General features: G+C 34.5%; 1 protein-coding gene and 1 pseudogene across 1 annotated transcript; one reads left to right on the top strand and one right to left on the bottom strand.

The window, feature by feature from the left end:
- Nucleotides 1-44,982: 44,982 nt before the first annotated feature.
- LOC116633657 (succinate dehydrogenase cytochrome b560 subunit, mitochondrial-like) lies at nucleotides 44,983-52,860 on the top strand. Its single transcript, XM_032406236.1, has 4 exons — nucleotides 44,983-45,051; nucleotides 50,743-50,832; nucleotides 52,243-52,333; nucleotides 52,436-52,860. The coding sequence occupies exons 1-4, from the start codon at nucleotides 44,983-44,985 to the stop codon at nucleotides 52,858-52,860; spliced, it is 675 nt and encodes a 224-aa protein (XP_032262127.1).
- Nucleotides 52,861-66,949: 14,089 nt separating this feature from the next.
- Nucleotides 66,950-67,170, bottom strand: LOC116633599 (annotated as a pseudogene).
- Between the last annotated feature and the right edge of the window lie 4,919 nt (nucleotides 67,171-72,089).

Raw genomic sequence — 72,089 nt, 5'->3', positions numbered from 1 at the left:
CCATGTATCCTTTGCGAGTTTACCACCATGGCAGCATTTTGTAAAACTATACAATATCACAATCAGGATATTGGCATTGATACAATAAAGACACAGAACAATTCCATCAATAAAATAATACACTGTGTTATTTTTCTGTATTCACACCACATCCTTCCTAACCCATTCCTGACTTCTGGATACCAGTAATTTGTTCTTTATTTCTATAATTTTATATTTTAAAAATGTTATATAAATGGAATAATGAAATATGTAGTTGGCTCTTTTTTTTTAGAGAGGGAGAGAGAGATGGGGCAGAGGGGCAGAGGGAGGGGGCTCCACACCCAGCACGGAGCCCAATGTGTGATTTTGATCTTACAACTCCGAGATCATGACCTGAGCTGAAATAAAGAGTCAGATGCTTAACCCACTGAGCCACCCAAGCTCCCTTGTAGTTGGCTTTTTCAATCAGCATAATTCTGTGGAAATTCATCCAGGTTATTACATCTGTCAATAGTTATTTCTTTTTATTACTGGGTAATGCTATGTGGTGTAGATGTACCGTAGTTTGTTTAGCCATTCACCCACTGAAGGACATTAGATAGTTTTTAGTTTGGAGCTAATATGAATAAAGCCATTGTGAATATTTGTGTATAGGACTTTGTGTGAACATAATGTTTTCTTCTGTGGCCATTTCTGTGTCACATGGTTTGCCTACTCTTATTTTTGTTTTTATTGAGATAGAATGTACATAACCATATTAAAATGTACAGTTCAGTAACATTAGTGCATTCACAATATTATGCAAACTTTATGTAGTTCCAAAACATTTCATCATCGCCAAAAGAGACCTCATACCTATTAAACAATTACTCTTTGCCCCTCTTTACTACAAGCCCTGACAACCACTAGTCTGCTTTCAGTCTCTATGGATTTAACTATATTGGGTATTTTATATAAATGGAATCATATAATATGTGACCTTTTGTGTCTGGCTCCTTTCACTTAGCATAATATTTTTGAGGTTCATCCATACCATAACGTGTATCAGTACTTCATCTTTTTAGGTCTGAATAATTTCATTATACAGATATACTACATATTACTTATACATCCATTTGATGATGTATTTTTTGGCTATTGTGATTAGTGCTACTGTTAATATTTGTACACAATTATTTGTTTGAATACCTGTTCTTAATTCTTTTGAGTATCTCAAGAGTGAAATTGCTGAGTCATATGGAAATTCTGTCTTGAGCCTGTTGAGGAACGACCAAATTGAGACAGCATCTGTGAGAGTCTGTGGTGTAGGAAAATTCATATTTACTCCTTAGGTACACCTTTGATGGGTCCTAATCCAAGATAGAGATATTTGTAATAGAGCTCATCCATAACTTATTAGTCCCTAGATTTCAATTTCTGATGCTGATAGCCTCACAAAGCTGCCAAATGTTAATCAGCTTCTTAGATTCTATTAGTCTGTTCCCATTTCACCTGATTCCTACTGAACTGGCAAAAGCCCCCAGGAAAACAATAGCTCTTATGACCTGGACAATCCACTAGGTCTCTACCCCACCCCCAGTCCTGGCCCAGTAAATTTCACTACCTTATAATTAAAAAATAATTTGAAGCAGAGTTTTAAAATATTTTACCCGATTTTTTGCTGCTTTAAGTAAGACTTTCTATGCAAATAATTAGCTTGCCATTAATGAAAGGAAAATATATGCACTATTATTTCATTATTTAATTGCTCTAAGCACTAGAGATTTATTCCAAATGAGTGCATACATCAATTATCTAGAAAGGAAGACTTTTCTATTACAGTGTTTCAACACTTTCCCCTGTGCAAAATAAATCATTCATCCCTTCCTTTGAGGTTTATGCTATGCCAGTAACACTTTCTAAACAGTTATCTGCCTCTCTCAGATATCATTTTGCCAATGGCCTTCTATTTCCTCATGATCAATTAACAAAGATGTCTTCCTTGTTCTTTTGGGAACTCTCGAAGTTTTTTCCAACATATTTTTGAATATGTGATTCTCAGAAGTGAAATAATGTTTTCTGCAATCAGTAAAGAGGCATGAGGAAGTTGTACAATAATGGAACAATTCAACACCTTGGCTTTGTTGATGTTTACACAACTATGTGTTTGTCAAAACTCACAGAACTTTACAACAAAAAAGGTGAATTTTACTGTATATAAATTTTAAAAAGTGAATCAAAATGTAATTTGAAGGGAAAAAGAAGCCTATGGAATGTTCTCCTTGAGAAAATACAGACAAAGACTGGCACCCATACTAGCTGTACTCATAGTTACTTCATAGCAAAGTTCAAGGAATATGTTTTATGTCACATATGTTGTCCTGGCAGACTCATTCAATGACCCCTAAGACAATCATTGTGACTTTCTGAATCTCCTCTTCATTGTTCAATCTGCATTGTTCAATCAACATGTAAATTTAAATTTAAAAATTAAATAAATTAAAATTTTAGTTTCTCAGTTACACTAGCCACATTTCAAGTGTTTAATAGGCAAAATACATTAGAGCCCATCATACTGGACAGCGCAGACACAGAATACTGCCAATATCATAGTGCAGTTCTATTAGAAAGCTGTGTTCTAGATAGTTACCTAATTATCCTTAAGAGATAACTCAAAGAATCTATTTTTCCAGGCTTCATCTCCTGGAAATATTTTATTTGAAGTACATATACTATATAAATTATATTAATATATGCTATATAAATTATATTAATATAAATTGTATGTTAAATGTGTGATTACTATAAGAATGTGTTGTAAGTTGAGTGTTAGTTATAAAAACTATTCAAGATATTAATCTGCTTCTTAAAAAGTTTAAGATAATATGATAACAGTTATATACAAATACATGTGCATAGCTCAAGGTAGTTCTCAATGTGAAAAAAGAACAAAAACCTGGTGTCATGAGAATACAGAAGAGTAGGTTTTGTGATCGTAAGAATATAGATGAATCAGTTTTTACCTCATACAAATAGGGGCATTATGGAAGAACTTTGAGCCATAAGGAATGTATGAAATTTAATAAGTAGATTAAATTAAATCCATAGAAAAAAAACAATGAAATGCTTGAGTAAAAAATTCTCAGTGGAAAAAGAAAAAGAGATAGAAGAAAATGTGGAGACCCAGAAAATTGGATACTTTCCAGATTGACTAATACATTGATCTAATCAAAAACATAGATTCCAATTAGGGACAAAGTAAGATAATACTAGAAAGATAGATACAATTATATTTGTGAGTCTTTAATAACCAAATAAGCTCTTTTACCAAATATAATCCTTTTGTAATACAAAGTTTTAAGCAAGAGTGATTAAATTGTGTTGGTGTGCTAAGAGTTAGAATACAACAGCCTCAATGTGGTATGTTAGGGTCTAGTATGGAAATAGAGTGAGTATTACAAAATTGGGACTGGGGGGATGAGGCACAAAACTAATGGCCTGTCAATAGGCATGCAATGGCATGGATAGATGGGAGAGACAACAACACAATTTCATGTAATATCTACCATCACCAAACTCATAATCTTTTCCAAAGGATGTAAAAAGGAGGGATGTGTATAGTAGTGAATTCATCTTAAAGAGACAAATGATGAAATGAGGAAGTAAATATTGTTATAAATAATATTGATCTTTGGGATTTATTGCACCAGCATTTCCATCTATGATGGAAAAAAGTTTTAAAACTCTTAACTGAAAGTAGAAGAAAATTAGATTCCACATAATAATGGCTAATATTTATAGATCACTAAATATTTGGGGTATAAACTTTTTGGACTTACCCATATTTTTAGTTCATTATCATAGCTAAACTTTTAGGTGTGATCGATTGCTATTGATATTTTTAAGGATAAAGAAATTTAGATTAAGATAAGATAAATAATAAAAAATACAGTAACCACATGTCAGAGTTTATTAGAAACATGTTTGATGTCTAATCTGAAGTTCTATGCTTCTACATTTTATGCTTCCCATTGTTCCCTTTAGATCTTTTAGATTGTTCTGACCACATACACGCTTCTTTACTGAATGCAGAAAACATTTCACTTCTGATCATCATATATTCAAATATATGTTGGAAAAAATTTAAGAGTTTATTAGAGGAGACATTAAAAGATTATTTATTTATAAAAATTATGTATAGTTTTGTAAGTTAGAACAAGAGATTAAAAATATTAATGAGTGAACTAATGCACTTTATTATTTATGAGACAGGAACTGACATATTTTCTAATAAGAAGAAGGGGTGCTCTGTAGGTTATGCTTTATGATGGAACAGAAGTGTGGTTGAGGTGAACAATTGTAAAACTATTGGAGAGATCAAGGGAGAACTGTTTTTATTTTTTTTAATTTTTTTTAAAGATTTTATTTATTTATTTGACAGAGAGAGACACAGCAAGAGAGGGAACATAAGCAGGGGGAGTAGGAGAGGGAGAAACAGGCTTCCCGCTGAGCAGGGAGCCCTATGTGGGGCTCGATTCCAGGACCCTGGGATCATGAACCTGAGCCGAAGGCAGACGCCCAATGACTGAGCCACCCAGGTGCCCCAAGGGAGAACTGTTTTTTAGAGGAGGAATTGCTTAAGAGTAGGAATATCAAAATAGCAAAAATGGATTGCAGGTAATGGTTTGGTAAAGACCAGATTTCAGAGTACTTGCTGATAGATTGGAAATAAGATTACAAAATTAAAAAAAAAAAAGTGAAATCAAAGGCAATACAATGTCTTTAATTGAAATATACATATGCATATATAATTATACTATATTACATTATAAATATAATTTTAATGCTATATATCTGTTATATGCTACTATATTTTATTATAAATAAAATATTAAAATATTGTTTACCAAATTACTAAGAAGTAATAGCATTTACCACAGTATTTGACATGTGACACAGTTATTTCCAATTGTGTCACTAAATTTTCATAAATGAAATGTTTCAGTTGATTGTACCTATGGATGATATAGTTTGGGATCTAGAAAAATGCCTTTTTCCAGAAATTCCAACTCATTAATAAAATACTGAATACTTGTTCAAGATCAACAAGAGTGAAATTCTCTTTGAAAGTCTCTCATTTGCATCTACCATCACACATGATTTAGAATCTTTCAATAGAGCTTATCTTTTATCTTATTCCTCAGTTTAGACAATGTAAATTAACTTGAATTGTTTTTTATAATTCACTTTGATTTTCTATGTTCATATTAGCTGAGGAAACTAACAACATTGAATTTATTCTCGTGGTTTTCCTAATTTATGTACACTGCACATTTTTTATAGATATCAAAATTCATAACTCCTTAAAAATTTGTCTATCTGTAGTGATTCATTTATGTTCAATGGTCCAAAGTTTTAAGCAGCTATATCAAAAGTAATTTTAGTAGCAGCAAAATATTTTAGGTGGATATGTTTGCCCTGTTTCTGAAACTATATACTTGTCTTTATGAAGAGATTCTCTGATATAATACATTCAGCCAATATCAGCAGTTTAATGAAACTAAATAAGGATAAAAAAAAAAGATTCTACTTCTTCTTAAAAAAATCTGTTCATTAAAGAAACATTAAAATATGATTTTATATTTTCTTTTACTTCAAAAATCTCTGTTGCTTATGTAGGCAATGTTGGATTGAATTACTCTAAATATGCACAAACATTCACAGCTTTTCTATCTGTTCTTTTGGATAATGAATATGAAAGCTTACTCTCTAAACTGCAAAGTGCTATTTAAATATAAGATCTTACTATAAAAATGTCATTTTACAAGTGACAAGGAAACTGCTGTGTGTGTTTACTCTAAGATAAATATTGCAGTTTTCTTTCCTTTTTTTTTCTTTTCAGATCATGGTATTAACCCAGATTATCAATTTTCAACTTAACTGCAAGGAGTTTATTAAGTAAGTTAGTAAATTTTGTATTAGTATCATATGGATGTCATGTGACCTAGATTATTTAAATGTATTTGGCTTTCTTCTATCGTGGATTTAAAGTTCAATAGATTAATGCCTTCTAAAGCTAGTTAATATTTTCTACTTATTTTCTCTACATTCTGTTTTCATTAAGAAGTTTAAACTAAATGATAAAATTTTTATTTCTGTTCCCCTCTCTTTCTTCTTTGGTATATCCTGAAGTTTTCACTAGAGATACTTTAATGATCATTTAAATAGTGGAGTGCCACTGTGCACTATCATTATTTGATATTATAGCCAAAATTAATTTAGATTTCTTGAGACAGATATGAATATGCAGAAATAAAAAGTACAAATGAGAGTCCCAATGCAGCATTTTCAATGTATTATGTAGAAACCTGATTAAATGTATTCTAAAATCTATATATTTTATAAACATCTATAATTAAATACAAACATTGACATCTATATTATAATAATAATGTAAATACACATGTAACTCAACCTTTTAAAGACCTTCAGAACTCATTAATCAACAACTATTCACTGAACTTTTATATTCCAGGCACTGCTCTGAGTAATAGAGATAGGAGAGGAAAGAAGGACTAATGCCAGCCTTTTAGAATTTCACCCACTGTGAAGGACGCACATATGTAACAGTTAGACAAATACTCGTGCTATAAAAGAACATAGATTGAAAATATCACCAAAGCTTTGCATATGAGATCTCTTCCTAAAGAAGGAATGCCTAAGTTGACTGCTGAAGTCTGAACTGGACTTCATTAGGAGAAGACTTAGCAGAGGGGAATTCAACCAGGAGGAGGAGTGCCTTCCAATACTATAGATCGGAGGACAAAGGGTAGTGGGAAAACACAAGGAGTTCTAAATGGCTGGAGTGTATATCACAAGAGAAAGAACCATGAAGTAAGGCTATAACTTATCAGAAGCTAAGTTAGGCAGGCTGTTTTAAAGCATTGGGTTTGACCCTGGGCAAATGGAGAGAAAATGGAGATCTTTATAAGATGTACACATATGCTCAGTGCACAATGCATTAGTGTGGACTAGTCAATCTAGGCTTATGAATTAGGGGTCAAGAAGTTCAGGTGTGAGGCAGCCTTACTCTTACAAGATATGGCAGCCTTGACTCTTGTAATGATGTGAAGTATGAAGCAATCCAGATAGATATTTAGGTGAAGAGCAATACTGCTAAGACCAGGGAAAGACTTCGTTGGCTGAGAAGTAAGTGGTATTTTAATAAATATGATGCCAGAAAGTTTGCCAAGGAGGATTTAATACTGAGTTATGTGGTCTTACAAATATATACAGTATTCAATCTGCAAAGGAATAAAGTAGGATTTTTTCATCATGTATAAGCTCATATTTACAGAATTTACTGATGTGTATTGTCTCCACTTTCCTGAGGAAATTTGTTTATTATTTGTCACAAAATAATCCTCACCATTTTCTATAAGCTACTGTGTAAATCAAGAAAACACCCATGTATTTAAAAAAAAAATTATGAACATTCTAAGTTCATGTACATTTTTGACCTTATTTTAATGATATAATCTTGTTAGAAAAGAATGCTTCATAGACCTCTTTGAAATCATTTCCTAAAGTCCACCTTTACCACATAATCACATGCCTCTTTTTATAATGGATTTTGTTGGTGTAAATAGACAAGTGGAGATTGAGTTCCAGTCAGTGATAATAAGCTAACCGTACTTTGTATAGCTAATTTTTGTTACTAAGCAAAATGAATGAGGTATTGTTTTATTCTTGCTTAAGACTGAAAGCTTTTAGATTACATGTGTACATTAGTGAACCATTATAATCTGAAAAATCATTGGCTATTTTTTATAGAGTCTATAACTTTGACTACGTTTTATTAAATGTCTTTTTAAGAAATGAATCATGGGCCACTAGTTCCATTTTTAAGAAAGTTCTCTTCTGGAGCGCTTGGGTGGCTCAGTTTTTAAGCATCTGCCTTCGGCTCAGGTCATGATCCCAGGATCCTGGGATCGAGTCCCGCATGGGGCTCCCTGCTCAGCGGGAAGCCTGCTTCTCCCTAGATACAGAGGGTCAACAGACACATTGAAATCTTCCTCTCTGTCATCTGGCACCCAGTTATTCAACAAGACCTGTCAATCCTAGTTCCTCCTCATGTTTTACATTTCCACTGCAACTACTTATCTCAAACAAATATTACCTCTTACCTCACCCACTACAATTACCCTTAATTATTCCCCTCACATACGTTCCTTTGATGTAAATAATATTATTGTGATATGAAGAAAAAAAAGGTGTTTACTTTCATAATATATGTTAGAAAAAATCACCTGACAAAATTCAGCTTTTATTAAATTGGTAGATGTAACTCATTCTTTTTTATAACTGCATACAATATTATAAATATACTACATATTCTACTATTTTACTTATAATAAGCATTTAAGTAAAACAGGTTTGAGGGAAACAATATAAATATGGCTAAATATTTAATGAAAACCTATGTACAGATGTGAATAACTCTAAAAGCATTTTGAAACTTTGGAAACACTATTATATTTCAACATTGTGAGCTGTTTCTAGGTAATAAAATTTAAAAAGAAAGCAAAGTAATTTACAAAAATATCATAAAGTAGAGGTGATAATTGTCCTCATTTGGAAATAATATGATTATCAACATAATAAAATACTTTACTATTAGTAAATTAATTTAGTAAGGTAACCAGATATAAGAATTTTTTTTCCATAGGAGTCATGATTAGTTAGAAGGAGAAATGAAAAAAATATTCCATTCACAATAGTGCCCCAAACTATAAAACTTCTAGAAGTCACTTAACAAGAAATAAATAGGACTTATATAAGAAATATATAAAATATTATTGTAGGGTATAAAATAAGATCTAAACCAACAGAAAAAGCTAACATAGTCCTGTGTAACAGAATTGTTAGATAAATTCTAGCAAATTTATAGTATATTATTCAGCTCTTAAAGGCAATGAGTTCCTTCTATATCAATTATCCTGGATTTATGTTCGTGTGTATTTATGTTGAAAAAGTATGTTGGAAAAATACAATATACCTGTAAAAGCCAAATATGTAAGGTGTTATTAATTTTTAAAAGCAAATGATGATCACTTTCAGGAACACAGAAGAAAGAAGGAAGGCAGGAAGGAAGAAAGGGAGGGAGGGAGGATGGGAGAGAGGAAGGACAGAAGCAAGCAAGCAAAAAAGCTATTCTTAGGATATTAAGAATTTGCATATATTTGCATGAGGATGGTGTCAGAGGTCTGAAATGATAGACCACCACAACCTTTAGAGATTTGTTTGCCCCAAGAAGAATGAGACAGATAATAGAGGAAAGGGTATCATTTAAAATAAAAATCGCAGGTAGTTATAACATAGTTATCATATTCATTGTTCATGAGGAATGTCTCTGTGGAATGTGTTTTCAGGTTTATCTGAGAATTTAATTTTGATTTCCTTTCCTTTCTCTTTTGCATTATCCTTTAGTCAGACTTGTCCACTTTTGGATCCCATTGGTCTGATTGCTTCTCATGAAAAATAATGTCATCATTCAAAATAATTCTCAATTTCCTGGCTCACTTTGTCAAAATTCAAGTTTCATTTGCAGTTTCCTACTTCAGTACCCCAAAACAATCATCTCCATTGCTATTGCTCTGTCTTTATGTTCCAATTTGCTATTTCATGAAAATGTGAAACACCAAAGAAAATTAGAGTCATTACGGTCTCTTTCAAGATTAAGTTCTAAAAACTATTTTGTGAATATAAGTCCCCTTTCGTAAAGCAGAGCTCCAAAAAAATGGGAATACAGGAATGAAATACAAAATGATGTCCCCCAGCCACAGCTCTTTTCCTGTTTCCTGTCTTCTGTGTGTGAGGTTCATTAATAGTAAAAAGTTTCAGTATTCAACAACATTATCCTGAATCCAGCACTACGATTGAATAATAGGAACTCAATTTTTCTGTTGCTGTTGTTGAGTTCCCAGGATTTTAAACTTCTCCTACCTAACCATCAGTTTTAGAAACAAGGAAATGAATTCCAGTCCTACTACCAGTTTTTACTGTTATCCTTTGGAATTTTCTCCAGTCCTACATCAGCTCCTCTAAAACTGTAAACTGAAGATAATAGGGACAATGCATATTTATGTAATCTTTCTTTATTTTTTAATTGTATCCAAATTTTAAATTGTTATTTTCTTTTTCCCTAGGTTTCCTTTTCTTATTTTCTGATCTTTATCTTTTTAGTATCAAATTAAAAAAAAAAAATTACTAATCATTTTATTTTTTCTTAAATTTTCATTCCACTCAGTCTGTTTATTTTTTAACCTCCATTTTCATTTTTCTTTGAGTTCTTTGCCCTATTGCATCTTTTCACAACATGTTTGTGAAGCATTGGTTGACTTCCACACCCATCTTCTGTGAAACAGTTATGTATGCATCTATAATATCTACATGAAGTCTGCACCAAGCTCTTAATGACCTGACTCTTAAACAATCTGAGGTCATAGTTTAGTAACCGAATTATGGTTTGTCTGAGTGCTAGTTTCTAGTAGCTATGGTTGATTTCAGTATTGTTGAAAGTAGCCACTGCCTTTCCTTATCCAACAATTACAATTTCCTGCTCCACTGAAGTCAAACTTGTCCACATGACTTGTTTTGATCTATAAAATAAGAACAATTGTTGAATCACTAATATAACACTGTATGTTAACTATACTGGAATTTAAAATTAAAAAATAATAATAAAGTAAGAACAAAAGTAACTTGTTTCACTTCCCAGACAAAATTTTAAGAGTCATTTTTAATTTCATAGTTTTTTCTCTCTACTACAGTAACAGAACATCCCAGATATGGGCTCAGCCTTTATCCTGGGTACTAGTTAAGGAATATTTATAGCATAACTGTATGTGACCTAAGAGTGGCATGTAATATGAGTGAGAAATATAACAATATTTTATTGTAAGGTGCTACAATTTGAAAGCTCTTTGTTCCTGAAGCAAATATTAAGTTGACTGATATAGTAGCTTTCTCTGTATGCAAAATTCTTTTGATATTTATTAATTCTGAATTTGAAATCATCAGAATCTTTCAACATCCTTTTATTTTCAAGGGATAAATGTACTGCAAAAATCAATGATCAGAGTTAGAATGATGCTAACAGACTACTATTTCTAAAAAACTGGACTAATAATTCTTGAGGTCAAGTGTTACTCTTGCTAGAGGAGAACTTAGAAGTTAAAGCCCCTTGTTAAAGAAACTAATAAACTTCTTGCCTCAATTTGTCCCTTACAATCTTGGTAAATGACTCGTCCCATGGATTTCTTATGCTTTTTCTCTGACTTGCCTTGTCACTATTTGTTATATATTGAGAGAACAAATAAATGTGTATATACACTGAAATTAATGTATTTTACCTACTCAAATGTTTTAGCCCAATACACATCTGATGTTCCTTAAGTCCTGTTTATAATATTATGCATAACTCCTAATTTCTTTTTTCTTTTCTTCTTCTTCTTTTTTTTTTTTTTTTTTTGTATGTAAAAGTGTTCCAAAGACTGGCTAAGAACCTTGAATGCATTGTCCCATTTTATCCTCACAAAAACTCTATAACATTGTTTTCTTTTTTGGGGGATTATTACCTCTCGACTCTTCAACCTTTCTCTCTTCTGTGATCTTGAGGCAAGAACTTTGCAAACCACAGGCCCAGATTGCTTTGCTAGCAGCTTCCTATTAGGTTCTGAAAATAGGAGTTTACGAAAGAAATATTGGAAGGCAGTAAGAAAGGACAAGAGAATTCCTTCAATCTGTTGGTTTACTCTTTCTTTTCATGTTGCCTCGATACTGCCAGTTGATTGCACCCTCCAAAATCTTTCAACATTCAGAGAAACAGCCTCTTGCACCACAAAAGTAGTTTTATCAGCATCTTGGCAATGTCTCCCACTGAGTAGAATGCACCCGGCTCAACCTTCCTGGGAGGTCTCAGATTCTCATAATCCCCAAATTTTTTCCCCGCATTTTACTGAAGTCTAACAAACAGAAAAGTGGCATAGTGTACATAGTAACTAAGCTTGGAGCGTGCTGAATTTTAACAAGGTGAATAACCATCTAAGCAGCATTGAGTTCAAGAGATAAGACATTATTGGCCACCTAGAAGGTAACTTTTTCCTTTCCTGTTACTACATTACACTAAGGGTAAACACTATCCTAATTTTTAACAGCATAAATTAGTTTTGACCTTTTTTGTACTTTATATAAATAAAATATTTGTATCAGTCAGGATTCAAGCAAACAAACAAAATAAATAAGATATACATAAGAGGATTTATTACAAGAAATTGCCTCACATGATTGAGGAGGCAGGCTAGGGAAGTCTAAAATCCTTAAGCTAGGACTTTAGGAAGGGTAAGCTGAAGCCCTTAACCAAAGGCTACAGCCTTATACCGCAGGCAAAATTTCTTCTTCTTCAGGGGAAGCCTCAGTTTTGTTCTTAAGAAGTTTATACTGATTGAATCAGGCCCATTCAAATCATCTAAAATAATTTCTCTTACTTAAAGTCAACAGATAATGGGCTTTAATCACATCTGCAAAAATACCTTCACAGCAACACCCAGACTAGATTTGATTGAACACTGGGAACTAAAGCCTAGCTAAACTGAAACATAAAATTGACTATCAGGTTCTCATTTCTGGTTTCTTTTGTCCCACATTGTATTTGTGAAATTCATACCTCTTGTTGTGTTTACTTGTACTATATTTATTCTCATGATTGTAAAATATTTCATTGTATGAATGTAGCATAATTTATTTGTCTACCTTCTTGACAATAGACATTTGAGTAGATTTCAGTTTAGAAATACAATGAATTCTACGGCTAGAATAGTAAGAACTCAATCTCCCTGTTGCTCTTGTTGAGTTCCCAGTATTTCGAACATATGCCTTTTGTTGAAAAAATGTATGACTTATTGTTGGAATGCACCTAGGAATATAGTTGTTGAGACATAGATTCTATGTATTTGTAAGTACCCGTACCAATTTACATTCACACTGATAGTCTATTAATGTTCTTATGTTTCATATTCTCACTAGCATTTTCTATCTTACATAAATTTTTAATAAATATCTGGAGTGTGTGTGTATGTATTTGTATATCTCATTTTGGTTAAAATTGCATTTTCCTGATGAGTAACGAAGCTGGTGATATTTTTGGCAATTTGTGTACTCTATTTTTTGAGTGGTCAAGTTCTTTGCCTATTTTTCTATTGGGCTTTCTGGCCTTTTTTTTTTTTTTTTTTTTGCCTTATTCAATAGTAGTGTGTTTTTGTTCATTCTAGATATGAGGTTTTTTTTAATCAAATATTTATCTATAGATAGGTAAGTACATACGTCTCAAATGCCTTTCTTCATTCTATGGGTTGCACTTTTACTTTCTGCTGAAGAAATAGAAGTCCCAATTTCAACATAAATCAATTAATCACTTTCTCTTTTATGGTTAGTGGCTTTTTATCCATGTTTAAGAATTGCCTACTTCAATGGCATAAAAATGTTCTCCTCTAAAATACTTCATTGCTTAAATTTCACATTTAGTTGTAATATATCAGAGATTGATTTTTATTAATGGTATAGGTCTATTTCAGACAAGACCAGAAAGGTCTTTTTATCCATATGATATCTCATTGTTCAAACACTAATTATTAAAATAAACAAAAGAAACAAATATTTGTTCCCTGATGCACTCTGGTTCTGAGAATGCTTTTGAACTTTTCTGTTTGCAATTTTCTCATCTGATGCAAGTACTCCAATGTTTTCATTATGATGCTTCATATTGGTCTCATTACTATGATAGAATATTACAGGACTATTCTTTCTCATGATTGTCTTTCTTATTTTTTGCTCATTGACTTTATATAGAATCACCTATAACTTGTAAAAAATTTTTACCACTATGTCCATGACCCAGATTACTCTGTAATTTTCTTTACTATAATATCCTCATGAAATATAGAAATCAAAGTGATCCTGACCACATAAAAAGAGTTACAAAATGTTTCTTATTATGCTATTTTCTGGAAGAGTTTGTTTAAGATTGGTGTTATTTCTTCCTTAAATATTTGGGAGGATTAAATAATGAAGCTCTGTGTGTGTGTGTGCGTGTGTGTAGGTTTTCACACAGATCTAAATTCTTATGGAGTGTCAACCATTAAAAGTTTTTATTCCTGTTGCTTGTTTCTTAAGTGGTTTTGAAGGATTTACATGTTTAATCTAGTTTGTCAAATTTTCAAATTTACTTGTATAAACTTGTTTGTATTTTTTCCTCATAATTGTTGTTTTCTGTATTTTACATCTTAAAAACATCTCTTTGATTTTTGCATTTTTCTTTATTATGTTTTCTTCTACACTCTTTAAATATGATTTGATGTTTTTATTTTTAGTTTCATGAGTTAGAAGGTTAAATAATTGAATTCTAACATTTCTTTCTTTCCAATATATGCATTTGGAACTATACATTTTCCTCTGTTATTGTTTTAGGTGCTATAAAAAAAGAATGAAATATTATTCGTTCATAAAAAGAAAGAAAATCCTGCTATTTGCACCAACATGGATGAATCCTGAAAGCATTATGCTAAGCAAAATAAGTCAGAGAGAGAAAGCAAACACTGTGTGACCTCAGCTATATATGGGATAGAAAAACTGAACTAAAAAAACATGCAGTAAATTAATGGTTTCTAGAAGTGGAAGGTGAGGGGAATAGGTGAAGGTGTTCAAAAGGTACAAACTTCCAATTAGAAGGTAAGTTCTGAGGATTTAATGTACATGGCAAATATAATTAATAATACTGTATTGTATAGTTGAAACTTGCTAAGAGAGTAAATTTTAATAGTTCTCACCACACACACACAAAGATAACTATGTGAGGTGATGACTGTGTTAACTAACTTTATAATGTTAATCATTTTGCATTATATATGTATTTCAAATCATCACATTGTACATCTTAAACTTATGCAATGTTATAGTCAATTATATCTCCATAAAGCTGGAAAAAAGCATCATATATTTAACTTTGGTGAATATTTCATGTGCATTTTAAAAGATTATGAATTTCATTAAATTTGTGTACTATATTCTATATACGTCATTTAGTGTAATATCATAACTAGATCTATTATTTCAAATTCTTTTTATCATTATTGACTTATGTCCTAATTGTTTTAACAGTTTATAGATTTAGGATTTTGGCATATTACTGTTATAGTTAATCTTTTATCATTTAAATATATTCTGTTTTACCACAATTAAAAATAAAATTAAAAATAACATATAAAATTACTGTATCTCCATTTTCAATTGGTTTCTCAAATAGGAAACTCTAGAAAAATTGCATTATATATTTCAGCGAAAAAAATGACCAATGTAAAACTTTTGTGGGACAATTTTTAAGAATCTTATTTTAGGTCTAGCAATGCTTCTTGCTTACTTTCTATTTTGTCTGATATTAGTAGCTTCCTTTTAGTTAATTTTGCATGAAATATTTCTTACATCTTTTACTTTCAATTTTTATTATGCATATTTAAAATGCATATCCTATAGAGAGCCCAGAAATAAATCCACACCTATATGGTCAATTAATCTATGATAAAGGAGGCAAAACATTTAATAGGGAAAAGAAAGTCTTTTCAATAAATGGTATTGAGAAACTGGACAGCAAAAGAATGAAGTTGGACCAATTTCTTACACTATACACAAAAATAAACTCAAAATGGATTGGAGACCTAAATGTGAGACCTGCAACTATAAAACTAAAAGAAAACATAGGCAGTAATCTCTTGGACATTGGCTTTAACAACATATTTATGGATATGTCTCCTCAGGCAAGGGAAACAAAAGGAAAAATGAACTATTGGGACTATACTAAAATAAAAAGCTTTTGCACAGTGAAGGAAACCATCAACAATAACAAAAAAAGCAACCTATTGAATGGGAATAAATATTTGCCAATCAAATACCCAATAAAGGGTTATTATTCAAAATATACAAAGAACTTATGCAACTTAGCACCAAAAAAATAAGCAATCCAATTAAAAAAATTGTCAGAAAACCTAAATAGACATTTTTCCAAAGACATACAGATGGCCAACAGACACATGAAAATATGCAACATCACTAATCATCAGGGAAATGCAAATCAAAACCACAATGAGATATTACCTCACACCAGTCAGAATGGCTAATATCAAAAAGACAAAAAGTAACAAGTATTGTGAGGATATGGAGAAAAGGGAATCCTCATGCACTGCTGGTGGCAAAGTAAATTGGTACAACCACTGTGGTAAAAGCCATATGGAGATTCCTCAAAACATTAAAAATAGAAATACCATATGATCCAATAATTGCCATACTGGGTATTTATCCAAAGAAAACAAAAATACCAACTCAATAAGATATATGTGCCCCTATGTTTATTGCAGCATTATTTACAATAACCAAGATATGGAAGCAACCTAAGTGCTCATCATTAAATGAATGGATAAAGAAGAGTGGTACATATATGCAATGGAATACTACATAGCCATAAAAAGGAATGAAATCTTGCCATTTATAATGACATGGATGGATCTAGAGGGTATTAGGCTAAGTGAAATAAGTTAGACAAAGAAAGACAAATACTATATGATTTTAGTTATATGTGGAATGTAAAAAACAAAGAAAGAAAAAACCAAAACAGACTCAAATACAGAGAGCAAACTGGTGGTTGCCAGAGCAGGGGTGGGGAAAATGGGTGAAATAGATAAAGGGGGGTAAGAGGTACAAACTTCCAATTATAAAATAAGTCATGGAGATAAAAAGTACAGCATTGGGAATGTAGTCAATTTTATTATAATAATGTAGGGTGACAGATGGTGACTACACTTAATCATGGCAATCATTGAATAATGTATAGGATTCTTTAATCAATATGATGTGCACCTGAAACTAACATGACTTTGTATGTTAATTATACTTTCATTTTAAAAATCTTTATCCATCACAACAAAAATAATTAAAATGAAATGCATAAAATACAATGCATATTTGAGATCCTATAATTAAAATAAGGTAAGTTTATATTTTTAACTATTCAAGTCATGTATTTTCCTTGGATTTATGTGGTCTATTTATATTATAATTACTTACAGAGTTGATTTTCTATATATCATATCTTCACTTATTTTCTCATTGGGCCATCCATTTATGTTTCTTTGTTCTTATCTTTTAGATTAATCAATTTTTTATTTACAGTAATTTTCATATTTGGTGAGTTTTTAAATTTTAAGTAATTTACTTTTCACTTATAAAATGTTTATTTGATGCTTTTAAATATCACATATCTCTGTTTTCATCTTCTCATCTATTTTGCCTTTCTTTTCTTTCTTTCTCCCAATCCCAGAGACAATCATTTTTCTGATTTCTATCCTCACAGGCTCGTTTTTCCTGTTATTTAACCCCATCTAAATGGAATCTCATAACAGTGTAATCTTGAAAATCTGATTTTTTTTATCTTACAAAAAAATCTTGCTAAAATATATCCATATTATAACTTGTTTCAGTATTTTGCCATTTTTTATTCCTGAATAGCATGCAATATTCCATTGCATGAAAATACCATAATTAATTTTTTCTTTCCTCCTTTTGATGGATATTTAGAATGCTTTAAATTTTTTTAATAAAACTTCAATTAGCATTCTTCAATTAGCATTCTTTTATTCTCAAACATGTGCAATATTTTTTGTAGAAATGTTTTCATTTTTCTTTAGTAAACTCTTTTAAGAACAATTGTTGAATAAATTATGTGCTTAATTTTAGTACAACTATCAGTGTTTTACCATCTTATAATCACATCAACAGTGTATGAAATTTCTGATTACTTTGTACATTCTCCTATATTTTTTATTTTTTTTATTTTAGTATTTCTAGTGGCTGTGTGAAGAAACGTTATTGAATTTTAACTTAATTTTTCTGGATGATTAAGAATATTGAGAATTTTCCTTTATTGTTTATTGTGAAGTAATTTAAATGTGCATTTCAAAAAAAGTGTAAAAATTAGTTGGTAAGCATAGTGTTCAATAAATATCAATTAGGTCAAGTTAGTATAGGTTTCTATATGTCTTTATACTTTCTTTCATATATTTATTTCATCTACCAAAAGATTTATATCAAAATCTCCAAACTGAATTGAGAATTTTCTATTTTTCCTCTGAATGTTTGTCAATTTTTAGCTTATATATATTGAAGTTATTTATATGCATGCATATTAATCATGATTATGTATTCTTCAATTGAATGTACTTGTTTTCCTTTACAAAATGTCTCCATCTCTATTAATATTCCTTGCTTTAAAGTTCTATTCTGTCTCATGATAATATATCCATAACATTTTTCTTTTTATTAGTATTTGTGGGAAGGAAAGAATTAATCTGTAGCTCTGTAATACATGCTTTCTTGATAAAGGGAAGTAATAAAGAAGTCAGATGACCCAGGCTAATCCTACAAACATGCTAATGTTTAGACCTCCTGGCAAACAAAGAAACATATTTGTTAGTGAAATAAAGTTAGTTGCCTTAGCATTGCCAATAGTAAAACCACTGCTGGAATCTATGCACTTCTATGTATCGCTCCCTGTAAACTACAATGAAATTTGCATAACTATTTCAGTTTAAAAATGGAGATGTTTTAAAACTAGGATTGTTTTCTTTTGTATAAGTGCTGTGAACTACACACATCTGTTAGAGACCTATGTATTAAGTTGAGAAAGTGTGCATCTGATGTGGTGAAGAAGAACAAAGAGAATTGTGTTATTGGTTCTGCTTCACCTGGTGTTACCCCTTGATCATTTGCATTCTTAAAATATATTATAAAAGCTTGATCTTCACTAGCAAAGTAATTGTTTCATGTGTATCTGTTCTAACAATAAAATCCTTTATGTTACCTCAGTTTGCATGGTATATTTTTTTCAATCCTGGCACTTTTTTCCATATTTTTAATACAAGTCTCTTTGTTTTTTTTAAAAACTAGTTTCTTATAAACAAAAGCCTCGTCTTGCTATATATTTTCTTTTCTTTCTCCCACATGTTGTCTCTTCATTGTTTTTTCTCTGACTTCAATGCAGGAATTACTTTTGTTATTCTCTCTTACTCCTCTATTAACTTTTGTTATACTATTAGTGGTTATCCTAGAGATTTATAGTGTACACTCTTGACTTATTATAACCTTCTTTAAACTAGTATTTTTGTGACATTACAGAAAACACAGTAGCCTACAGTACTTTTAACTCTTTTAACTCACTTCTCCTTTTTGAGCTATTGTTTTCATATAGTTTACTTATAAACTTCCTATGACATATAATTATTGTTCTGCACAGTGTTCTTATATATTTACACATGTATTACCCTCCCCCACCATGAGTGTTTTTAATGGTTTCCTATACCTCAATTCTTTTATCCATTATAATATCCCTTCATCTTGAGAAAAATCTAATTCATTATTTTTTTAAAAGATTTTATTTATTTCTTTGAGAAAGAGAGAATTAGAGAGAGAGAGAGCATGAGGGGGGGAGGGTCAGAGAGAGAAGCAGACTCCCCACCAAGCAGGAACCCTGATGCAGAGCTCGATCCCGGGACTCCACGATCATGACCTGAGCCGAAGGCAGTCACTCAACCAACTGAGCCACCAAGGTGCCTCTCTAATTCATTCTTAAACCACTCATGCTTCCTGTGGTTTTTCCTAAGTATTCATCATTTAAGTGGTGATGATGAATAGGGAATCAAAATACTCTTTAGTTTTAATCAGATTTCCACAATCTGAGAACAGTGCTCTCAAGTCTACTGGGTTGAGGAATATAACTAGGAACATGGCCCCAGTTAAGCTGTTCCCTCTTTCCTAAATTCTCACTGGATAATTACCAGAAGGCAAACATCTTCTGTATTGGAGGCAAGAGAACTGAGTAAAAGCAAAAGACAGAACCCAATATGAAGAAGCAGACATGATTCAAACAAGTTGACTCTCATTCTGTCTTTTCATAGAAATTTGAATTTTAAATGAAGTCACTCAAGAATACAAGAAGATAAATCATTCTGATGGCAATGCCCTAGGTCTAGAGATAGAGTAGTTAGTTCCTGCTGCTAAGATCACCATTGTTGCCTTGTTTCTTATCCTTTCTGTATCTGCCTGGTGGGCCCTTCCTTTTATTATTTCAGCCACCTTCATCCTTTCAAGAAATTGATTTTTCTGTTCTAAATTAAATGGTGTCAATTTATGTTGGTTATAACAACAATCCTATTTGATAAAATAGGTCAGGATTCAAGCATTCTTAATTTATTGGGCTCAATGCAATGTTGAACAATTCTATAATACACTTAATTCCATAAGAATTGATGTAGCTAGTCAAATTATTCCTGATTCCTAACATATTGAAGATAGAGCCTCCATTTCTTTTTCCCTGGAGAAGGAGGGAATGTTTCAGATCTGCCTTTCCCCATATCACAGTGACAGGATTTAGTTCTCATGTAGAAATTCCTGCTATACACTACACCATGAAAGGTACATTAGGTCTGGAACTTATCTGTTCCTTGAAAATTTAATATAAATTTTTTTTAAAGATTTTATTTATTTTTTTGACAGAGAGAGACACGGTGAGAGAGGGAACACAAGCAGGGGGAGTGGGAGAGGGAGAAGCAGGCTTCCCGCGGAACAGGGAGCCCGATGTGGGGCTCAATCCCAGGACCCTGTGATCATGACCTGAGCCAAAGGCAGACGCTTAACAACTGAGCCACCCAGGTGTCCCAAAAATTTAATATAAATTGTTAATGTACTAACTAGGCATGGACCTTTTGGAGAAGCTAGTGTGTGTGTGTGTGTGTGTGTGTTGTGTACACGAGAGAGAGAGAATGAGAGATTTACATCTCATCTGGGAGAGTAATTAAATTATTATGATGTTTTATCTTCTATAATTTCAACTTTTGTTATAGATATATTTTCAGAAAATCATCCTAATACCTAAGAAAAATTATCATCCAAAGTTAATTTTTTTGCAAATTCTCTATACATTTTGTACTAGCTGGTACAAAAATGAACAGACCAGAGGGGCACCTGGGTGGTACAGTGAGTTAAGCATTTGACTCTTGGTTTTGGCTCAGGTCATGATTTCATGGCAGTCATGGGATCCAGCCCCATATGGAGCCCCACATTGAGCCCTGCATCAGGCTCCACACTCAGTGCAGAGTCCGCTTCAGATTCTTTTCTCCCTTTCCCTCTGCCACTCCCCAGTAATGTTCTCTCTCTCTCAAAGAAATGAATAAAAAATCTTTAAAAAAATGAACAGGCCAGAGAGATATTTTAGAAATTATACTATTTCAGTTAAAATATGGTAGTTTTAAGAAAGTAACTAAAATGATTGAAAATATAGCATATAAACAACCTCAGTAGAAAAATAGCCACTTGAAATTATTCCTAAGCCAGTCTCTCTTGTATTTTAATGTCATTTCATGAATACCTATGCCTGCCTATGAAAAATTAAAATATCAGCAGAAATTCTGGCCATTTTTTAAAGTAAATGATAGAAATCTTACGAAATTACCATGAGATTTTGAGTTATCTAAATGAATGCTATATATTTAAAATATTAAATTAAAATAAATATTAATGTTATATTGTACTTAAAATTTAAAAGACCATGTATAATATTTACAGTATATTTATAATTTATTCCTGCTCTCAAAATTTATTGTTTACTACATTTAAGGCAGATTACCAAACAATACAGGGTTTTTTTGTTTGTTTGTTTGTGTTTTAATTTTATTTTATTATGTTATGTTAATCACCATACATTACATCATTAGTTTTTGATGTAGTGTTCCACAATTCATTGTTTGCGTATAACACCCAGTGCTCCATTCAGTACGTGCCCTCTTTAATACCCATCACCAGGCTAACACATCCCCCCACCCCCTTCCCCTCTAGAAGGGGTTTTAATAGTGGGAAGAAAAGATGGTAAAAACAGGTCGATGTCTACTATTCATCACTTTCTACAAGCCCTTGTATTCCGATGCAGAGTATAGTACCTTTGTTTTACAGATGAAGAAACTAATGTTCAAAAGGTAAAGTAACTAAGTTTTAAAACTTGAAAGTAATAAGGAAGAGATTTGGATTTAGGTCTATTTGATTTCAAAACCTGTGTTCTCTCCATTATACTATATTGATTTAAAAAATAGTTAACGTTGTATGCTCAAGGAACTTAGACTCTAGTTAAGAAGTAAGCACAGAAAAAGTTAATGATAACTGTCCTCAAATAGCTGGGAGAAAGAGGGAGAGGGGAATGTTGTTTCATAGGTGGAAACAATCACATCTTTGCGTTTATTACATAGAGAGCTGTTCTGAAGATTGAGGGGAGGATATAAGTCTAAAGTGACCACAGCAACAATGTAAAAAAAAAAAGGCAAGTCAAGTACTTAGGGCTACAGGGAAAGAGTGAAGATGCTGGAAAAATAAATTTATGGTTTTTGTTTGCTTGTTTGTTTGGTAATACCACGAGTAATTTGACCCTTTATAATTCTGAATCATCTGAAATTAGTCTATTAATCTGAAAGCATTGTATGGGATAAAGAGGAACATAGATCATAGGGAAGATATTGTAGAAAATACAATATAAAACAAAATATTTTTAAAATCAAAATCTTTTATACTATTATTATAGGGTATTTAGGAAATTAACATGACCTAAATAAAGTATAACTGCAGAGATACCTCTTTGGGTGTTGGAATCTCTAGAGAGGTTCTAGATTAATGGTCTAGATTATGGAATCATCTGTAGAGTCTTAGATTCTCATGTCATCAGTGGATGAAATCTATATAAAGAGTATTAGAGAATTATTTGTGGGCTTGATAAGGAGTCTTAAAGAAAAGCTTAACATCAAAGTTAAAGTGGTAGAAGGGAACCAAGGAAGAAATGTTCAACACATCTTGGGGAAATCAAGGTCCATGCTATGGAAGGAAAGATCCTGAGATCTTCAAGGATAATATAAAGAGCTATTCAAATGTTGGAATGATGCCCTGGTTGATAAAGATCTCAAAGAAGACTGAACGAAGACTTTGGCTTTAGGGGGAATAGTTAAGCTAGAAAAAAAACTTTACTGAACATCTAATATGTATCAGTCACTCTCTCAGGTACATTTTCCCACTTGATCCAACTGAAGTGCATCTTATAGATGTGGACACAGAGGCTAAAAGTAGTTAAGCAACTCTATAGGACGACAGTGTTGCTAACTTCCAGAGCTGAATTTTAAACTTCAGCCAGTCTGATTTCAAAGCCCTTGCTCTTCCCATTACACTATACTACCTTCTAAACTCTTGCAATGAATGCTGAAACACAATTTCAGTATGCTAGAGGTAGTGAAAAGCAGTTTTCACAGAAAGAGTATGACTGGGCATTAATAGAGTCAGCAGTCTTAAAAATTTGAAGGTGAAGGGAAAGAAAGGGAGGATCTTGGGCCAATATCAGTTCCTAATGCAATGAAATTTATTGCTGTGCTGATTTTAAGATTATGGAAAATTGAGACATACAATATTCTAATTTGGTTGGGCTCAAAGATGAAAACAGTTCAAAACAAATTAGACTAGGTCTTTGTTTTTGTTTTGCTAAAAATAATAATAGTTAACATGTATTGAACATATACTCTGTACTAGGCATTGATCAAAGCACTTTCCATGTATTATTTGTTAGTCTTCCAAATAATTCTATAAAATGGGTTCTAGTATTTCCTCAATTTAACAGTTGAGGATATCAGCACAGCAAGGTGAAGTGATATTCTGAAAATCATAGAGAGCTAGAACCGCATTCAAACACAAGCAGCTCGACTCCAGAACCAATAGAATCAACCATTGTACTACCTGACACTCTGTGTTACAGAGATCTGAAACTCAGATAATCTGACAGAGACATATTTCAGTCGAGGTAATCTCTAAATTAAAAGTGTCTCTAGAAAACTCCGATCTTTACCCTTAAAGAAAATTTCAGTCAATTTGCCCCAAGCTTCTAGGGCCTTGAACTGCAATGAGAGAATAGTGGACAGTTCCATTATGTTTCTTGGTGGCCTCACATTTTCCCCAGGCAGCCAGGGCCCTTTTCAATTAAATGCTTTATTGTGTAACCCAACAAATTGGAAATTTAGAATTTGGCATTCTGCATACACTATAGTTCATCAACACCTCCTATAAATCATATTCTGAGTGGTAATAAATGCCAAGGTTTCTACTGTGCTATCAGGAAGTAATAAATAACACAAAGCCGGATGAATTGTGATTCTGTCAAGTATACCATATGAAATAAACATTTTCAAATTTGCTCTATCCTCTTGTAATTATACCTCTGGGTAGATAAACCTGCTCTTCACTTTATCCAGCTTCCTTACATGTGCAGGACTTACAAACAGGTAGTTTACTATCAGAAAACAAATGGCCTTTTAGAAGCATGGAAATATATTTACAACTACAGGGGGGAAAGCAAGGGAGGATAGTTAATTAAATGACAATTGGAAGTGTCACAGATTTCAAAGATGCAGAAGTGGTCCTGGGAATTATCAGAACAACAATCTGCACTACTACTCAGACTTTTTTTCTTTCTTTGGTATAATAACAGAACTTCATTTTTCCAGAGTAGTGAAACATAAATGCATATCTAAGCACTAATCACAATTCCTTTTAAGACTTAAAAATTTGCCCCCAAGTAGGTTAAGAGTTTGAAATTGTTCTTTAAAAATTATATCCTCAAGAAAGCAAACTTTCATTGTGTGGGTGATTCTGTCCTTTAATGTTCCCTAGGATCATGTCTACAGTTAGTCTTGTGCTCCATTTTTAGCACTTTGTTGATATCCCTTGAACATCCTTGTTTTCAATGGCACATCTCTCATCTATATATTTATTTATCTTATGTGAGATATTACTACCATGGACTTATAACAAAAATTGCCATGTTTTAACATGAAAGATTTTGAACCTACATGTAGGTGCCTTTAGTATTGAGATAAGAAATGTTTGGATTATGCAAAAGCAATGTAACCATATAGAACTGGAAAAATAGCAAGACCAAAATCATTAATGTGTCTAATCACTTAAAGAAAATCAATAATAAGTCTATGTATGTAACTATGTGCAGCCGGAAGCACATAGTAAATAGAAAATATACTGAATGTGGGAATAAAACAAAGATGAAGGGAAAAATTAATGTCTCTTATTTAAAAATAGTATCTGTACATATTCATAGGAGATAGAAGGCAAATAACATTATGGTAAGAATTGTGTTAAGGGAAAGTAAGATGAAGTTATGTGTGAATGAATATATATATAGATAGATAGATCAATCCTCAAAATCACAAATTGTCTCAACATATAATAAGTAGTCCCTGGCCTGTGAAGGACATATCCCCAATGAAAAATATCCTCCTTCCCAGCTTCTGTTCTAATAAAACAAAAAGATTATTGTCTGAAAGGTACAGGAGGCTTTAAGTCATGCTCGGAGGTTGACTAGAGAAGGTCACTTCTGTAGAGCCTGTTATTCATCTTTCTAGCTGTATCCAAAGGCTTCAACAACAAGGAAGGTAGGAAGAGGAGTACAACAAATTCATAATAGCTGTATTTTCTCTTAGGCTAAGTTTCTGTATAAATTCAGGACCAGCAACCTGATCATCTCAATTCTCTCCCAGCGTTCCTAGAAGTCATTAGACATGGGAGTTCCCTCAATGAGCCTTTTTCCAGCTTCAGAATCTGGTCCAATAACTCCATTTTCTCTGAGTTTGGTGGCTCTGGTCCCTGACTTCTCTCTACATGCTATCCTCATTCTTGTGTGATCCTTGTGACTCAACTATTTCCATTATGTAATTCTCCTCTTGAGAGTCATTTCACCACTTAGTAGGCAATACAGAAAATGGTTAGACTACAAAATAATGTTGACCTCTGTTCTTTGTGTCTTACAGAGATTTTAATAACCCTGCTTCTGCTTGTTCATTCAAATGATACCTGTTTTCTCCCAAACAATAGTGGATGAGAGGAAGTGGGACAGAGACATATCTTATGAAACTGTACATGATGTTCTCCTGTGCAAGTCCTCCAATGTTGAACTCCTTTTAACAAACAAGGCTTGCTTTGGTCCTAAGTTTATAACAACTACTTTCTTCTCTCAGGGTAAGCTTCTTTCACAACTTCCTCGGTTCCTTATTTATTGATGCAGTAACTTTCTGTTGAGTACTTACTATATCCCAGGCACTGTTCAGGTATTACACACACAGGGCCCATCTACCATATTTATGTTTATAGGGAGTGAAAACTTGGGGTCTACATCCACCAACACAATTCAGAATTTTTATGTACATACCTTATACGGGTAGACTCAAAAATGAAGTGAATGCCAAGATATAGATGTGATGGCCCACTGTATATGGGAACAAAATATTAGCGCTTCTGTTTATATTGGTTTTTGTTTTGTTTTAAAGATTTATTTACTTATTTTAGAGAGAAAAAGCAAGCATGCAGGTGGAGGGGGGAGGGGCAGAGGGAGAGAAAGATCTCAAACAGACTCCCGCTGAGCGCAGAGCCCCAGGCCACGCCCAATCTCAGGACCCTGAGATCATGACCTGAGCCAAAATCAAGAGTTCGATACCCAAACAACTGAGCCACCCATGTGCCCCTGTATTGTTTTTATCTAAATAATAAGAAAAGTTAAGTTTTACCTGTAACTCACAAGGATTAATGGTAGCTAGCATCTTTACTCAGTCACAGGTCACATATAGTTCCCGAGATTCCTTCAAGGAAGAGTGTAGTTCTCTAACAGAGAAGCAACTGTACCACCCATTCTTTTGGTTATCTTTTGATATCTTGGTAGGCAGAAGTCTAAAACTGACCCTTAGATTGCTGTCTTCTGGTATATATGCCTTGGATCATTCCTTCTTAAGAATGTAGGGCAGATCGCTGCACAGGATGGATATCACTCATGTTACTAGGCTACTAATAATTTGATTTCGAGTTAAGCAGAAAAGAGCTGGTTATCCAGTAGTCCTGGCCTAATCAGGTGAGCCCTTAAAAGGGCCTAGGCCTTTCTTGAAAAAAGAGATTCAAAATGTGAGCCCTCATACAGAGATGCCAAAAGGCCAAGTTACTACGGTTGACCTCTAGGAGTCAAAAGTGGTTCTTGACTGAAAACAGAGGTCTTACTTTTCAGTAAGATCTAAGAAGGTGCTGGTATGGAAAGCAAGGGAGGAGCAGAAGTGCAGTTTGAGCATGTGCTATTGGAGATTTCTATTATGTATTGAACTGGAGATATCAAGTAAGCAACTGTGTATATATATATAAATATAATTGTATTTGTATACATATTATAATTGAACATATGCAATATGTTATACTACATATTTGTATATTTAATTTATATATTTATATTATATATTATTTAATTTGATCATTTATGTTATATATTATCATATAATATATATTATTTATATATGTTTATGTGTGTATAAATATGTACACATATATTTTGATTTCAAGAGAGAGTTCTGAGCTGCAGTTATACACTGAGCAGTCATAAACTTAAATGGTATATAAAGCCATGATCCTGAAGAGGCTCACCAAGAGAGGGAGTGTAAACAGAAGAAAGAAGAGGTATGAGGCCATAGCACTAGGGCATTCCAATATTTAGAGGTTTGAGAAATAAAAAAGTACCAGTGAAAGAAACTGAGAAGGCATAGAATGTGTGGTATCCCAAACAAAATGAAAAACATGTTTCTAGGAGGAAAGGTTAATCAACTATGTATAATGCTGTAGATAGGTCAAGTAAAATGGGTACTAAGAAATGACTGTAGGGTTTAAACACTTCAAGGTTATTGGTGATCTTGAGAAAAGCAGTGTCAGTGGTTTGGTGGTATCAGAAAACTGAGTGGGCTTAAGAAAAGTCAAAGGAAGAAAGCTTAGAAACAGCGAATATCTACAGTTCTTTCAAGAAGCTTTTCTATAAACGAAGGGGAAAATAAATAGGGAGGTTACTTGGAAGAAAGAGCAGGATCAAGACTCAGACATGCATAAAGTGGTATATGAGTTCACAGCATGGTTAATTTTCTAAAATAAGATCTTAAAACAATATGCTCATCACATTTTGGAAGAAAAGAAGGGCTGTACTGATGAACAGTGTTTGTATTGCACATAGTTAAGTTGATGATATTGTAGCAAAGTTTTTAAAAGAGTTATTGAATATATGATGAATTTATACATTTCCAAATACGCTGATCTTTTCTCTGGTGACAATAACTGTCAGTGATTTGCTCCACAGCAGCACTTTAGAAAAATAAACACAGTCTGTCCCAGGGTAAAGGCAGCACTTTAACAATAGATGAGAAAGTAACTACTTTTTGAATTTGCTCCCACTAAATAGTTTCCTTCCAGGGGTACAGGCATTCTAGAATTCCATGCCACACATGGGTAGCAGTTGTTAACAGTTAATGGGGCTTTACTAAAGACGTGCAGGTTACAAAAGAGAAGTACAAAACAGTAGAGTTCTACCTGCTACATGTGCTCCTTATATTCACCTGCTACAGGTGACTTATATTTAACCCAAAGGCCTCGTCTTTTATACACTGGCTCCCAGAAACCCTAAAACTCAGCTCACCTCATGCTACACACTCCTACTGAAAATGTTCCAGGCCTTTCCACCTCCTGGAGTCCCACTGAGACAAACAACACAGGCTTAAAGATGGAAAAAAGTTTATCCCTCATCTGAGTTTGAGGATCTTTTCCTAAATCTACCCCTAAAGAAAAACCAAATCAAAACCAAAACAAAAGAACATTTGATTCCCAGAATAAAACAAGGGAAATATCTATTTCCTTCATCACACAGCTATAGTCTGATTCTGTTACATAGACGTAAAAATCACAAAAGTTCAGCACTTCTCATCTCCCATTTTATTTTTCAGTAGTGTCAAATTACTGGCATATCCCCAACTCTTCTTTTTCTTGCCTCCATGCCTTCGTTCCTCCTGGTCCTGATGAAAGCTTCTGTCTGAATTTGACCCTATTCTCTAAGATGAGGTAACTGTTCTTAATTCAGGAAGCCCTCTCCCCATTCCCGTATGACTTTGTTAATATATAACTACTGAATTGGCTATATAGAATTATCAAGATATGAAAAGGTATATTAGTTGCCTAGGGCTGCCATAACAAATTACCATAAACTTGATACTTAAAACAATAGAAATGTATTCTCTCACAGTACTAGAGGCCAGAAGTCTGAAATCTAGGTGTCAGCAGAACCATGCTACAGCTGGAGACTGTAGGGGAGATCCTTCCTCACCTCTTCCAGCCTCTAGTGGCTTCCAGTGTTCCTTGGCTACGGCTGCATAACTCTAATCTCTGCCTCCACCTTTATATCTCTTTCTCCCTCCCATGTATCTCCTTTCGTATGTCTTATAAGAATGCTTATCATTGGACTTAGAGCTCACTTTGTATAATCCAGAGTAATCTCATCTTGATATTCTTAACTATATCTGCAGAGACCCTCTTTCCAAATAAGGTGACATTCACAGATTCTGAGGGTTAGGACATGGCCATCATTCAACCCCCTATAGGAGAGATAATGAATAGGTCTGTTCTAGTTAATCTGGTTCTTGAAAGATTATAGGGTATTTTTAATACATTGCAGACAATAATCATGAAAAGACATAGATATTACTAAGAGTACTTTGGCTTAGCTGATAACCAATTATAATAAAAATAAGTTTTATTGTAAAATATTAAAACATTTAAATGTCAGAATAATGGAAATTCACACTGCAAAAGAAGGTTTAGAAATAAATATTTTATGTGACTTTTAAAGTGTCTGAAAGATAATAAGAAGGAATAATAAAATTTGACTTCAGAGGAAGGGCTGGTTTTCAAACATGTGTTATCCCTCCCAGAATTGACCCTTAGTATTCATACACTATGCCATAATTTATCTTCTCTTCATTCCAAGATGGCATAAAGAAGTCATAAATCTTAATTAGAGGTTGCGCCATTCCATCTACAGCCACTTTTAGGACCCATAAAAGAATTACCATTCTAAGAACCCGGTAAAGCAGGGAACTGACTCCTGTGTTCTAAGACTATCTTAGAACAGTCCTCAGCATGATCCCTTGATTAGATTTTCAAATGGGATGTGCAGAGTAGGGAGCAGAAGGGAAGGCCTTAAATGAGTGGTTTTATGTTTTGTTTTGTTTTTCAGTTAAAAAAAAAAGAGAGCTCTTCAAAGAGATCCAATAATTAGCCTTTGTCCCTGCAATTTCAAGTACTTGGGAGGCTTTTACTTTGAGCAGGAAAGCCATGTCTGTTTTGGCTTGACTTACAGTGAGGCAATAGCTTCCTTTCAAAAGTCTCAGAAAGTATAACAGATAGAACTTGGATGGGAGGTGGGGAGGGGTGAGGTAGGAGGAACGAACGCAGTTCAAATAACAAAGTGGACATTTGAAAATATAAAGCATATATACGATGACTACAGGGGAACATCAGGAGGGAAACTGGAAATGAAATAACATAAGTCAACATAGTTTATTTAAAAGTCAGAACTTTAACTTGCAGAGTCTATTGTATCAGATAAAATTAATTGGCTCTACATAAAATAGGAACATAGAGAACCAATGAAGACAGACTGATAGAGTAATAAAAAAAAAAAAAAGAAGTGATTCTGTTGGGAATAACTGCTCTAATTCCCTCCCAGTCACTGCAGTAGTAAAGGGGGAAAAAAAAAAACTGACTTTCTTACCAACATCTGAATCTGCTAATTAGCAACATAATTTGGGCCTGATGTTCATTGTCCCAGTAATGGCTTTCCTGCATTAAATCTCAGTATAGGCAAGCAAGCATGAGGTATGGAAACGTCTTAAGCAAATCCTAAGGTTTTAGGATATTTGAACTGAAAGTGTACAGCTATTGATGAATTAAAAAGAAAATCAAGCATAAGAAAAGACCTCTAGTCAACAGACAGAATTACAGACAAAGGTAAAAGAGGTAATAAGAGAGTGAGTGATTTTGTGTATAGACTTGAATGGTTGACTAGCATGCAATTATGGGACCTATTTCTAGTTTGTTCTTTGTAAAAATAATTGGTATGTGCCACATAAAAATCTGCTTTAATAAATGGATCTCCTCAAGATGCAGAAGAATGATAGTGTGGAATGGCAGCGTAATTTAGCATAGTGAGCACTAGATGTGGACACCATTAGCTGCAGGATTTCTTATGACACATTATACATAGAATGACTGCTCAGTCTGGATAAGCAGTGCAAAAGGTAAATGGGGTGGCAGCTTATAGGTTTGTGGATACAAATGAGCTAATTAATTAGTCTGCACTTCTGCATTAGCAATGTCTCACAGAGTGCTATCGAGATGGGAAGACAGAAAGAGCTAGCTCTTGAAGGAAGCATACATCCAGACAATGAGCTTACTGAGTGCAGCTCAATGGACTAAAAAATAATTGGAGTTTTCTTAAGAAAAGAGCACATACAAAGGAATCTGTCTATGTCATACTTACAGCTATTTTGCTAAAATGTATTTTTATTATATAGCAAATGGTATAATTTATTATGAAATCCTCAAATAGTGGTAAATCAATTAAAGCAAGGAGGATGATTTCTACTGCATTGGTTCTCAAACTTAGAGGTACCTTGGATTCACTGGAAACATTAAAATGACCGATGCCTATGTTAAACTCCAAGAATTTTGATCTAATTGTTCTGGGTTGGAGTCTGTCCATAGGGATTTTTAACACTTCTTTTTCTTTTTAAGTGCCTGAGGTAATTTTAGTGTGTAACCAAGGTTGAGAACTACTACTCTTATTATATTCGGTCCTCTATACCAAATGAATGATATACAACCCTCACTACATGTTAAAATCACTTGGGAAGTTTTTAAAACAAATCACATTTTGATCAAATTAAGACCTGAGTTTTTGAAGTATTCAAAATAATTAAGTTATTAAAAAGACATAACAATTAGCAATACGCTTCATGTACCACACTTAGCACTAAGGAAACAAATACAAGATTGCTTGTTGTTATGAAGAAATGTAAGCATATTGAAAGGGGTTTATGATTCCAAAGTGATTTGTAATTGCCTAATGAATTGAATATTATTGTAGGTTGAACTTTGCTTCTTGCCCCAGGACTATTCACATGGAAGTATTTGAAAAATGGGGAAAACTTTTTGAGAAACTGTATTAAGATCAAGTGTTATTTTGCCAAATTACAAACCAGAGAAAAACAGAATGATAAAGTACAGAGGGCACAGATTGAGAGATAAACAGATCTGATTTTGCCCACTAGTTTGTTCTGCAACTTTGGGAAAGTTATTTGATTTTAGATTTATATACTGGGAAAATAACGTTTGCTCAAACTGTCACACAATCTTGTTGTGGATATCAAACCAAATCAATCAAGTAAGATAATGATATCCACATGCTTTGAAATAGATCAAGATTTTAAATATCCCAGTATACTTTGTAGGTCAACTGTTTTGGTAACAACTATCTAAGTTGACCTTGAGCTCAACTCTGTCTATCCGGGAAATACGTTTTCAGGACTTATGTGGAATGACAGGAGTCTGAATGACAGAATCTGCATGTAATGCCTTCTCAAATGATAATTTATGGACATAAACATAGAGGGAAGTATGTGAGTTTATTGATTTTGTAAAGATATAACTACAATTTTTCTACAGATGTAAGTATATGATTTATTAAGTTTTAAAGAGTTTTTCAGAATTTGGTCAAGAGGCATACACAAATACATATGATCACTCCAATCCTGTGGCAAAAGGTGTTTTTCCCTTGAATAGAATTTCTGTTTGAGAAAGAGATAGAAGCATTTTCTCCAACAAGTTGCCCCTTGGATTCCTGTGAGACTGCAGTTCCATACCTTGCAGATTCTATATGTAAAATCAATCTTTAGAAAGAGACAAGACAGTATGAAGTAATGGATCGCTAAATTCTTCACCTGAAACTAATATTACTTAGAAAAAAAAAAGAAAAAGACAAGACAAATTAAATTAGGGAGATAAAAATATGAGAAAATTTTAGCTACAATAATATAACAGTATATATATATATTCAATTCTGTGTGTATATATATACACGCAGAATTTATTGACAAGAAAACTGAAAAACTGTTGAGAAGCGCCTTCTTTCCTATTAATAGGGAATAAGGAGATCAATTCAATAAGGTATCCTTTTCAGTTCTAAGAAAAAGTAGATGTGGCAACTAGAAAAAGTAGCTGTGTTTAGCAGAAAAAGAAAAAAAAGAAAAATTAACTATGGAGACACTTATAGGTGTTAAAAAGAAACAACAGGCCCTATATAGAGTCACTTTTGCTAAGCCCCACCAAGACTCAATAGCTAACCTAACTACAGTTTGTGCCCCTCAGAGCACTGGAATTTTAAACCAATCAGTCTGGGATTTCCTGATCAGCATCAGTGATGCAATCTGCATGATAGGACCCCTCACCCTCCCCTCTAAGGGAAGGGAAGGTTGCCCAAAACAATCCTTTCTTTCCTTTTGCTAATAACTTCCTTGTCCTATCTCATTTCTGATGGTGAAAGCCTTCCATTTTGTACAACTCTCCTGAGCACCCTTTTGTTTGTTAGATGGGATGCTATCTAATTGATGAGTAAGTGAATAAAACCAATGAGATCTCTAAATTTACTTGGTTGAATTTTTGTTCTTTAACGTGGGTTACAGTTTGTTTTAATATAGGAAATTCTTGTACATACCTAAAAAGTTGTGTAACAAAAATCAGCATTCCCTTACTGTAACCTTCCCATGGCCCCTTTCAATCTCCAGTTATAACCTTTACAACATTTTTTTCACTTTTTCTATAGAGTTCCTTTAACTTCCTATATACTTCGCTTATGCTGCTCTTTTATGATTTATCCAGTGTAGAGATAATATAAACCTTTTTATATGAGAATGAAATAATTTCATATATCTTCTATACTATCCCTCAGTTCCATTCATCTCTCTAGCAGTACATTTTTGAAACTTTTTCTTTTCCTTGTTATTTGATCATCATTACATCATTATATGATATACGGATGATATCCTACTTCCAGAAGCAATATGGATCTATGTGGTCTGTGGTCTATTGCCCAATGGCTATGCCAGAGGTCCCTTACTGCCCTGCCTCTGTGCTTAACTGGTCTGTTGTTCAGGATACCTAGCATCCCCTTGTACCCCCATTCCAAGTTAGGTTCCTTGTTTCAACAATTCTATAAGCTATTTAATACTGTTTCAGTAAATTATTTTTTCTTTGTTAAATTACCCATTTACTGAATGGTTTGCATTTAGAATATCCTTTGTCACCTTGTGTGAGTTTTTTATTTGTTGTTTTTTTAAGATATAAATAATAGTAGTTATCTCTAAAAAATTTAAAATGAGGTTCATCTTCAGTCTCTCATTTCTAGCTGACTACACAGACCTTATTCTATAGAGAGGCTCAGGCTTGGCCTTTCAAAAAATGAAAAGAGAGAAAATTATCAATCTTCAGTCCTTATAATAGCTCAGTTGGGATATAATAATATGAGTCCGGGTGTAAGATTACAGAATAGAGAAGCAAATGACAGAACTTTGAGGATGGGGGAAATAAAGGAAGGCAGAGGAAGAGGAAAAGGTCAGCCATAAAGAGTGAAATAAACTAGGGGAGTATGGTTCATGAACACCAAGAATACAGATAATTTTAAGAAAGAGGAAGAGGTCATAAGTAATAATTCCCAGAATTCTTAAAGAATATAAGATGCTGAAAGAAATTATAGCATTTAGTGACAAACATATCCTCTGCTACCTTCAAGAAAGAAATTTAAAAAAGTAATGTGGGAGCAGAAGTCAGACTGCAAAAAACATCAGGCGTGTATTGTATAGAATAGTGTAGGGAATAATCTTGCTATTATGAAAATAATAAATGCGACAGTGTGGTGTGGTCAGGCAGAATCATATCTAATCCCAATTCTATCATTTACTTTTGACATTGGGCAAATCAATTAACCCTTAACCCTCTAGACCTTAATTAACTCATCAATAAATCTTGAAGAATTATATCAGCTACAAACCATAGTTGTTATGCTTTCAATAAATATTAATCTCTCCCTCCTTAAATGGAATTTCTGATAGGACTTGTGACCAAGAATGAATTCTTTTATAAGACAAACTAGTGCATTTTATGGCCAGATTTTGGTGGGGGGGGAGCTGTGAGAGGATAGATACAGTGAAGAGGAAATGAATAAAATAAGAGAGAAAAAGGAATGTGGTAATTGATGGAGCAAGGTGGGTGTGTGAGAAATTTTTGTATCAGTGAAAGCTAAGCTAACTGCTCTGTAAAACACAGAGTTGTTTCCTTATGATGCAGGGGAGGACAAATTGGTACAGACACAGGGTATACGTAAGGAGGTTCATGTTAAATGGCTTCCATCTCAGAAATTTAAGAAATTATGCCAATTACAAGTATGAAAGGGTAGGGTTAGAAATAGATGCATAAAAATACAAAAAAACGTTGGGAGTAAATGATTCAGGGGATGGAGATGAACTGGAGCAATGGTGAGGGCAGAATCATTCTAAAGAAAATATTATAATGTAGTAGGACAGTCAATTCTCTTTTTAAATAATTTTAAGGTTTAAATATCTTTTAGTAGTGTAGACTCATCTATCTCATGGTACAATATTGTAGCAATAGACAGTTGGAAGCTGTAATAAAATGTTTACTGGTTCCAGAACACACTTTGGACACTGATTTGTTGGATAAGTTCCTAGCTGAAAATTTTTTTTCTGAAATTCAACTGTTTTTGCTAAAAGTTAAATATATAACAATTTGAAGGAGGATCTGAAAACTGAAGGTTGTTCTTAAATAATGTTTCTTAGATGGTAAAAAATAAATCTATCTTTTGAGTTAAACTTATATTTATCAATAAAATATGTGTAAGCAAGAGTATTAGGAAGTATAAAATTCAAGAGTTTTTTTTACTGCCTTACTTCCAGTTATAATACACATTTTTAATTGGTAGATCTCTGGAGAAGATGAATATGGAAAGAGAAATTCCAATTTCTCTGTAATTAACATATTAAATAACATAACATCACATAAAATAACACAATGTAATGATCTGCTTACAGGTTGTCTCTCAGATATTGCTGATAATTAGGTGGCTACAAATGGAAAAAACAAAGGAGCCTTTTGAGCTCAGCGTCATATGCATGTAATGAAAGAATGGGTCAAATAGCCTTAAAAATGGGCCCTTATCCCTTTCTCAGCTTGTCCCTTATCTTTAACCTTTTCAAATAAACGTATCCATACTATTCAAATTTTGTTATTTTTGAAGAGAGCTCCTCCTAACTGGAAAAGTGCCACTGATTAATGGATATAAAGACCAACAGAATTTTTGATATGAATTATGCTAGTCTTTACTGTACTTTTTTATTGTTTTATATGTTTTCAAGTCTTCTGGACTTTTTGTTCTTTAGTCATGGCCTTGCAATAAGAATTAAAAAAAAATCTCTTCAGTTATTGTCATTAAACCACTTAGATGTAAAAGCATATTTTCAGCTACTTAGCTTTGTAATGTTCATTTTACAATTCCTGGACCAGGTGTATAAATAAAGGAAACAGGTGGTGGAATATTTAGTTCCATTTTACACCCTATCTTCTGAGTCTTGAACCTTGAATCATGGAGTAATTCTGCTTGATTAGGGGGGAAGATAAAAGGCAGGTGAATATACCCTTTATTACATTGGTATCTTTTAAATTAGCAGTCTTGAAGAAGGCATTCATTATCTAATGTTCTGGCTTGTTTCAGTTCTGTAGATGTTGCTCAGATTTGACTGCCAAAGTGGTCAGATTTTGCAACATTCTAGGAGCCTTTGAATTCACACCTCTTTAGTTATTTAGAATATGTGATTTCATGAAATAACATGACTCTAGGACCTAGTTGGTAAAGACAATCTGAGGAAAAGAGGATGCTAAATAATTTCAGAACTCAAGGTAAAGCTGTGTTGGTTTTGTCTCAGCCCATTTTTAACAGAAACATTAGAGCTAGTGATAATTGTAGGTGTTTTGCATCATTTTAAACCTCTTTTCATTGTGCTTGTGTCACCAGCAATTATTCTCATTAAACAAATGCCAATTTGATGGACCAAATGGTTTATTAGTTTTGTTTTACTTCCCATTTATTTGCCTATAAATGGAAATGATTATTAAACCATATTTCTTACTAGACTAATATAATTCTTCTTTTGTTAATTAACTGCTTGCTCACTTTGTCTGGTTATTGTTTTGTACTATAGCATTTTTTTAATCAAAGTGTATGAGCTTTTTATGAACATTGAAGTTGTCAACCCCTTGCCTACTCTTCCTTGCAATGATTTCCCAAATGGGTACATTCCAACGATGTAAATTTTGAAGTTATGTTATAGAAATCATCAAAATTTTCATTTTGAATTTTTCTATTGTTTTGTTAGAATATTTCCCTACAGTACAGAAATTTCATAAACATTATTTAGACATTTAGACTTCAATCTTTTAACTCTTTAAAATTCGATTTTGTTTTCATGAATGTCTTTAAATTGCCCTAGCTTAATTTGCTGGATAGTTCTTATGCTTCAATGCCATCTTTTTCAGAGGTTACATGCTTCTATATAGCAAAACCACCTATTTGTTGAGTCTCTTAACTTTTCTTCTGAACATGGTAGCAAATAATTTATATATAGTAACATTTATTTATAGTAACATGTTTATATATAGTAAAGAAGCCTTTACATTTCCAATCTAGATCAACTTTTGGAAATATAATTTTGTTCTCTGATTACTTATATTTTTCAGTTTTCAAGACATGCTTCTGTCTTCTTGTTACTGTGCATTGTTGTGAACAGGGCTGTTCTCTTCCTTACTCCCACCTAACCCCAGGAAGAAATAAATCCTGAGGGTTTCATAAGTCACTGAGAATGCTGAATTTCCCCCTATATCTGCAGTTCTTACATTGAGTCTTTTTGTTTGTTTGTTTTTTAATTTTTATTTATTTTTTCCTAGTGGATTTTTAAAATTCTATTGTAGATGGTACATTTTTAACATTTCATTTTCTAACCATTTGTTGTCGGCATATAGAAATGAAAGTGATTTTTGTATATGATCTGGCATCCAGAAACCTTGCTAAGTCTACTGGTTTATTGGTAGATTCTTCAAGATTATCTACATAATCACGTCATCTGCAAATAATGACAGTTTATTTTCTTCCCATCCATTTTCTTTAAACATTATTGCACTGGGCTAAGACTTCAGGTACTATTTTCCCCCAACACGCAATGAGGTTGAAAGAATTTTACAGTGAATATCTGTATATTCACAATCTAGATTTTACCCAGTTTACCATAGATGTATTCTATCACACATCTATCCATCCTTCTATCCACCCATCAAACCATCCTTTTTTTTTCTTTTTTGTGATGCACTTCAAAGTAGTTGCAGGCATGAGTACTTCTCCCCTAAATACTATAAAGTGCATATAATTATCATTTTTTTTAAGATTTTATTTATTTATTTGACAGACAAAGACACAGCGAGAGAGGGAACACAAGCAGGGGGAGCTGGAGAGGGAGAAGCAGGCTTCCTGCAGAGCAGGGAGCCTGATGCAGGGCTCGATCCCAGGACCCTGGGATCATGACCTGAGCCGAAGGCAGACACTTAATGACTGAGCCACCCAGGCACCCCTATAATTATCGGGTTTTTTTAAGATTTATTTATTTATTTATACATTAAGTCTTGTAGCCTTACTGCAGGAGCTGAGCATGTGGTACATAGGAGAAGCAGAATGGCATGGTGGCAAGTACACTAGGCATGTCAAAAGGATACCTGGAATCTAGTATCTAATATGTTAATTTCCCACTAAATAAATTTACATAATCCTTTGTCCAAATTCTATATGAAACACAAGGGTTGGGAGATAATATAATGTATTATCCTTTTCTTTCCATTTTTCTTTTCCTTTAGGTGTTATTAATTTATTTAGTTTTTCCTAGCTTTATTTTTATTCTTACAGGAAAATGATTATACAATATTGGATAGAATTTGTCATTTAAGTCACTCTCCCAACGAATGCAGGAGTTTGAACAATAACCCCTCTCACAGATTGTCCTCCATCTGCTAGTGGCTGTTTCTCCCTGTGAAAGGCTCACATCTCCACAACTCTGAATAACATAACTATTAAGAAAGCCCTTCTCCATAAATGCCCTGTTCAATTAAATATCCCGATAATGGGACAGTTCAAATCTGGTGTAGCTGACTTTAATCATTTTAATACGCATTAGTGAATTTAAAAGAATCTAGGAAAATATGCTGGATCTACATGGCTCTTGGATAAGAAAGCTGTTCAAATTATATTTTGGTGCCACAAAGCAAAAGAAAGGTGATTACTGTAAAAAAAGGCAATTAAAATATGTACATCTCCAGGTGAAATTGTATTGAATGATTTATGTAATACATTAGAAATATAAATGTATGAAGTTAATTTATTTCCTAATTAAACATCTACTTTTGTTTTAAATTCCAGGGCCTCAAGAGTCACTTCTACCTCCAGGCTGTCAGATCATGCAGAAATGAATACAAATCATTACTGTAACTCTAATCTTATATTTTAGGTCTCTGAGACATTGGTTACATTTAAATACATCTAAAATAATTTAAAGTGCATGTCACAGGATAGCAGGTAAAACATGATGTAAAGTTCTATATAGCGCCTTTCAATCTGTTAAATAAAATCTGTTTCATTTTCTGGTTGAGGCCATTAATTCTGCAGAAGAAGGGGATGGTTTTAAGAGCCAGACTCTGGGTAAGGAAATGTGCATAAGTTGAGACACGTACATGTTTATTTATGGCAACTGAAAAGAGCTAAGTCATCTGGAATGTTTTGCAGCTGTGCAAGAACCTGCGACCCTCATGACAGTTTGTTGTTCTGAAATCAGGAGTAAATTTCTAACCAGTAACACATAATCATATACATTCCAAGAGGTAGAGTTGTTTGTTTCTCATCATGTCAGGTTAGATTTCTTGGTCAATCTGAAAGAGTCTAAATGTGCCTTGAAACAATAAAACAATTGAAACTTCTCACCTATAACTGAACTCCAGAGGGCAAAGAAAAAAAGATATAGCAGATAATGTGGTGGCAGAAGGAGAACACAGGGCAAATGGACTACAGAGATTAAGAATTCAGCTGTAATGCACAGCACACAGGAAAATTTTAACCACACTTTAAAGGCCAACTGGCGTTACTGTTCAGCACACTCCAACTGTTTATGCTAAGAAGAAAACAAACATATTTCTTACTGGGCCCAAGTCCTTTCATCTCCCAACATAATTATAACCATTTTTTGCTTGGATAAAAGAAATTGGAAGGAAGCATAGCTACATGTTTAGTCCTCAATTAATCTCTTCTCAAGTCCCCTTTACACCTTGTGTAATAAAATGTTTCTCAAAACCCTAATCTGGGCTGAGAAAATGTAATCCTTACAAAACCTTATAATGGGGAGTGCATTTGTTTTCTATTGCTGCTGTAACAAATTACCATAAATCTTGTAGTTTATAAACTTATCGTCTTAGAGTTCTGGAGGTCACAAGTATGAAATGTGTTTTATTGGCTAAAATCAAGATGTTGGCAGGGCTTCATTCCTTCCGGAGACTCTAGGGAAGAATCAGTTTCTTCCCTTTCTCAGCTTTTAGAGGCCACCCACATTCTTCGGCACATACTCCTTTCCCATTTTTAAAGCCTGCAAAGGACGAAATCACTCTGACTTTTGCTTCTGTTGTGACTTCTCCTTCTTTGCCTCTGCCTCTCATGCCTCCCTCTTTCTCTTATAAGGACTCTTGTGATTACATCATGCCCACCAGATAATCCAAGATAATCTCTCCATTTCAAGATTTTTAGCAATCATGTCTCTTTTGCCATGTAAGGTAACATAATCTTACATTCTCAGGATTAGGACATGAACATCTTTGGCAGGGGGTCCATTATTTTGCTTTCACAAGGTGGTCTTTATTCTATATATAAGAAACTAAGCCTCGGGGTACGTGCACCCCAATGTTTATAGCAGCAATGTCCACAATAGCCAAACTATGGAAAGAGCCAAGATGTCCATCAACAGATGAATGGATAAAGAAGATGTGGTGTATATATACAATGGAATATTATGCAGCCATCAAAAAAAAAAAAAAACCCCGAAGTCTTGCCATTTGCAATGACGTGGTTGGAACAAGAAGGTACTTTGCTAAGCGAAATAAGTCAATCAGAGAAAGACAAGTATCATATGATCTCACTGATATGAGGAATTCTTAATCTCAGGAAACAAACTGAGGGTTGCTGGAGTGGTGGGGGGTGGGAGAGATGGGGTGGCCGGGTGATAGACATTGGGGAAGGTATGTGCTATTGTGAGCGCTAATGAAGGGGGGGAGATCGGAGGGGGAGACGAACCATGAGAGACTATGGACTCTGAGAAACAAACTGAGGGTTTTAGAGGGGAGGGCGGATGGGGGGATGGGTTAGCCCAGTGATGGGTATTAAGGAGGGCACGCCCTGCATGGAGCACTGGGTGTTATACACAAACAATGAATCATGGAACACTACATTAAAAAATTAATTAATTAATTAATTAATTAAAAAAAAAAAAAAGAAAGCAACCGAACCTCAGAGAGTTGAAGTAACTTGTCACTCAGTCTTTCATTCTTGAAGCCAGAAGTCTGTGTGATTACGTCACCCATGTTCTTTCTATTATTTAATACTTGGTGCACAAAGTGCTCTGGTCCAATCCTCTGTAAATTCTGTGTCTCTAGATTTTCTACATCATCCTTGGGCAAACATTAGAAGCTCTAGTGTGCCTGAAAGTTTGCAGAATAAGGAACAGCCAGGAAATGTGGAGTCCAGGCATAAGGCTACCTATGACCAGCAATATTTCCTGTTAATTTTGCTGACCACAGTTATATTAAAGAGTGTTCAGAATATCTGATAGAATTCTGTTAACTCTCAAGTATACTGACCCTTTTCCTATGGAATACATTTCTCACGGACAAGAGAAAGATGTTATGAATCTGAAAATAATATGTGTTGAGATTTGGCTTTAATCTGTTGGAAAGGTAATGATTGATTTTATCTCTATAGACAAATAACAAAAATCAAGTGTGAAAGGTATTAGATTACATAAACACAAAATAATAATTGTATCTTTCATTTCTTGGTTTCCCAGATGAGGATAATATTAATACTGAATTTATAATGAAGAAGCTATTTGATTCGGCCCAATTATGGAATCATAAAATTCCTTTGTTTATGTCAAGAATATAAAATACAATTATGGTGCCACATAATACTTACCTTGAATTATAAGAATTACCAAGAGTAAAATACAATCAAGAAAAGAAAATATGTATTTCTCCTAAATTATGGGTTTTCATGATACTTAGTAAATTTTCAAAAATATCACAATGAATCCTAAACTTGACCTCTCATTTATTGATAATGTTAAAATAAAGTACAATTGCAAAATGTAAGGGCACTGTATTTTTCAGGGAAGTACATTCTTTATATGTGTCTTTTGCTCAAGCTATTACCGGGGATGAATGAATCTGAAGAAATAAAAAGTATTTAGGAAAATATTTTGCTGTAACTGAAATGTGTATTTTTTGAAAATTATAAAGCCTGAAAATGGTGTTTTAAAGAGTGAATTATAGCTTTTATACATCATTTTGTACATCTTCTTTATTATAGTGGGACTAGAAGCAACATTTTCAAATTCAGGGGTAATATGACACCAATAATGGTTAAAATGAATAATGTGGCCACATTAAGTAATATGATGGCTAGAGTTTTAAAAGGTGATGATGAAAAAGAAAAAAAAATAAAATAAAAGGTGATGATGTTTTAGAATATATTCAGATAATCTAATTAAATTAAGGTCTACCTGTACCTAATCAGTATGAACTGCTTTGGTTTCATTCATCCTTAGTTTTAACTTATGCTGATGAATCATTTCAGGAGAAAAAAATGGCATGGTACAAGAATCCTCATCTTATATTAGGATGTACATTAGTTGCTAGAGGATTAACAAGTACATATTTTCCTCCTGTCAACTGATTCGAAGCACTGAACTCTTACCTTGTCCTGGAAGTAGTCTTGAAAATGAGCTATTCAAGGAAGTAGGTAGTCCACACAAAAGGTTTAGAAATTGATGACCAATAGTAATAAAAGGAAGAAAATAGGACAGGATTTGATCATTTATTTCTGTTACTTAACTCTATAATTTCTCCTTTCCCAACAGCACTGTCCAACTTTCAATAAATATGTTGATTATGTTTACCTGGAAATAATATTTATAATAACAGCAAAATAAGACCTTTTCCTCATAATAGGACCATTAAACATAAAGCCCAAATTATTACTGTGTTTCTCTTCTTCCTTGATCATTCTAAGGAAGGATCACACATAAAAAAATAAATCTAACTCCTTTTTATACTAAATTATCACACGTACATTAGATCCAATCATCTGTCTCACCTCAAGTCCTAGCATTTGTCACCTGCCTCAGTATCCAGTCATACCAGCTTGCTTTCTCATAATAATAGCAAACTCACAGTACACTCAGTGCCTTTACTTCTCTCGTTGCTCTGTCTGAAATGCTCTGCTCACATGGGTACCTTCTCCTTGTTGAGGCCTGAATTCAAATATCACCCTTTCAGAGAGTTTTCCCCCAGTTTCACTATCTTAAATGGCCCATTTCTCCCCAGAATATCACTCTTTGCTGCTCTGGCTTTCTTCATAACACCAAGTCTGGTTCCATAATTTGCATAGCCCAGTGAAAAATAAAAACATGAAACCCCTTATTCAAAAACTATTAAGAATTTTAAGACAGTGACAGCAGAACATTAAACCAAGTGCATTGCCCTTCTAAGTGCAGGTCCTGTATGACGGCACAGGTTGCAGGGCCATGATGCTAGCCCTCTATTAACAGGTACTACTATGTAAAAGCAACCTCTTAATCATTGTGCTTGTTTAATCGGGCACCCCTGTTAGAATGTGTACTCTGTAGAGCTCAGATCAGAACTGTCACGTTGATTGTTATGTTTCACATGTTTAGAACTGCCCCTGAGACATAGAAAACAAAAATTAAATATTTCTTGAACAAGAAAATGAAAAGAGTCAGGCAGAGAAAGAGACTTCTATCTTGCTTAGCTTTTATTCTATTCAGGCTTTCATCAGGTTGGGTGAGGCCACACTTGGGAAGACAATCTGCTTTACTCAGGCTACTGATTCAAATGTTAATCTTATCCAGAAACACCCTCACAGACATATCCAGAATAGTGTTTAACCAAATATCTAGGCCCCCTGTGATCCAGTCAAGTTGACACATAAAATTAACTATCATAAATCCACCCCTTGTCAATTTGGCACCCATATACATCTCCTTAAGCCACACTGAATCTTCAAATAAAGATAATAGCAAGGTCAGCCAGGCCAGCCATGGTGAGTAGAAGTCAATGTTGCTAAATCCATGCATAAGCTCTATCCCCACCATAGCCACTTTGAACAATAACAGAGGTGATTGGGAAAAAATGTTGACCTATATCCACAAAATTGGTCATGCTATCTCTGCTGGAATGGAATTTTGCCTCAAGATGAACCATACCTCAATCTTATTCAAATTTTCTTTAGATGATGTTTAGATGAGATTTTGGACTTCAGACTTTAGAGTTGATACTGATATGACTTAGGAAATTTTGAGATGTTGGGATAGAATAAATGTATTTTACATGTAAGAAAAAGATTAATTCTGGCAGACCATGGGCAGAATGTTATGGACTGAATCGTGTCCCCTCCAAAATTTGTATGTTCAAGCTCAAATCCCCAATGTGATAGTAAATGGAGATGGGGTCTTTGGGAAATAATTAGGTTTAGATGAAGTAATGATGGTAGGGCCCTTATGGGGATTAAAACCCTTACAAAAAGAAGAGAAACTAGAGCTTTCTCTCTGTCAGGTGAGGACACAGGTAGAAGTTAGCTGTCTGCAAGCTAGGGAAAGAGCTCTCACCAGAATCCTACTATGCTGGTGTCCTGATCTCTATCAGTCTCCAGAACTGGAAAAAATAAATTTCTGCTGTTTAAGCCACAAAGCCAACTATGACAGTCATTGGTATGCTACTATGTGGCTATGGCAAAATTCTAAGTATAAGCTTTTTCTTATCAGATCAAATAGATTATTATTTGAACCAATCAGAGTGTTCATTTGTAGAATGGTTAGGAACGCTGTACTTTTTATTTAATTTAATCTTAAGATATGAGTTGGGAAAATAAGACATCATTTTTGTATATTAAATAAATCATAGAACTAATTACAGGAGAGATCCTTGAGTGTTGATAATATGCAAATGCAATTTAATGAGTTGAAAACATGATGACTTGAAGGAAACCAGAGCTAAGGGTTAAACATTACAAGAGAAAAGTTAATCTGAATGTCCTTAATTGGTATTACCTTTTTATTTGCTTTAGCGGGTGCCAGGTTAAGAATGAAAAAAAAAAAAAGGCATCAAATTTGATTTATTAGACATATATGGTAACTCATGCTTTGAAAATTTAGTGCTTTGAAACCAAAACCTCTAAAAAAGTATTAGAAATCTAACACCCTCTTCCAGTGTACAAATGTGCTTATTTACTTATTTGAGATTTTTGGAAACACCTCGATCTTAGTCTAGACTCTCTTCATCTCTAATATCTGCAGCAGCTCTTTACTCAGTCTCTTGGACCAAATCTACTTCTTTTTCTTGTTGTCCCCTCCTTCACACATCTGCCACACCAGTTGGCCGAAATGCAACCGATATCATGGCACTAACCTCAATAACTTACAGTAACACCCTATTATTTTCTGAGGCAGGTATAAATGTTTCTTGAATTTCAAAATATTCTGAAAACTACCCTTTCTTTACCTATCCAAACTCTACCTCCTCTTTTTATGCCAATTACACCTCTAAACATTATACATATTCTACTCATCACTTACTCTGTGCTATTTTGTCAATATAGAATAACTTCCATTTTTAATCCTTAAAATCATTTTCATTTTCTTTCAAAATCTGACCTTCATCTTTAAGTATGCTTTAGGATTTTCCTTTTATAAGCTTCTATTTTACTTATTACCTATGTCATATTATTTAGAACTTCTTATTTTCTAATTAAAAAAATTTTTTTTTTCTCTTTTAAGTAATTTAGAAGATATTTGAGAGCAGTTGTAGATCTTTAACAAATAATCCATTCATCCTACAGAGGTCTTCATGCACAAAACTTGGCAAACTTTTGCTTCATAGAAAATATTTCATTTTGATTTAGGAGCTAAGTAGGATAGAAAGACAAATAACTAAGGAAATTTCTTCACTGGGCTGATAACTTAGGTGGAAAAAAGAATAGGTATATAATAAGATGTGTGAATGTACTTGTGACAATTCTTAGACCAAATTCTTAAACAAGATTAGGTTGCAGATAATAACAAAGACAAATATGCATAATGAAAAAGATTAAAAGAACACTTCATGTTTTCTTTTTTTTTTTGTATAATCACTGGGTAAATAATAATAATATTAATATTAATAAAATAATACTAATAAAAATAATCATCCTAGTTTCCAGTGGAAAATATAGCTCCACTCCCTTTGAAATAAAAGTTACATAAAACACACAATACTTGGGCAATTAATTATTAGTAGGAATATTAAACAAAGAAAATTCTAATTTTTTATATTAAATTATACCTATTGCATTTATTGTAATACTTAAAGATTAAGCTTTTTTTTTTTTTTTAAAGATTTTATTTATTTATTTGACAGAGAGAGATAGAGAGAGCAGGAACACAAGCAGGGAGAGTGGGAGAGGGAGAAGCAGGCTCCCCGCTGAGGAAGGAGCCTGATGCGGGGCTCGATCCCAGGACCCTGGGATCATGACCTGAGCCGAAGGCAGACGCTTAACGACTGAGCCACCCAGGTGCCCCAAAGATTAAGCTTATTTTAGTATATTTACTGGAAGGAAACCTGGTATTTTTTGAAATTACAAACTTTTCTAAACCCACTGGTCATTATTTGCTGTGTGACCCCAACCACATTGGTTAAAGGGATGAGAGTGTTCAACATTAAAAGGAAAAAAAGAAGATGGTAATCACTTGCAGGAATGTTTTATAAAAAATGAATTAGAGTTGTTAAATTTAGTTCCAAAATATACAAAGTTGAAATTAAAATAAAAACTCAATTTTTTTAACTACAAAAGATAAATTTCTAACCATCAGAAGTATCTAAAAATAGAATAGTCTTTTTATCTGATATGATTTTACTGACTGAAAACATTTAAGCAATGGCACTTCTACTTACTACAAATTAAGATCTCAGACAATCTATAGTTGTGTGCTCAATGATTGGTGCAGATAATAAGTGGTCGCTTTCACTGAGGAGGTCAGAATTGAGCAAACAATTTACAAGACTGTGTTTATAGAAACCTTATCATATGCCACCTTTGTTGAAACTCACAATAATCTTTAGAAATAAAAGAAAGTAAGGGCGAAAGAGAGATCGAAACAAAAAGAGAGAGGAGAGAGAAGAGAGAAAGATGAGAGAAACAGAAAGAGATTTAGCAGCTTTCCCAAAGATACATACTTAGAAAGATGAAACTGAGATTTGGACACTGGTGGTCCAACACCTGAGGCCAAATCCTTAACCTCTATTCTATATACTAGGATATACGTGTAAGGTATGATGGAAAGGAGACAAAACCAAAGGCAATGAAAAGAAAGGTAATGAAGAGATCAGTACAACAAAAGCAGACCCCTCCTATTGGAAAGAATTGAGAAAAAAATAATTGTAAATTATACTGGAGCCACATTACCAATGTAGAGCAAAATGTCCTAGCACTGCAAATGTCAAAGTTGTTTATTATGCTTAGGAGTTAAGCTGGTGTATTTCACACAGTGTGAAACATATGGAGATTTTTCAAGAAAAGTGTCGTTACTAGTTATTCAACTGGGAGTTAACAAAGACCTACATACTACTGGGAAAACTGTATCTTAAATAAAGCAAGACTGCATACTAGTGAGCTTTAAATGAAAGAAGGAAAAGTCCTGCCAACTCCTCAGGTGTAAGAACAATAAGAAACCAGTATGAACCAAAAGTAAAAGCAAAATGAGAATGCTGACTTCCTGAACACTAAACTGCCCTTGTCCACTGACGCTTTGCTACTTTTACTTTTGTCAGAATTGATTTCCAACTAGTTTCTTTTTCAAGAAGTAGCAATGCCTTTGGATAATCCTTGGGTTCTACATTAAAAGAGACTGCAAAATTAGACTGTAGATTTAAGTTCTAGTTCTAAGACTTGCTAACTATGTGACTTTGGACAGGTTGAGGAACCTCTCGTGACCAAGTTCTTATGTTAAGTTCTTATCTCCTAGATGAGGAAGTTCATATAAATCATTTATATGAAGTACTCAGCACACACTGAACATAACAATAATTATTATTTTCTTTTGATTTTCATTTTTCTTAAGCTCTTCGAAATTAATAAATGATAACTGATCCATGGATAAATTTGATATTAAGGGAAAGATATTGACAAAAATAAATTCTAAAACTAAGATTTCAGCCTCAGGAGTTAAACATACTGGTCAAAATACTAGTTTTCTCCAGGGAGTAGTGTCTCTACTTTAATCATACTGTTGAAAGACCAATGAATTTGTCTGACAGTGTCTTTCTCTAAAACCTTAGCATAAATAATTTTACTTTGCTACCTCTCTGTGTAGTAGATATGAAATAGAAGATATTACTTTTATTTTACAATTTAGCATGTTGAAAGATTTATATCCAAGGTTCTAGAAAAGTTAATGAAAGGAAAGACTCAGAATTCAAATCTTCAGAATTTTAGTCCAGTATCTTTCTACCTGTCTGAAACCTTCTGAGTTTTGTCATGTCAGGTATGGACAAGACCAATGGAAAATCCAGATAAACTCTAGAATTTTTAAACAATTGGAATAATTTCAGAAAAAATAGATCCATAACTTTCTCCCCAAAAGATAATTTGGGACTGTATGTAATAATTATTGTATTAGTATTATTTTAAAATGTACTACTTCAGAAATATCAGCCCAAAATGGGGAGATAGGATTGCTTCAAATTTAACAGTACAGACTCAGGAATCAGACTGCTTATATTTAAATACTGAACTCTGTTGCTTTAGGAAAATTACTAAACTGTCTAAATCTTAGTGGCCATTTTCAAAACACAGGACTATCTACCTTATAGAGCTGTTTTGAGGATTTAATTAAGCGGTGAATATAAAGACTCTGACACTGAATAATTTTTTAATATATATTAACTATTACGATTAAATATTAACCTATTTATTATTGAACATGCGCCTTCCAAAATAACCAAAACAAAACTGCAGTATTGTTTTAAGACTTTTATTAGTCTTTGCGATCAAGTTTTAAAAATGCAATTTGCAGGGCACCTAGGTGGCCCAGTCAATTGAGCACCAACTCTTGGTTTTGGCTCAGGTTGTGATTTCAGGGCCACAATGAGCTCCATGCTCAGTTCAGTTTGCTCGAGATTCTCTCTCCCTCTGTCCTGCCCCTTGTGCTCTCTCTCTCACTCCCAAATAAATAAATAAATAAATAAATCTTTAAAAAATGAAAATAAAAATGAAATTTGCTTTTCAAAAAATGAAATCTTACAGGGGCGCCTGGGTGGCTCAGTCGTTAAGCGTCTGCCTTCGGCTCAGGTCATGATCCCAGGGTCCTGGGATCGAGCCCCACATCGGGCTCCCTGCTCGGCGGGAAGCCTGCTTCTCCCTCTCCCACTCCCCCTGCTTGTGTTCCCTCTCTCACTGTGTCTCTCTCTGTCAAATAAATAAAATATTAAAAAAAAAAAAATGAAATCTTACACCAGGGTTCGTGTTTCTTTTATTGTATATGTCTTTCAGTGAAGAGGATAAACCTTTAAGACAAAGAATTAACACTGTCACACAGTTTAGAAAACACATTCAAAAGCTGCCTGTGGTCTTTATTGAGACATTGATGTATGTCAATGGAAGGCCAGTGTTCTCCTGATAGTATCTTTTATTTACTCAGTATATTTCTCCAGTAAGTACTTAAAATCAAAACTCAACACAGCAATAGAAAAAGGTTCTGAAACTTCATAGGTAGGACACTCAAAAGGAAAAACTCCCAGAAAGAATGATTTGTTAAATATGAAGGAGGAAGAAAGCACAGACTTCTCATGGAATTAGGGAAAGATATTAAGATATAATAACAATGAGATCCTTCAATAATCGCTTCAGTAGCAATTTTACTTCACTTATTATTAAGTCAAAAACAATACAACTCAACTAACGGAGAGAATTTTATCTCTAATCTCTTAGACAAAACTGTCTTTAACGCATACAGTTAAAATCAAATGCTACGCAAATGTCTTTATGGCTGCATCTTAGAGAAGAAATAATTGGAGCTCAGTTTATCTCAGGAAGAGGTCCAATAAGAAGCCAATAATCTTTTAGGAGATGTGTCAAGGAGTCTTGCAAGAGACTAATTAGACTAAAATGACCCCCAAGGAATTGGAGATAATGTAGTAACATTTTAACAATTCTATAGGTGATTCCTAAGTGAAAGAAACATGGGGAGTGTTTCCCTAGTTTTATTAATATAGGAACTTCTTGAATGTAAACAGCCATGGGAGAATGAAGAACCCTTAGTTCTTGATGTCAAGAGATACCCAGAAAAAAAAGACTGGGGAGAGGTAAGTCAGAAAGTTACCAATGGCTGTACCATGCTGATAAAAATTTTATGTAATTCATGCACATAATTTAGTAAACCTGCACTCTAAATGGAATCAGCAAATTAATATGCTTGTTCATAATAATGTGTCAAATGAGGTGTAGCATTTTTTCTTAAAAATCTGATAATTGCTTTACTTAAATCATTTAATTTAAACCTCATTTATAACCTAACATTCAGGCTTTGTAAATCACTGACATAAGCGAAAAGAAACTGGAGCCAGGAGACTATTTTCCTACATTAAGTAAGCTTGGCAGCCAAGATTCAAATTTAGCTCTTTCAGAATCAAGGCTCAGACTATTCCAATCTAATCATGTCTCCCCCCCTGCCCCCCCAAATGTCCTTAAAGTTTGAAAGTAAAATGAGACTGTTACTGACCTAAAGAACTCAGATATGAGTTTGGTTTTTTAATAATATCAAAACATCTGTTAAAAGTTACATAACTCTGTTTTCCATATTTTCAATCTCAGTAAGTGGCACACGGTAAAGCATAAATCTCTATGTCCTGAGTGGCAAAAACAAAACAAAACAAAAACAAAAAATTAATGGAGACCTAGTAAAACTAAGAAAACTAAGAAGAACTGAGGAAGTTCTGCATACATCTCTCACTAATTTGGGAACTTTGCATACAAACAGGGAAAACCCAAGAGGACACAGAAAAAAGTAAAAGCCTCAGACGGACTTGAAAATTAACTGATCACAGGAACACTCTCTCCAATCCACATAAAAATCTTCTGTCAGAAAAGGAAGCCTTACAATCTCAAGATATTTGAGGGGGAAAAATACTCAGCTATCCGACAACTAATCCATTCAGACACTGGGGCAACTTCTAACTAACCAGTGTAAAAATAATAACAACAAAAAATGATCAGTGACATTAATACCTGCATACCATGTGGGGAAAGATTCAATAAATTTAAGTCACAAAAAAAAACATAAAAAATAAAACTTCAGGTAAGAAAAATAAAGAGTCTGAAGTTGTTACATTATATTATCTAACATTGTCCAATTTTCAACAACAACAAAAATTACAAGGCATACAAAGACACAGAAAAATTGACCCATGGTCAAGAAAAAAGCAGTCAGTAGAAAATGTCTCTAAGTGGATCAATATGTTGGATTTAGCAGACTTCATAGATGCTTTTATAAATATGTTAAAGGAATTAAAGAAAACTATATTAAGAAGTTAAAGAAAAAATATGATTATAGTGGTTTGTCAAAAGGACTTCCAGTAGAGAAACACAAACTATGTAAAAAAAGAAAATTCTAGAATTTAAGTATGTACTAACCAAAATAATGGAAAGACATTGACTAGATGGATTCAAAAGCAGAACAGATATGCAAAAGCACGAATCAGTTTATTTAAAAGTAGATAGTAGAGAAGACGGCTGCACTCTTGTTGAGACATGTTGGCTGTCATTGCCTCTGTGCCCGTTTTAGTCCTAGGTTCTGTATCAGAAATGCTGTTCCTTTGGGAACTACAGCCACAGAAGAGATGGAGAAGTTCTGGAAAAAGAATACTAGTTTAAACTGTCTTCTGTCTCCGCATATCACTATCTACAGTTGATGTCTTCCCATGGCAATATCCACTTGCCACTGTGGTACTGGTATGGCCTTGAGTACAGGGGTCTCCCTTTCTGGCTTGTTGGCCCTCTTGGCTCTGGGGAACTTTCAATCTCATTTGGAACTTGTAAAGTTCCTGTGTCTGGGGAGATCACTGATCTACACAGCCAAATCTGCACTTGTCTTCCCTCTCATGTATCACACCTGGAATGGGATCAAACACTTGGTGTGGGACCTAGGGAAAGGCCTGAAGATTCCCCAGCTACACCAGTCTGGAGTGGTTGTCTCGGTTCTTACTGGATTGTCCTTTGCAGGGCTGACAGCCATGTTAAGAGCTGAAGTTCCCATCACTGGTCTTCCTATAAATGATTCATTGACCTCTCTTCCTAGGTTACTCCCTTCTCCAGCCAGGGCAAAGTTCTCCTGATTTATTCAGAGCCTTTTGGGCTTGCACATCACCTTGGAGCTCAGTAGCAGTAGAGTAGCTAATAGGACCATAGCAGTGGAAAATGATCCCGTTTCCCCCTTGTTTCTAAAGATGGGATGACTCAAAAATTCTCTTTTCCTGTCCCAGCTTGCAGCCTACTCTGGACCTAGGAGCCCTCATTCTCTCTCCATATTCGGCATTGATTTGTGCTGATGGTCAGCTTTTAGCTCCTCATCCTGAGACAGTGAAAACAAATGCCAGCTCTGTGGCCTCTGCCATGGGGACTGGGAGTGGGGCTTTGGGTGACACTGCCTGTGGGTCGCTAGCTTAAAGGACAGTTCTGTTCATTGGTCAGAGCCCAGAGTCTTCAGCACCCACACAATATGACTGAAAGAAGAGGGATGGGGTGGAGGGGAATTAGCCTGTTCCAGCTAGAGGGAGATAAACAGGGTCAGGTGATTTTTGAAGTAGGTGTTTTGGGGAAAAGATATAGTTTTCAAGGCAAAAAGAAGATCCAGAAAATTATCATTGAACCTATTAAGGGTTATTTCTTTTCCCTGTATTTCTGGATAAACAAACCTTTTTTCTAATCCAAATTCATGTGACATCTTTTTCTGAAACTAAATTCAAATACTCATTTTGACTTTAAAAACAAAACAAAAACAAACAAACAAAAAAAAACAGATCAAAGAAATTATCCAATATAAAAGACAGATTGCAAAAAAAAACCCACATTAAATAAAAATGAACAGAGATATGTGGGACAACATCAAACATACCAATGAATGCATAATGAATTTCCTAAGGAGAGAGAGGAGAAAAAATACAAAAAAAACTTTGAAGAATTCATGGTTAAACATTTTCCAAATTTGATTCTATTTAACTTCATGTAGGACATATAAAATTATATCAATAGCCAGACCAACAATAACAAACTGCTGGAAGACAAAGAGATTATTAAAGCTGTAAGGGAAAGATGATTCAGCTACCTATGGAAAAATAGCAATAATATGACTTACCATTGACTTCTCATCAGAAAAAAGAAAGGACAGGTAGCAATGGAATGACAAAATGCTGAAAGGAAAAAACGTCAATCAAAAATTCTATATCCAGTAAAACTGTATTACAAAATGAAGGCAACATATATGCTCTGATAAACAAAAAAGGAGAGCATTTGTTAGTAATTCTGATCCATAAGACAAAACTATAGAGATTTTGAATATACAAGCAAAGCTGTGCTATTTTTTATATCTGCCTTACTACAAAATGTACAAAAAAGTGTACAGTTAAGGTGTTCATTTATATATAGTTATTATTCATCATCAACAAAATTAAGTACAAAGAGATCATCTACAATTTGATGAAGGGGTGTGTGACAAAAAGGAAATCATCTCTATTATTAAGCTCACAATGATGTTTTATTTATTTTTTTTTATAGCAAGACTTTCTCAATGAAGGCAGTGCATTTTTTTTTTTTCCCATCCTGGTATAGTAACAATTAGCCTATGGTCTGGCAGCTGATCTATTGACCCCACATTGAGTAGCATTGCATACAATTCCATTTATGAAACAAATGTTGTAGTTTTTTAAATGTTAGAATTCCTTATGAGAAAAGCAGTAATATAACAATATTTATTGCTTTTGTATTTATTTACCTATCACTTGAGCAATTATAATCTAATAAAATGGATAAAATCTGAATTTCACTTCTTTAAAATTTTTCAAATTTTTGTTATACTAGTTCCTGAATTGTATCACAAGATAATAGTTAAATACTTGTTAGTCTATTCTTTTACTCAGAAAAATCTATTGCTTTCTAATCATTCACATTCTACTTAATTTCTCAAATTATATAAGTTATAATAAAAATATTCTCCTTTTGTGTCTTTTCCTTAAGTTATTTTCTTTGCAACTCAACCAGATTTTGTGAGGTCTAATGGTTACAAATGAGGAGATCTCTGATTACTGCATTTCCTTTTGAAAAAAACAGATACTGAAGAACTTAACCTCAGATTAATTTACATTTTGCATGTCTGAAATTAAGATGATTCAACCCAGGTAAGTAAAATTTAAAGTTGAATATTCAGTTAGAAGTTTGCTTTTCATCCATCATCAGTTTATTTTTATAAGTGAGCCCTCAATAAATCATAGGTATTTTTGGTTCTAATCTTTCACATGTTTTATCAACAAAGGTATGGAAGTAAATACTCTGAAACCAGTCTGGGACCAGCATATGTAGTACCTTCCTATAATTTGACCACAATTTTTTATTGAACCACAGCTATAGTTTCAGCCCTAAACTCCCTCTGGGATTTTGAAGAATAGTGTTTGACCTCTTGCCACAAGAGACTAGCATTAGGCTCTAATTACAGAATTTCATAATGTGGCTATGGTTTTTGAGAAATAAGTATGAGAAACATTAAAACTTCGAGATTCTATAATTGTGTAGGTGTGACCAAGTACACACATATGAATATATGGTAAGTAGTAAATATGTGTGACACAATTAGAAAATTGAATGGCATATTAAAATGCTAATTAAGTATCACAGACATACTAAAACATTTGGTAAATTCATTAGAGTAGCTTCCAGAAAGAGGTATGAAACATAGAAAGAAATCACATGAAAACAGAATTAAATGTGGAATGTTGGGTCAATTGTGAGAAAAGAAATCTGTCTGGCAGCAATGAATAAGAGCTCATTTACAAGAGTAAAAAAAAAAAAGGTTGTTTTCACCTTCTACTAAACAAAGTTTAGCTGTCACAAATCTACCCCATTAATCTGCCCATATCTTACTGAACTTCAATATTTTATTACATTGTTATTATTTCTTCATTGTTGATTTCCACTTAAAAATATATGCCATGGTCTAAAAGAGCAATGTGAAATTTGTTATATCCTAGTTCTCCAAACTGGACCAGTGAGATTCTATTTTCTAGGAGTTCTTAATTTAGGTAAAGAGAAAGTACATTAATTAACTGAGAGAGCTTGCAGTTGATGAAGAATCAAGGACAAAAGCTACCATTTGATGTGGGGAATGGGCAGGGGCCACAAATTAAACCATGGGCAAGAAGGACCAAGAGAGTTTATCTGTAGAAGAAAAACAAAAATGAGACAGACACACAGAAGACTGAAGAGCAGAAATCAGCAGACATTAGAGATCTTGAAACCATAAAGAGAAAGAGATTGAGTTTTCAATTCTCCAAGATCTCCTTGTACTTTTTGACTCTATTTCAATTGATCTGTCTCTTCTCCAAACTGAAATAGAACATATTCAAATTACATTTTGATATTGAACTATCCACTGCCTCATGACCTCTTATTTGTGAATTTTATTTGAAATTAAAAATTTTTGTAGTTATATAACTTGCATTTTTAGACATTTTTATGTGTCTCAAACTGAAAAAAAATGTGTTGTATTTCTTTTAATTTTCTATTGTTTTTACATTTTAGGATTGCAAAGTCATTACTCTGTTTATTTTAATACTGTGAAAACTTCACAGAGACTATGGACCTAGTTTGCTATATAGTGTCAAATTTTACTCCCATGGATAATAAATTGAGGATTTACTGTTGCACCGACCTAAAATACAGTAAAAGTAGACAAAGAATCCCATTATTTACATTTACAAGATACAATGAATAACATAAAATATGCATAGATACAATGTTTAATTTTTAGAGTTCAGATTCTCCTTAAAATATAAAAGCCATCTCCTTAAAACATAAAAGCCATAAAAGCATGGGTGGGATCTTTCAGAAATTCAATTTTAAATTAGTATGTTAAGACTATATGTTTTCAGGACCCTGGGATCATAACCTGAGCTGAAGGCAGACACTTAACTGACTGAGCCAGCCAGGTGCCCCGAGACTATATGTTTATAAAATATTACAAATTCTACCCCTTGAACAACTTGCTGTTTTGAGAATCAGTTATCAAAGGACCAACTCCTGTTCTAGGCAAAATACAGGGCTTATGAGAAGAAACACTTAGAAGAAATTTTCTTTATCAACACAAAGTTATTTTGAACAGGTGTGTTTATATCATAAGAAACTAAGAAAATCAATCTTAAATGGCAAACTCCCATTTTCACCCCTGAGGAACATAGGGCTAGAATATAAAACAGAAATTTTGGCAGGAAGAGGTCTTGTTAAAGTATCTTATGTACCTCCTGTGGACATAATCTCCCTATGATACCCCAGTCCCCTTATTTTGTTATTGTTTTAAGGCACACTGTAAAGACAACAAAATAGGCATTTACAGGGCTATGGAGTCTCTTCTGTGGCAGCAAAGTACATAATCAAGCAGCCACAGGTGTGCACCACAAGAAGTGGTAAAATGTGATTTGTAGAGATTTAATGACAATTATATCTCCATAAGGCTCCATTCCAGGTTGTGCCCCCCATCTGTTCCACAGGTCTTCATCTGGTTGCATCTAAAGGGAGTTAAATATCTTCATCTTGAGATCTAAAGAGTAATCTAAAAATTAATTAGTTTGATAAAGGGAGAAAAGGGACTTATCACATTTATTGTGGTTAAAATATTAATAAACTTTGATACTTGTCAAATTAATTTAAGAATGCTTCCTACTTACTGTATCTTAATGTAATGCCTGACTACCATTCCAAATTAAAAGGCAGCTTCATTGGTTAAAATCAGTATTAGCAATGTCCCCTCCACTTGAGAGCTCCATGCATTTTTGCTTAATTCTTTATCTTATCCCTTCGATGGAAACAACAATGAAAGTAAAATTCTCTTTCACATACTTAGGAGGTTCTTTCCTATAATATAGCATATATTTCTGCTTTGATCATTCCATTGTGAAATACCGACATTTTTAGATAGACTAAACATTTTGGCTGATTGTGGTAATAAATAGAGAAAAGAAGTATGGGCCAAAACTAAATTTTATATCTAGACAATGAATGTGAAGTAACTAGTAATTACTCAATGACAGTTTTGTCCTTCTGGCTTTAGATTCTGACTACATTTATGGGTTAGGGTTGTTATTTGGGTCTCTTCTATGGGCTGAACATGATGTCAATAGTAAGACTCACATTACCAGGTAATGTCCTCCTCCTTTACCTCCGATTCTAAGTTGTATTTATAGTTTAGTATTTATTTTTTCCTCAGCTTTTACCCATAAACAATTTATCACACTGAGCTAAACTTTATTTTGTAATAGCATATTAATAGATTCATACTCTGATGGTGATTCATTTATACATCTTATCTGTATGGAAGATACCTGGTGAAATTCATCTGGAGTTGGAGAGATGGTGGTTCGATATGAAGGATATGCTAGTGCTTTGAATCTGGACTTTTATACTAGCTCAAGACCTTAATAGCCAAAGGTTCCCTTAGCATAAGAAAATGGATATAGGGGGAGAAGAAAAGATGGCGGAGGAGTAGGGAACCCTATTTCAACTGGTCCCCGGAATTGAGCTGGATATCTACCAGCCCATTCTGAGCACCCACGAAATCAGGCTGAGATGTAAGAAGATCTGGATCTCTACAAACAGAATATCACAGACGGTTGGTTTCGAGGTACAAAGCGGGAAGCCGTGAATCCAGGGGCAGATATCGGAGGATAAACAGCAGCGGGAGGGAGCCTGGCTGTGGGGATCCTACACCGCTGGTGAGTGACAGCCTCGCTCGCTGCGGCCAGGCACAGACTCGCAGACCGGTAGCAGCAGGGAAAGGACTTTAGGGCAGGCCCCAGGACGGAAACCTGGAGCAGCAGGGTCGCACTTGAGAACTGGGAGCCGCTGGCTGTTTTAGAAACACAAAGGGCAGAGACATGCCCCAACCTGGAGGCAGGACTAGGAGTGCTGCGGAGGGGCGCACAACCCAGGACACTGCAGTTTATAGCAGCACAGACAAAAATGGAGACAGTGTGGCCTGGAGAGCTCACTGAAGAACAGACTGTGATCTCTAGGCTCTGAGGCAGAGGGTTGGAAATGGTCTCTTCTGCTCTGACTCTCAGAAGAGACGCAGAAAGCCACCAGGGAAAGCTGCCAGAGAACAAAAGCCCCAAAAAACTGATTCCCACTGAGCCCATCCCCCGCCGCAGGTGGGCAGGGCAACTCCGCCCAAACAGGGTTGCCTGAGTAACAGAGCGGCAGGCCCCTCCCCCAGAAGACAGGCTGGGAAAACAAGAGGCCAGCAACCCTAAGGTCCCAAGAAAACAGGTGCATCTTGCTTGGGTTCTGGTCAATAATTTGGACTCTATACATTCCCTCAGCCACCCATCAACAGAATGACTAGGAGGAGGAACCCCCAAAATAGAAAAGACTCAGAGATTATGACTTATGCTGCAGATTTACAAATGGATGCAGATATAACCAAGATGTCAGAGATGGAATTCAGGCTAGCAATTGTGAAGACAATAGCTAGAATGGAGAAATCAATTAATGGCAACATAGAGTGTCTAAGGGCAGAAATGAAAGCTGAATTGGCAGAACTTAAAAATGCTATCAATGAGATCCAATCCAATCTAGATAATCTAACAGCTAGGGTAAGTGAGGCAGAAGAACGAATAAGCGACCTGAAAGACAATATAATAGATAAAAAGGGAAAAGAGGAGGTCAGGGAAAAACAACTCAGAATCCATGAAAATAGAATCAGAGAAATAAGTGACACCATGAAGCATGCCAATGTCAGAATAATTGGAATCCCGGAGGGAGTGGAGAAAGAGAGAGAACTAGAAGATGTTTTGAGCAAATTGTAGCTGAGAACTTCCCTAATCTGGGGAATGAAACAAACATTCGCATCCTAGAGGCAGAGAGGACCCCTCACAAGATCAAGGAAAACAGACCAACACCCCGGCATGTAATAGGAAAACTTGCAAATCTTAGAACCAAGGAAATCATCTTAAGGGCAGTTAGGGGGAAGAGATTCCTTACATACAGAGCGAGGAACATCAGAATAACATCAGACCTATCCAGAGACCTGGCAAGCCAGAAAGGCCTGGCAAGACATATTCAGGGTACTAAATGAGAAGAACATGAAGCCAAGAATACTTTATCTGGCAAGGCTCTCATTTAGAATGGATGGAGAGATGCAGAGCTTCCAAGACAGGCAGAAACTGAAAGAATATGTGACCACTAAGCCGGCCCTGCAAGAAATATTAAGGGGGGATTCTATAAAAAGAGAAAGACCCCAAGAGTGATATACAACAGAAATTTACAACGTCTTCACAGGCAACATGATGATAATTAATTCATATCTTTCAATAAGCACTCTCAACGTGAATGGCCTAAATGCTCCCATAAAATGGCACAGGGTTGCAGATTGGATAAAAAGACAGGACCCATCCTTATGCTGTCTATAGGAGACTCATTTTGAACCTAAAGATACATCCAGACTGAAAGTGAAGGGATGGAGATCCATCTTCCATGCCAGCAGACCTCAAAAGAAAACTGGGGTAGCAATTCTTATACCAGATTAGATTTTAAACTAAAGTCTGTAATTAGAGACACAGAAGGACACTCTATCATTCTTAAAGGGTCTATCCAACAAGAAGATCTAACAATTGTAAATATCTATGCCCCCAACATGGGAGCAGCCATCTACATAAGCCAACTGTTAACCAAAATAAAGAGTCATATTGATAACAATACGTTAATTGTAGGAGACCTCAATACTCCACTCTCAGCAATGGACAGATCATCGAAGCAGAAAATCAACAAGGAAACAAGAGCTTTGAATGATACACTGGACCAGATGGACCTCATATATATATACAGAACATTCCACCCTAAAACAACAGAATACTCATTCTTCTCAAGCGCACATGGAACTTTTTCCAGAACAGACCACATACGGGGTCACAAATCAGGTCTCAACCGATACCAAAAGACTGAGATTATTTCCTGCATATTCTCAGACCACAATGCTTTAAAACTGGAACTCAATCACAAGATAAAATTTGGCAGAAATTCAAACACTTGGAAGCTAAAGACCACTCTGCTCAAGAATGTTTGGGTCGGGCGCCTGGGTGGCTCAGTTGGTTAAGCGACTGCCTTCGGCTCAGGTCATGATCCTGGAGTCCCGGGATCGAGTCCCGCATCGGGCTCCCTGCTCAGCAGGGGGTCTGCTTCTCCCTCTGACCCTCTTCCCTCTCGTGCTCTCTGTCTCTCATTCTCTCTCTCAAATAAATAAATAAAATCTTAAAAAAAAAAAAAAAAAAAAAAAATGTTTGGGTCAACCAGGAAATCAAAGAAGAACTTAAACAATTCATGGAAATCAATGAGAATGAAAACACATCGGTCCAAAACCTATGGGATACTGCTAAGGCGGTCCTAAGGGGAAATACATAGCCATCCAAGCCTCACTCAAAAAAATAGAAAAATCCCAAATTCACGAACTCACTCTACACCTTAAAGAACTAGAGAAAAAGCAATGCCTAAGCCATGTATTAGAAGAGAAATAATTAAAATTAGAGCAGAGATCAATGAATTAGAAACCAGAAACACAGTAGATCACATCAATGAAACTAGAAGTTGGTTCTTTGAAAGAATTAATAAGATCGATAAACCACTGGCCAGAGTTATCCAAAAGAAAAGAGAAAGGACCCAAATTAATAAAATTATGAATGAAAGGGGAGAGATCACAACTAACACCAAGGAAATAGAAACAATTATTAGAAATTATTATCAACAACTATATGCCAATAAACTGAGCAATCTGGATGAAATGGAGGCCTTCCTGGAAACCTATAAGCTGCCAAGACTGAAACAGGAAGAAATTGACAACCTGAATAGGCCAATAACCAGTAACGAGATTGAAGCAGTGATCAAAAACCTCCCCAAAAACAAGAGTCCAGGGCCTGATGGATTCCCTGGGGAATTCTACCAAACATTCAAAGAAGAAATAATACCTATTCTCCTGAAGCTGTTTCAAAAAATAGAAACAGAAGGAAAACTTCCAAACTCATTCTATGAGGCCAGCATTACCTTAATCCCCAAACCAGGCAAAGACCCCATCCAAAAGGAGAATTTCAGACCAATATCCCTGATGAATATGGATTCCAAAATCCTCAACGAAATCCTAGCTAATAGGATCCAACAATACATTAAAAGGATCATCCACCACGACCAAGTGGGATTTATCCCCGGGATGCAAGGGTGGTTCAACATTCGCAAATCAATCAATGTGATAGAACACATTAATAAGAGGAGGGAGAAGAACCATATGGTCCTCTCAATTGATGCAGAAAAAGCATTTGACAAAATACAACATCCTTTCCTGATTAAAACTCTCCAGAGTATAGGGATAGAGGTAACATTCCTCAAGTTCATAAAATCCATCTGTGAAAAACCCACAGTGAATATCATCCTCAATGGGGAAAAGCTGAGAGCCTTTCCCTTAAGATTAGGACCATGTCAAGGATGCCCACTCTCACCACTCTTGTTCAACATAGTATTAGAAGTCCTAGCAACAGCAATCAAACAACAAAAAGAAATAAAAGGTATTCAAATTGGCAAAGAAGAAGTCAAACTCTCTCTTTTCGCAGACGACATGATACTTTATGTGGAAAACCGAAAGACTCCACCCCCAAATTACTAGAACTCATACAGCAATTCAGTAATGTGGCAGGATACAAAATCAATGCACAGAAATCAGTTGCTTTCTTATACACTAACAATGCAACTGTAGAAAGAGAAATTAGAGAAACGATTCCATTTACAATAGCACCAAAAACCATAAGATACCTCGGAATAAACCTAACCAAAGAGGTAAAGGATATATACTCTAGGAACTACAGAACACTCATGAAAGAAATTGAAGAAGACACAAAAAGATGGAAAAATATTCCATGCTCATGGATTGGAAGAATAAACATTGTTAAAATGTCTATGCTACCCAGAGCAATCTATACCTTCAATGCCATCCCGACCAAAATTCTAATGACATTTTTCAAAGTGCTGGAACAAACAATCCTAAAATTTGTATGGCATCAGAAAAGACCCCGAATCGCTAAGGAAATGTTGAAAAAGAAAAACAAAGCTGGGGGCATCACGTTGCCCAATTTCAAGCTCTATTACAAAGCTGTGACCACCAAGACAGCATGGTACTGGCACAAAAACAGATATATAGACCAATGGAACAGAATAGAGAACCCAGATATGGACCCTCAACTCTATGGTCAAATAATCTTTGACAAAGCAGGAAAAGACATGCAATGGAAAAAAGACAGTCTCTTCAATAAATGGTGCTGGGAAAATTGGACAGCCACATGCAGAAGAATGAAACTCGACCATTCTCTAACACCATACACAAAGATAAACTCAAAATGGATGAAAGACCTCAATGTGAGACAGGAATCCATCAAAATCCTAGAAGAGAACATAGGCAGTAACCTCTTTGACATCGCCCACAGCAACTTCTTTCAAGATACATCTCCAAAAGCTAGTGAAACAAAAGCAAATATGAACTTTTGGGACTTCATCAAGATAAAAAGCTTCTGCACAGCAAAGGAAACAGTCAACAAAACAAAGAGGCAACCCACAGAATGGGAGAAGATATTTGCAAATGACACTACAGATAAAGGGCTGGTATCCAAGATCTATAAAGAACTTCTCAAACTCAACACCCAAAAAACAAATAAGCAACTCAAAAATGGGCAGAAGACATGAAAAGACACTTCTCTGAAGAAGACATACAAATGGCTAACAAACACATGAAAAAATGTTCATCATCATTAGCCATCAGGGAAATTCAAATCAAAACCACTTTGAAATACCACCTTACACCAGTTAGAATGGCAAAAATGGACAGGGAAAGAAACAACAAATGGTGGAGAGGTTGTGGAGAAAGGATAACCCTCTTACACTGTTGGTGGGAATGCAAGTTGGTATAGCCACTTTGGGAAACAGTGTGGAGGTTCCTCAAAAAATTAAAAATAGAGCTACCCTATGACCGAGCAATTGTACTCCTGGGTATTTACCCCAAAGACATAGATGTAGTGAAAAGAAGGGCCATATGCACCCCAATGTTCATAGCAGCAATGTCTGCAATAGCCAAACTGTGGAAAGACCCGAGATGCCCTTCAACAGATGAATGGATAAAGAAGATGTGGTCCATATATATAATGGAATATTACTCAGCCATCAGAAAGGATGAATACCCAACTTTTACATCAACATGGATGGGACTGGAGGAGATTATGCTAAGTGAAATAAGTCAAGCAGAGAAAGTCAATTATCATATGGTTTCACTTATTTGTGGAACATAAGGAATAGCATGGAGGACATTAGGAGAAGGAAGGGAAAAATGAACAGGGGGAAATCGGAGAGAGAGATGAACCATGAGAGACTATGGACTCTGAGAAACAAACAGGGTTTTAGAGGGGAGGGGGGGGGGTTGTTTAGCCCAGTGATGGGTCTCAAGGAGGGCACGTATTGCATGGAGCACTGGGTGTTATATGAAAACAATGGATCGTGGATCACCACATCAAAAACTAATGATGTATTGTATGCTGACTAACATAACATAATAAAATTAAAAAAAAAAAAAAGAAAATGAATGTAGCTAACATTTTTTAAAATACCATTTTTCCTTAGAGGAAAAAAATGCCACAATTTCTCTTGCTTTAAAAGTTAAAGAACACAATCTTCAGTAAATATTATTACTGCTCAAGTTTTAAATTTTATCTTAAGGACAATAATTGGAATGGGATAATAGAAATAGGTTGAAGAAAAGCAACAGTGTGTCAGGAGAAATGGAAAATAGAGGCACAACAAGAACTATGATTGTATTAGTCTGGGTCACGTCAGAAGATAGAAATTATATCAATATTATGAACATGGGGAATTTAACATTGAGAACTATTAACTAGTAAAAGGCGATTAATAAATAAGATGTGCAGGAGTAGAAGATATCGAAGGAGTACAGTAATAACAAATGTATAAATTCCTTCCTCCCTCTAGGGCTGAGGAGAAGGAAATAAGACTTTTCTTAGAAACTTAGAAACTTGGGACAGGCTCATAGTCTGGGATTAACACCTCTTTAGAGAAAGTAGGGGAAAGGAATACTCAGACTGTGATAAGTAAACTGAAGCGTGTGGGCCAGCCCTTCAGGTGATGGAGAAACTTGCAAAGTGTCTGAGCTGTGGTTGGTCTACAACAGCAGCCCACTGAATGGCAGAGAAACCCACTCAAGTGTTTGGACTCCATCTGGTTCATTGGGGCCTCTGAGGTTAACACTACAACATTTCACACTCCACATTCCAATCCATCGCTTTTCCAGACAAAATAGCTCAACCCCTTCGTGCTGACCTAGTTCTGCAATCTCTTTCTAGACAAAGGTTAATATCAACATCATGTGGCCAAAGAACAATCTCTAAATCTAGTATAACAACGCAAGTGAAGAAAGGGTTGATCTGCAGCTAATAGTCAGTATATTGAAAACTCTCACATTCTGCATTGACAGCAATTCACTTTCCATACATACCTTTATACAAATGTTTGAATTTCCATAAAACAACAAAAACAATTTTATGTTTCACTTAACAAGATGTAATTAGTCTTTGCACAAGGGATGAAGTTCTCATCTTCCCCCCAAATGAGGGGACACAAAGTCCAATTGTCATTGTATCCCATCACTAGCTATATTAGATACTACTCAAATCCAGTCACCATTTCACTGAATATTTGTTACCTAAAGAAAAAATGTAAGGCTAACCTCCAATAACTTTATATAAAGTAATAAGAGGGAAGGGAGAAATGAAAATAGATGGCATGTGTAGAAAGAAATATGTACACATAATAAGCAAAAAATACATAGATACAAAAAACTACCACAGCCCTCACTTCTGTAATTGATCATGATGCTACATTTTTTATCTGCAAATCTGTTCTTCTGCTACCAATTCCATATTTTATGTGTTTTTAGCCAGAATATAGTTAGTGTTCTTTAATCAGGTCTGATGATTCAAGCTCTTCATTTCTGAAGGATTTGAGTCCTCAATAGTTTTCCTTTCTTTGGCTTCTCTAGTTTTTCTTAATTACCTTTACTATTGTGCAGAGAAGTATTAAAAGTCTATTCTCTTAAATGTATTGACTCCTCTGTGTTCCTACTGTGTGGAAGCAAAATAGTTATCTATCGTTAATCAATGTCAATCACTTCAGCCATTAGAGTAAACTTTTTGCCTGTTATTTTGGTGGATATGGAGCCCAAAATTGCCAGGTGGCAAGATTGTTTTCCAATTCAATAGTACCAGTGTTGCCTAACCATAGAGGAAACATACCCTTCTTGAGGACTAAGTCCATTTCACAAGTGGAGCTCAAATTTGCCAGATAAAGAGCAAAAGTTCTTTGAGTAATTTACTAAGGATGATAATGAGAGAAGCCACTCCCATTACCACTCTTTGATTTCCTGATTCCTGTATTCTGACTATGGGGTGAAAGTATCATATAATGGTCTCTAAATCAAAGCATAAAATGTATCCTAAGGAAGATCCCCATCCTTTCAATATATTGTCTCCCAACTAATGTCACACTTGAATCTTCAATAAGCCATTGCACTAGGCCAGCCAATTCTTGGTCATGAGGTAGTTGGTAAATCCATTAATTACATGAGCATGTGCTGAAATTCTCTTGATAAAATTGGTCTAGGAGCCAATAACCTAAATCTGTGTCTTTCCTTAACTATAAACCTCCATACCTCCTTGAAATTCAGTTTTCTGTTAAACTCTTCTTGTGGAACAATGGGTTTAACAAGAACCAGATAAAATCAGTCTGGATATGTTTTTACTTTTAAAAAAATTGCAAATTTATCATAACCTTCAAAAACCTATATTCTTCTCATTTGTACTCTATATTATAAAATGTCCAGTTTTTTCCTTTAGAATAATTAATGTATAATTTAAGCTGTCTCTACACTTCAATTTATAAGCTCCACTTCTCGGTGCCGAGTCTTTTTTTTTTTTTTTTTTTTGACTATTACAAAAGTTTATTTAACAAAAAAGTTCAATATAAAAATGCGCATGACCAGATTTTTATATTGTAGTAAAACAGGTGCTATGTAAAGGGGACATGTGGAAGCAGTTGATTTCTTCCGGTGAACACACCCATTGTTTATACTCATTCCAAGGCTTCTAACATGATACTATTTTTTGTATTACCACCATTCCAATATTGTTCTGTTGCCCACTAGTTGCCATCTCCACACATTCATCTATCACAAGATTCATAAAGGGATTGAACCCCTGCAATATTCCTTGGACATGTCTGCCACCATTTAATTTCATTGATAATTTCTTGTCCATAAGTTTTTTCAACTTGGTTGCGTGAGCTTTGCTCATGGTGTCTACTGAGTGAGCTCAAAGATGCCTCCAAACAGAATTCGTGCCATCCATCATGCTCCTTCGGGAGGCCCCTGGGTATCAAGTTTCAAAAAGAAATAAAAATTGAAATGTGCTTGTGATGGCTGTCATGCTAAGTCATCTCTCATTGTCACAAGAAGTATGACTCAGCTGGTATAATCAACATACTGCTAGTCCCTTGGAAGATACTAGGCAGATAAACTTTTTCAATTACATCTGAACAGGGTATTCCAACCCAATAAATGGAATTTGGTCTCTAGCATTTATAATGTAAATCCTACCAAGCATGATATCTTTAGTTCTTTCACATCCTTTAGGTAGATGGCAAAAATTTGGCAAGGGGCGCCTGGGTGGCTCAGTTGGTTAAGCGACTGCCTTCGGCTCAGGTCATGATCCTGGAGTCCCTGGATCGAGTCCCGCATCGGGCTCCCTGCTCGGCAGGGAGTCTGCTTCTCCCTCTGACCCTCCCCCTCTCATGTGCTTGCTCTCTCTCATTCTGTCTCTCTGAAATAAATAAATAAAAAATCTTTAAAAAAAAAAAAATTTGGCAAGAATAATGTATTGCTACATACACACACACAAAGTTTTATTATATTGCATACATACTTTATTTTATACTCACTCTCTTCTATTTCATTTCTGTTAAAAATGAATTTTTTCATCAATTGATGAATGGATAAAGAAGATGTGGCATATATATACAATGTAATATTATTCAGCCATAAAAAAGAATGAAATCTTGCCATTTGCAATGACATGGATGGAGCTAGAGAGTATAATGGTAAGTGAAGTAAGTCAGTCAGAGAAAGACATGATTTCACTCATATGTGGAATTTACAAAACAAAACAAATGAACAAAGGGAAAAAAAACAAAAAGAGAGAGACAAACCAAGAAACAGACTCTTAAGAGAACAAACTGATGGTTACTGGAGGGAAGGTGGATGGGGGGGATGGGTGAGATAGGTGATGGCATTTTTGATGAGCCCTGGGTGGTGTATGGAAGTGTTGAATAACTATATTGTACACATGAAACTAATCTAACATGATATGTTCACTAACTGGAATTAAAATAAAAACTTTTAAAAAAATGAAATTTTTTTAGGGATTCCTGAGGCCTAGCTACTCAAAGTGATGTTCTCAAAAGTGATTGTATCTTTCATGAATACCTTCTAAAATAGAAATGCTATTAAAACTTGATTATTTTATGTCTATCCCTTCAGCAACTTGTCTAAATCTAGTCATTCTAATCTATAGCAATGACAGTTGTACACAGAATAGCAAGTAATCTTTCTTCTTATGCAGCATGATTACATAAATTGTCTGGGTTGGTGAAACCAGTTTTACACTGGTTTTATATCCATGCTTGCTTTTGGTATCTTGCCTCACTAGGTGTTCAAAAAGCATATGCAACATTACCTTGATTTCTGTATACTGCTGACTTAAGTGGTTTGTTTTCTTTTGCCTTTATGATACAGACTCTATCTTGGTCAGGTTACTGCCGGGTTCCCAGGCACAACTGCCACACTGGTGAGAGGATACAGATCTGATGCTTCGTGAGGTATTTAAACTTTGAATACACATTGAACTAGTAACTCCAGTCAATAGTCTCATAAACATTTGCCATGGCACAGTAAAGACCAGGAGAACCTTTATGGGAATGTCAGTGTGAATTCAATTTTGTATCACTCTAAAGGTTACTCAGTAAAATCCTTACTTTTAAGAGGATAAAACATGAGGAGGAAAAAATAAGTGCAATGTTGACAAGTTATAAATGTGTTGAGAGCAATGAGCAGCATTTAGGAGAAAAGGAAAGTTACTAAAGTGTTTTAAGTGGACTTTAAGGGAGAATAAAACTTCAGGGTTTAGATTTAGGTGATTTTTATAGGGCATGATTTTGGGCTATCACCAATTATTTATACCTGCATCAAAGAAAAATAAAAAAAAAATTCTCAATGACTTGACTAAAAAGTAAGCTAGGTAACTCTAAAAGACACACACTAAAACTCCCAAGGCATTACTCTTGTTAATACCTGGCATAGGGGCGCCTGGGTGGCTCAGTTGGTTAAGCGACTGCCTTCGGCTCAGGTCATGATCCTGGAGTCCTGGGATCGAGCCCCGCATCGGGCTCCCTGCTCAGCGGGAAGCCTGCTTCTCCCTCTCCCACTCCCCCTGCTTGTGTTCCCTCTCTCGCTGTCTCTCTCTGTCAAATAAATAAATAAAATCTTAAAAAAAAAAAAAAAATACCTGGCATAAACTGAACCTAAATAGTCATGTTCCCTGTTAGTCTACTGTTTGTGGGATATACACTGTGATTTTGTTACACTATAGCAATTTCATGTGGAGAACTTAGTAACTTACTCAGTTATTTAATTTCAGTTACCCATTCCCGGAAAGGGGCAGAAAAAACACATGGGAATATCCATTAAAAAATAGTAGCTGTATTAATTAGCTATTGCAAAACAAAAACACAGGTCTTCAGATCAGCTATTTTAAGAACAAGAGATTTGTTGATGCTACTTGGGTGGCTAACCAAGGCGGGACTCAGCTTGGAAGCTTACCTAAATGTGATTATGTTCCCTTATGAACCTAAGAGTCAGCTGGGGGTTATCTACTCCAGGGTGGGTTCATATAGGAAGAACTGCAGATCTGCAGGTTCTGGTCTGTTCCACATGTGTCTCATCCTCCCTGGATCAGCAGATCAGCCAGGGCATGCTCTCCTCATAGTAATGGCAAAAGCACAAGAGACCACACAGAACAATGTAGGGCTTCTTAAGGTTCTGGTCTGTTCCACATGTGTCTCATCCTCCCTGGATCAGCAGATCAGCCAGGGCATGCTCTCCTCATAGTAATGGCAGAAGCACAAGAGGCCACACAGAACAATGTAGGGCTTCTTAGATTCAGAAATGGCACACTGTCAGTGATCATGACACGCCATTAGTCCAAGCAAGCCACATAGGACCAAAAATCCTAAATCAAGGGGCCGAGAAGGATACTAGACCCATGCTAAGGCCATGCCAAAGCTAAAGCCATAACTCAATCTACCTCAATAGCCAATGTCAGAAAGGGAGAATTAGTGACAGGTACAGTAATATCTGCCTCCAGAAAATGAATCAAGATTTTATCTACTAGAAGAATCTGTGGTAATATTCTGGAAAATGGAAAAAATGTGAATATCTGATCTGTATTAGTGGATAATAATAATAAACAGTTGCATGTGGTTTTGATTATTAAGTTTAAGATCCCTTCAAGAAACACACACACAGAATAAGGAAATTGAGAAAAAAAAAACCATAAATCTAAAACAAAATAAAATTTGAGTCTATAACCTGGTTTTCACTTCTCCTGTTGCTCACATTATTTTTTTGCCATTTTTATCACCACCTGGAATTAAAAACTACATGGCTAGTTGATGCTTCATGGCTTTTGTTTATGTTTCTGTGGGTAGAACTTTTTAATTTCAACAACATTTTGATCCTGGAATCCATGGTGTGGGCCTTTGTGTGCAATGATGAAGTAATCTGAATAAACATTTTTCACAGGTCACCAAATGAATGGATGGACAAAAGACAGATCTTGTTCGGTTATGTTCATGATGGTACTTGCAACCTTCAGCTTCCAATTTCAAGTGTATATCTGGTTGAGTCTTTAATGCATTTAAACTTTTTTTATTCATTTTCTGTGATAATTTATCACATAAACTCTTCTCTATTTATAGGCCCTTTAAGGAGGCATACAGTTGATTTTGTTAAGCCTTTCTTTTTATTCGAGGGTACTCAGTGCCTCCCACAAATTAACAAATATCACAGTCTCTTCTCTGGCTCATGTTTCAAATTCTTGTGATTTTCACCTTCTGTATCACTTTCCTCCTAATTTGTGCTATGTCCATATTAAACTTACACATCACCTAGGTTGCCTGTGTTGCCTCAAATTTCGTAGAGGATGGTATGGTTGAATTCAGTCATTTAATCCATTTACATCCATGTTTATTTTACCAAAGATTCTGAGCTTACATAATAAAATATTTCAATAAACTCATTAAATATACATGTATTTGGTGATTATTTGATGAACATTTAATTGCAATACTGACCCAAATTGCATTAATTGCAATTACAGTTAAAAGTTAAAAATTATAATTATAGCTCATTACTAATGTGTAAATAGTGCAAGTATACGTATTTTTTAAATAAAAAAATAGCCATCAACAATTATGATTGTTAATTTCACAGTTAAATGATAAGCTTAAGAAACAGCAACAGGAAGAAGAAAGGACATTATTTGTGAAAATGTCAGTGTGATTTACTGCAACTCGGTAGCAGGAGTTTCATAACTATATTTCTTTAAAACTACTGAAAGAAACAGAAGTTCTTCATGAGCTGACCTATCAGTCTATAGACAAACTAATTGAAAAAAAAAATGTGTTCTGGGGCACCTCAGTGGTTCAGTCATTAAGTGTCTGCCTTCGGCTCAGGTCATGATCCCAGGGTCCTGGGATCGAGCCCCACATCGGGCTCCCTGCTCAGCGGGAAGCCTCCTTCTCCCTCTCCCACTCCCCCTGCTTGTGTTCCCTCTCTCTGTCTCTTTCTCTGTCAAATAAATAAATAAAATCTTAAAAAAAAAAAAAAAAAGAAAAGAAAAAAAATGTGTTTCATGTTCACTTGACTCATCCTTTTGGACTTTCTGCTAAGGCTAGAATATTATATATTATTTGGTTCTAAGTAGATAGTTTTCTGTTATATACCATTGATTGCTTATACATGAGGAGATTTGCCTTAATTCCACATCTTTATCTTCATATCTATCAATAGTGAACTGATTAATGTTTCTAAGATGTTCATTTATTACATTATAGTCAGTCCATTTCACACTAACAGCAATACCACAGCAATCTATCACTG

This window comes from Phoca vitulina, unplaced genomic scaffold (genome assembly GCF_004348235.1).
Source record: "Phoca vitulina isolate PV1807 unplaced genomic scaffold, GSC_HSeal_1.0 scaffold8, whole genome shotgun sequence".
In the NCBI taxonomy this organism is placed as follows: Eukaryota; Metazoa; Chordata; class Mammalia; order Carnivora; family Phocidae; genus Phoca; species Phoca vitulina.
Note: the sequence above shows the minus strand (reverse complement) of the source record. Positions and strands in the feature narration are given on the sequence as shown.

Coding starts and splice junctions, on each gene's coding strand:
- LOC116633657 (XM_032406236.1), top strand. CDS start 44,983: ATGGTAGGGCCCTTATGGGGATTAAAACCCTTACAAAAAGAAGAGAAA. Junction 45,052..50,742: donor TAGAGCTTTCTCTCTGTCAG/GTGAGGACACAG, acceptor TTATTAATATAG/GAACTTCTTGAATGTAAACA. Junction 50,833..52,242: donor AAAAAAAAGACTGGGGAGAG/GTAAGTCAGAAA, acceptor ATTTAAAAGTAG/ATAGTAGAGAAGACGGCTGC.